We start from the raw sequence: 72,089 nt of genomic DNA, 5'->3' as shown, positions 1-72,089 counted from the left end.
AGATCGACACATACTCATAATTTCCCATTCTTTTTAGGTACAACCAAAATGGGTGACACCCAGTCTGAATGTTCATTTTCATGGATGAATCCACATTCGATGAGCTTATCTATCTCTTCTTTAACAATGTTATCATACTTTGGATTCATTTGATAATGTTGTTGGTGATGGCATTTGGTACCATGGGGATTGTGTGTTGCACAACCTCAGTAGGTACTCCCTTCATACCATGGGGATTGTGTGTTGCACAACCTCAGTAGGTACTCCCTTCATATCATGGTAAGTCCATGCAAAGAAATCCTTTTATTCCTTGAGGATTTCAATTAGTGCAGCTTCCTGATTCAAAGTGGGGTCTTTTGCTATAAAGACTGGCTCAGGGTCTTCCCCAGGTTTAGCCACATCTACTTCTTTTACTTCAGTAGGAACATCATAAACTCCTTCTTCCTCACTTGTGGGTTTGCATGTGGCATTATCAAACACTAACTTTCAGTCCCCAATTGTAAAAGATTTATAATGCTCTAGGGTAGGGCACAAGTTAGGTATTGGCTTCTGATTTTCTTAAGCTGCCTTAGCTGCAACTTCTTGTTCTCTCTCTTTCTAGGCCAACTCTTTGTTCTTCTTCTGTCTCGTAGAATGATTAAGATTTATCTCATCTTGCAATATCAAATTTGGCTATCAACTAAGTGGGAGGAGGGTTTTAATACATAACTTTTTGTAATTCTTCTCCCTAGTTTCAATAAACTTGCAATGTGAAACGAATGCACCCACATACTATACCCATTGGGCGGTAGTTGTCCTCTCTTGTAGCCTTAATCTATGATGATTAGCTGCATAGCATTTACATCTCTTCCATTTTCAGAGATTCTCCTTGGTGTTTTGAAGAACATCCCTTTCTTCAGATTGGGACTCATCAATCAGATTTAGATCTACTCCTTGTAGTTCTTTTGATGTTATTAGCTCTATTTTGCTTGTGGTAACTGAGGAGTTGGTGTCGCTTTCAGTCTCTGTTTCAGACTCATCATCACCACTATTAATGCTTGTGCTTGAGTCATCCCATGTAGACTCAAGTTTACTATAACCAATCCTCTCGGCATTATAAGGTAGAGCATGAATCATTCGTAGTGGTACGACCTTAGGGAGCTCCTTACCATCAGGTGTAACCCATGTAGATCCTATGGTTCCTTAGGTATCAATCGTGGCCATCATATGTATCCAATTTAGATTATCTTTCAGGCTCAATAGCTTGTTTGTTAGCATCCTTGTGGGCCAAGTCCTTCCCTATATATTAGTATCTTCTCTATAAGTATAGTAGTATTGTAGTGGGGATAAATAAGTGGTGGTGTTTGAATGGTTTTCAAAAAGTCCTCCACTACCCGATAGGATGTAGGTGGCCAATCACAAGATTAACCCTAATGATGGAATCATCGAATTGAAGGTAGACATTGTTCTTAGACCCATCATGTACCATCTTTGCCTCTCTCATGAACGGGATTCCTAAGATCATTTCATATGATTCAGGTTGTTTGGAAAAGTCTATAACAATGAAGTTATGTTTAACCCTAATGATGGAATCATCGAATTGAAGGTAGACATGGTTCTTAGACCCGTCATGTGTACCATCTTTGCCTTTCTCATGAATGGGAATCCGAAGATTGTTTCATATGATTCAGGTTGTTTGGAAAATTCCATAACTGTAATGAAGGTATGTTTAACCCGATGTTTGAGAACCTTGATCTTTAAATCTTGCAGCATCCCAATAGGTTTGGTAGCAGTTCTATCCACCATCTTGACAATGATGTTTGAGACTTCTAGACATGGCTTAGCCATCTTCTCCTAGCATTTCTTGGTGATTATGCTCACTCCTACACCACCATCTAGGACTCCCAGTACTGTGATGCCCTTGATGGTGATTAGTAGTAGTGCGTTAGACTCATCACCTTTAAAGTATTTTCCTAGTCTGTTAAGTGGAATTTTAACCATAGATTTGGTATTTTTTCTTCCATTAGGACTATTGATTCGGGTACAACTCAAGGTGTCTCAATTGTATATTGGGGATGTGCCTTATACATGTCAGCAAATGGTGGTAATCTCACATTAAGTTCTCCATTAAGGAGATCTCTCATCGCTTTAAACAATTCAAGATCTCCACTCAATCAGGCGGTTATAATTGTGTTGGTTTGTGAGTCCATAAAGTCTAAAAATTTGGGGACATTTAGTGGTGCATTCATGACCTCCTTCCTATAAATATGTGTCAAGATGAGACTAGAAAATCTATCTTTTAGATGGGCTTGGGGTTTCCATTTGGTAGTTGTATGAGAGGTGGAGGCCTCAGTCTCTTCTATGATGACACTCAATCCATCTAGACGCCTATGGATCTCAGTAGTAGAGACACTGATGTGTCGGGGAGACCTGCCTCTATATGTAAGGCTCCCCCCCTTCCTAAATAGGGGAAACCATTAGATAGTCTACTAAGTCTAACTTGAGAAAAATTTCCTACTTATCGACACCTTGACCATGTAAAGATACACGGATATGATTCGTAGGTAAGACCTAGTTCTATCCCATAGAGGGAGCGTGGTCTTCTAAATGACTCTTAAAATCAAATCACTCATGGAGTGACTGACCTTAATTTAGGCAACCTCTATTCTAATTCCTAGAAACAATGCTGTTTTCCTCATCTATGCAAGGCACAGCCATCAGTGGCCTAGTCCTGTAGAGTAGAGTTGCCCCCACCAGGAACCTACTTACCTAACAAAGAACTTTCAATTAATCTGTTGAAAAGCTACCCGACTAATCGGGTCCACCCTTCCATAGGATGGTGCCATCAAGGCATTCCATCCTCCCACTTTCCACCCAACTCACGCATCAAGTTTGTTTTCTAATTAGTCCTACCACATTGTGTGACATATATAGTTCCTTAATTAATATCCTTACACATTATTCATTTAAATAGCCTTTAGTAATGATACAACAATGCTTACAAACAAAGTATTTAATAAAAGAAATAGATACAATGTTCAAAATTATCCACAGCCAAGTCCAGGCTCTCTTATTCCTTTACTTTATTCTGCTGAATGATCTAGAATTCGGCCTTCCAGCCTCTATGGATTGGGCAATACCTACGGGACCATACACCTCATTGTCGGGCGAGGACTAAAGCCGGTCTGTCGCCCTCTCAGGCTCGCTTAATCCTCCCGCTCCTTAGAGGGATATCTACACACTAGGGAGGGCTTATTCACCGCACTAGCCTAGGCTCGCAGAACTAGGCAACATCATATTACCCGCATAAATTGGCAAACCTCATCTTCCCAATGGTAGGAGGGGTACCTTGGGCCAACGCCGAGCCTTGCTAACATCATTGCCCGATTACACAAGCATGGAAACGAGGTTAACCTCGAGGTGGGGAGAAGATATACCTATACTTTTTAACTTAATCAAGATAGCAATCGCTTAAACTAAACCATACAATATGATAAACAACATCACCTTCTCGAGAAAACAACAATATCACAAGCATTTTGGTAATTTTTGGAGGAAGGATAGTGATATCTTTCTTCTTAATTAATTAATGATAATATTAAAAATTCAATCAAAATCCTCTTTTTAAATAATGACCAAGCTAACCTGGCCATTAATTCCTTGTGGGACTCCCAAGGGGAGAGATGGGGTCGCACCTGGAGCATTTCTAGTAGGGTCGCTGTTATGCATGCTTCTCGAGGTGATATTTCAAATGCAATGCTTTAGTTGGATCACAAATCGGAGCTCATTTGCTCACTTTAAAACTCCTAGGTACCACCTCTAAGAGCCAAAGAGCCCTTACTAAAGTTGCCGCAAATGGGGGGAGAGGTGTCTTTAAACTAGATTTTGGGACAAAAGGCTACACCTACAGGGAGAGTGGGGGAGTTCTCCCTTAAGTCTATTCACACCGGCGGGGGGAGGGGAGAGTAGCTAATGACACCCTCTACTCAACACAAGGGTGAGATGGCAAAAAAATTTCTACAGAGCTTACTTGGAGATGGGCTAAAAAGGCTTGCTGGGAGAGTGGTTGCAGAGGGCTATTGGGTACAGTCCCGTATAGAGTGTTGGGTACAGGCTGTCGGGCAAAATCTCGGGTATGGGTAGCACAGGGTGTCGGGGGTGTTGACCATGGAGGTACTGGGGGGTTTATATAGGGACTGGTACGAGGTACTGGTGCAGGGAAAGGGAGAACAAAGCAGGGTACAAAGGATGGTATAGGATGAAAGTACATCAGTCTATGGCTGCATGAGCCTAGAAAAAGGGATGGTACCTGTTTCACGGGCAAAAGCTGAGGTACGTATGTACCTTCCAGGTCAGCGACGACGACAGCATGGGCGTCCACATATCGGCTAGTGTGGACCGTACATTGGGGTGGTCGACCTTTGGTCCTTACGTGGCTATTGTAAAATGGCTCTTGCAAGGCTGAAGTAGAAACAGCTAGAGTGGCATGGAAAAACCACTGCGAGACAAACTGTCTAGATGATCGGAACACCCAGACATGGAATGATCTCAAGATTTACCTATGGAAGAGATTCTGTCCTCCCGACTGTTTGGAAACCAAGATGAATGAATTCTTAGAGTTAACCCAGGGGAGCAAAACTATTGAAGTGTATCACCAAGCGTTCGGTCTTCTCCTAAAGTACTTGCCACCGTTGGATGAAGAACATCTGATGGCCACGTTCGTTCGGGGACTGAACGAACCTTTGAATATCCTAGTAAAGAATGCCAAGCCAATTTTCATGGCCGAAGCAGTGTGGATGACAAAGGATTTCTCCAAGGCCTTTGATGTCAAGGTCTCGCCGAACCCAACACCATCATCTTTCAAAAGATTTCTAGCTCCAGAAAGGTGATTCCAACCTTCTACCACCTAAGATACAACAAGGTCAAGCTCAGGATATGGGAAGTTCCAAAATGGAAGAAAGGTCCTTTTCCCGGAAATCAATCCCCTGGAATTCAACTTCAGAAGTTCCACCCTTGAACAAGGAAGTGAAATGCTATAACTACTATCAAGGATTTGAACATCGCAGTATGGATTGTTCAACTCCTTTTGGATCAAGGAAGAAGATTTTCAGCCTCTCACCTTGTGTGTTCTCTTTTAGGGTTTTTTGAGTGTGTGTGTGCTTGCAAGAGCTCAAGCTCTCTTCTCCCCTGCATCTTTTCACAATCCACTTGCACATGCCCAAATTCGCCACAATAAAAACAGCCTCGTGTATCATTTTGCTACCTTTGTCAATTTCCACCACAACCTCTTTAACTCCCCTTGCCCCTCTGAACTGGCCTCTTCTACATGTGTGTTATTGTTGTGATTCATGGGACTATTGTTGTTGATCATAATTTTGATTACCTGTTCGGATACCACCTTGACCCACGGCCTCGGCCTCTACCTTGTCCTCTACCTACACTTGTGTGGAAGGCGTGTTTCTCCAAACTGTCTTTGTTTTGTGAAGAGTGGTCTTCACCCAAACTCCTTTCTTAAATGATCAGCATTAATACCAAATCTGTAAAGTCAAGAATGTTCTCCTGAGTCTAAATAGACGTCTTGAATGCCTTGTATTGTGGCCCGAGACCACACAGACATAATTCCACCCATGAAAATAACACTTTTGAAATAAAAATAAATTTCTTTATGCATCTTTTTATGCATAAAATCAAAATTGATGAGAATAACTCTTTTGAAATAAAAATAAATTTCTTTATACATATTTTTAGGCATAAAATAAAAATTCATGAAAATAACACTTTTGAAATAAAAATAAATTTCTTTCTGCATCTTTTTATGCATAAAATCAAAATTGATGAGAATAACACTTTTGAAATAAGCTTCAACAAAGGCTTCATAATTCATAAATGGAAACTTAATTGCAAGTAGGCAGATGAGCATTGTACAAGAGAAAAGATAAATTTGTAAAGACAAGGCAACTTGATTATGTGCTAAGGATGACGTCAGAGGATCTTCATTGCCTTGTTGTCAAGGCTCTTGGTAATCATTTTTTTTTAAAGAAGCTTCATCACCTTGGAAAGGCTCTACAAGGCACATATGATGGATCTTAAGAGGCCCTAAGCTCAACTAAAGAGAGAGAGAATCATCGAGCTCTACAGAGAGCTCCCATAGTTAAGTAGTTGGCCACCAATGTGAGGAGAAGAAGGCATGATCAAGTTCTACAAAACAGAGAGCTCTCAACTGAGTAGTTAGCCCAGTGTGTGAGGAGGAGGTTTTTTTTTAAAAAAAACTTGAGAGAAAAAGAAAAGGGTGCCTATTCACCTTTCCTTAGGGTTTCTTCTACCTTTCACACCCTCCCTTTTTCACATCTTCCACTTTTTTTTCCCAAGATTTATTATTGATGGAGATTAATCTATCATGGGATATAGGTCATATAGGGAAACCCTTGATGGATATAGACTATGTCTATGGGGATGACCTTGAGGATGCCATGGATAGTTACTTGGTGGATGATACCACTTATCTCTCATTTGTGGATTCATTATGGGTATTCAATGATGATTATGATGATCATGTTTCTATTTTGGATCATCATACACATATAGATGGTCTTGCACATGAGGATATGTTACATGGTATGGATCGTGCCTATATACATAATATTGATATAGTGGATCATGCTTTTGATTGTTCATGAGGTGCTACATGGGATGACGGCATTGATTCACATTTAATCTTGCATGATACTGACCTCAAGTTATGTTCATTTGGCTTCTATGATTGTTGACATGATCTATGTTCTTTGGAGCCATGACATTTCTCTTTGAATGTATTCTATTCCACTTGGGGTGTATGGTATTTGATTATGTGGCATGTCATTTGGATACACATGTGGCATGTCATTTGGATACACATGTGGCACATGTTAGTATTGGCCTACACAGTGATTCATTTGTGCTAAGACCATTTGGCGTTCTGGCCATGAGTTATGGATTCATTGGGGGTGGGTACCTTGTGGATTCACACTATGGTTGAGTGGACAGGCTTGTGAGTTTTTCCTTTGACCCATGATCTATTACTACATCAAATTCAAGGGTCAGTGATGTATATCATAGCTATCCGTTTGACCATGGAGGATATTTGGCCAGCTTCATCATCGATGATGGTTTCCTTACACTTAACATTTGATCCAGTTTTACTTGGAGCCATTATTTTGGAGTCTATATGGTTTGGATTCTCATTTGATCTAGGTTGTTTGTATTAGCCTCATCTTCAATGTCATTCCACCTTCCTTTTCATTCAATCTAGGGGTTCATGCAACTTGGGCATTGACATCGTGCAACTCATGTTTTTGCCATCCATTTACCTTGACATTAACACCTAGTAATGGTTTATTTTTGGCTTTTTGCCATCGACATTGCACAACTCATGCTTTTGGCATCGATTTACCTTGGCATTGACACCTAGTTATGGTCTATTTTTGGCTTTTGTATATAGCCTTTTGTATATGTCCTTTGTGTATGACCACCTTGATTTTGAGAACAAAATCATTATAGGAGGGGATGGTTTGTAACAAAGTGGGGTGCACACACACATAGGGCATGGGCCTAGGCACATGGGGGCTTAGGGCACATTTAGCATTTGGAATTTGGGCATATATATCCTTGGGGACTGTAAAAGGCATCAACCCTAGGACTGTTGTAACGTTATGACATATTATACACTTGACCTTTCTTGGAGCTATTAGCTTCTTGCACAAGCTTTCATGGCTTTCTTCATGAACCTATGGCTACTCTAGGCATCAAGGGAGCAACATGTGTGGCCTTCAGCCACCACCATTGAGTCTAGTTATGAGGACTCCAACCATTAAGTTCTACTCTATCCCAAGATCTCTTCCTTGCATTGTTCTTGATTATATAATTGGGTTTTTCCATAGCTTAGTTCTTACACGCAATTGTTTTTTTTCTTGGCTTTGAGGTGTTAGTAGTTGACGATAGGATTTGATGCTTATTTCACTTCTAAGTTCTAATGGTTCATGCCAATATATGCTAACTGTTAAACATGTTGCCATGAAGACATAAAGCTTCTCTCAAGTGGTTAATTAACACTTAATCAAGATCTTAATTATTCTAGAATTTTTCAGATAAGTTTGGTCAATTTTTGACCATTTTTTGGATCAGTTCAGCTTACTTTTTGGAACTAGACTTGAATTAGGAGAGAGGAGAGATGTAATATCTCATTATTTGAGAGTTTTAAACTCCACCACACATGTGAAATAGGTGCCTCCTTCATGAGAGGGAATCCCCACTCTAAGTTGTCAAAAAATCATTTTTCAGTATTTCCTTTGGTCCTTAGTCCACTCTTCATCTTATGTGAGTATTTACTCATTTTTGGGGGGATTTTCTTTATTTCTTCAATTTATCTCCTCCCTACATTTGGATTAATTAGATTGGCCCCTCAGAACCTTAATCCAAAATTTTTAAAAAATCTGGACCCTTAGGCTAAGGTCTTTTTAGTCAAACTGGGGGTAATCCCGCAATAGTTCGGCTTCTTTCTCCCAGGTGGCGTCTTCCGAAAAGGATAGAACATTAGGGGAAGGTTGAGGTCTCTAGGGGCCCTTTAAGATGCCATGTGATTAAAAGGTTATTAAAGGAAAAGGGCCAATCATGTGATGCCATGTATACAAAAATGTTGGATGATTAAAGGTGGTCAAAAGATTCTCTAGAAGATGCCTTTTGTACTTTTCATTCCCAAAAAGTGGGGGGAAAGTTTTTGAAATTTCGGACATCCATAACTTCTACATATGAGCTCAAAATTTATCGGAGATTAGATATCCAGAATCTACTCTCGCTGAGCTCTTTCCATAGATATGTCACATGATATGGTTTTGCCCACTCAATTTTAAATTCAATTTTGGCGGGAAACTTTGAAATTCAAACTTCTAGCCATTTGAAGAATAAGAAGGTATCTAAAGTCAAAGAAACTTAACATTTTAACAAAAAGTCATTAAAATCATAATATGGCAGCTTAAAGGGCCCCTATAGACCTCAACCTTCCCCTAATGACTTCTATTCCTGAGAACCTTCTCTCGAACATCAAGGATTTCTTTAGGTTGGAGTTCCATCAGCCCTTGGGTTGAAGAAGTTAAGAGTTCATCATTAAGCACATGATTCGGGCTCGGTACAGAGAAGTTTTGCTTTCCTGCATAAGTAGGGTAGCAATAGGGCCAAAGAATCTATCCTGCATTATCTTCTCTCTTGCCTCATTAATCAATGGATTTGACACCAGCAATAGGGCCAAAGAATCTATCCTGCATTATCTTCTCTCTTGCTTCATTAATCAATGGATTTGACACCACCGTAATTGCAAGCAAGGAGGCTTTTCTGCTGAGAGGGCATCTGCTACCACATTTTCTTTGCCTGGGCGACGGTACTTGATTTCAAAATCAAATTCCTGCATGGTCTGCATCCACCTTCTTTAGTGCATGTTGAGATCCTTCTGAGTGAAGATCCACTTTAAGCTCTAATGATCTGTCTCATCAAAGTGAATCTTTGACCTAGTAGGTAATGTCTCCACAACTTCAGGGCATATATACTACTGAAAGTAGCTCCAAGTCATGGACAGCATAATTTCTCTCATGCGTTCTGAGTTTTTGGGATTCATAGGCCACTGCATGACGTTCTTGCATGAGTGTACCTCCCAGGGCAAAACGACTGGCATCAGTTTTTACTACCTCAAAGGGTAGAGAGAAATCTGGCAATTTCAGAACGGGATTGGTTACCAAGGTGGTCTTTAGCTTATCAAAAGCACTCTGACACCTGGCAGACCATTGAAACGGTATATTCTTCTTGAGAAGATTAGTCAGGGGGGGAAGCTATGAGAGCATACTTAGGTATAAAAATTCTATACCAACCAGTTAGTCCCAAGAATCCTCTAACTTAGGTATAAAAATTCTATACCAACCAGTTAGTCCCAAGAATCCTCTAACTTCTTTCACTGTCTTTGGTTTAGGCCAATCTATGACTGCTTGGACTTTAGCCGAATCTGGAGAATTCCCATCTTTGGATATACTAGGAAGCCCAAATATTCAATATGGTCGACAGAGAAAGTGCATTTGCTCTTTTTTGCAAAGAGTTGGTGCTTTCTTAGAATCTCAAGAACTTTTCGGATGTGAGCTTCATGGTCAGCTGCATTCTTTGAGTAAATCAGAATATCATCAAAGAAAACAAGAACAAAATCATCCAAGTATTCTCTGATAATGTCTTGCATTAGGCGATTTAATGTAGCTGGGGCATTAGTCAAACTAAACAGCATGACTGTAAATTCATAATGCCCATACCGAGTATTGATGGCTGTCTTCGGGATATCTTGCTCATTAATCATGATCTAATAATACCCTCATTTGAGATCTATCTTTGCGAAGATCTGGGCTCTACTTAGCCTGTCCAAAAGCTCATCAATTCTGGGGATAGGATACTTATTCTTAACTGTCAGCTGATTGAGACCTTTGTAGTCCACACAAAGTCTTAGTGTTCCATCTTTCTTTTTCTGAAAGAGAACTGGCGCTCCCCAAGGTGAAACACTGGGTCTTAAAAACCCTTGTTCTAACAGCTACCTAAGTTGTTCCTTGAGTTCAATGGCTTCAGGGACTGGCATTCTGTACGTGCGCTGGGCTACTGGTTGAGCTCCGGGGGTCAATTCTATCACATGATCTACTTCCCGAATCAGAGGCATCTCTGTTAACTATGTTGGGAATAAATCATCATATTCACTTAACCATTCTGGTTCTTTAGCTTTTAACTTTGTGTCTACTGGATTCATTTTGACAACATAAATGAGCTGCTTCTTTCTAAGTCCTTTCAATAACTTAGAAGCTTTTACTAATTGCAGACTTGGGGATCCTGAAATTCCGGTTCCTTGAACTTTGTTTCCATGAAGGTCACGGAAGGAAATGCTTCCATTGTGACAGTGAATGTTAGCTTGATTTTTGTGGGGCCAATCCATTCCAAGGATCCCCCGTTAAAAACTCCCAAAGGTAGGACCCTAAACTGATAGTCAGTTATATTCCCATCTAGATTGGACTGAATACGATCTATCTCATGGTGAGTGAAAAGGATCTTCCCACTGGCCAATTCTTACATAGGTTTCCCTGTTTTCTGATCTAAGACTAGCTTACGCAAGCATCCTGGGAGAAATAAATGAATGAGTACTGCCTAAATCAATCAAAAGTTTGAATCACCCTTATACTCAGCTGGAGTATGGATGACTGAGAATTGACGGTTTGGCCCTTGGTTTTCAATTGCGGCATAAATCAGGCCTCTTTTCTCTTCCACTAATTCTGCTATTGTAACCGGCTGCTGCTGCTGTAGACTGGGGTGGAACTCTTTCTCTTTGGTTACCCCAGTTCTGGGAGGGAGTTCTGAGATTACTCTGTAGTACAGAGGCAGATGGCTGAACTGGATTCCTCCTGAGATTGCCTTGATTTTGACGAGACGGGTTGACTAATAGGAATGGGCTGGTCTCTGCATTCTGGGTCCTTGACTTCCCTGTCCTCTTGACATGGCAGGAGTTGGGCAGTCTTTCAGCTGGTGACCAAAACTCTGACATCCAAAACACCGGTTCTCACTTCTGAGCTCATCCCTTTGAATCCTTGAAAAAGGTGGGGCTCCTGAGAAAGTGTTCTGAGGAAAGGGTCTTCCTTCATTTCTGAATCTGCCAGCATCTTGATTCTGACTTGGGCCTTGCTGCCTCTTTGGGGATAGAAAGTTTGAAGCACTTCCCAGGGTTTGGAACCTTTTAAAGTTTGAGGGTGCAGGCCTTGGCGGGACCTTGACAACAAATGCCTTGGCAAAGTCCTTTGCCATCATTCGGACAACTTCCGCCATTGAGACTGGTTTGGCATTTTTCACTAAAGTGTCTAATGGCTCGTTCATTCCTCCAATGAATCTGGCCATCAGCTGCTCTTCATCCAAAAGTGGAGAATATTTGAGGAGAAAGTGTCTAATGGCTCGTTCATTCCTCCAATGAATCTGGCCATCAGCTGCTCTTCATCCAAAAGTGGAGAATATTTGAGGAGAAGGGTAAATGCCTGATGGTACTCTTCAATTGTCCGGCTATCCTGTTTTAATTCCAAGAATTCATTCATTTTGGTTTCCAGGAAGCCCGAAGGACAGAACCTTTTCCTAAGGTATGCTTTAAGATCTAACTAGGTCTAGGTATTTCTGTCGAGATGGTTTGTCTCGCAATGGTTCCTCCATGCAACCCTGGCTGTTTCTAGAATCTTTAATCTGGCGAGAGCCATCTTGCTCCTCTCATTGTAGCCGGTTACATCAAAGTACTCTTCCATGGCCTCAATCCATTTTTCCACTGTTTCTTCTAACTATTCCCCTTCACCCTTAAATGGACCAGGTTGGGATCGGTGTAGGGCTTTACGAACGTCGAGATCTAACTCTTCATCATCGGTAAGAGGATCCGGTTGCCTAGCACGGGCTGCGCGCCTCATGATTCTGACAAAACGAGATTTTTGTCAACTTAACTTCGTCATCAGATTTATGACTATTTAATTTTTGAGATTTATTTCTTAAATAATAATTATTCCATCATAATTCTTAAAAACAAGATTCACTTTGATAATTTTGCTAATCAATATTCACAACCACGAAAAACAATTTGGAATCTTTTGCAAAATGTCATTTATTATCAAAAGTTTTTGATATATACATAGAGCATCTCGGCTCCAAAAGTCACTGCCTCAATCGCGTACACATAAAAAAGCGAAACTACGATGGAGACATGCCATGATATATACGATTCATTACTATGGTAGAGGTGATGTAATTCTACTCCTAGGAATAAAGCGGCTAAGAAGTCTAAAAATACGGCAGGAAATTCTAAAATTTTGGGGTGAATGATTAAAGAGTTGTACATAATGAGAACAACTCCTAGCCTTATCAAAATCATGGCTAGCGAGATATTCTGCCTAAGTCTCTGACGTTGATTGGTATTGACGTTAATACATCTTCCTTCCAGAGAACCACATATACCGACGTCGCTCTACTGGATCAGGAAAGTATAGATCCTCAAAGTGACGGGCAAGTCTCACTCTGCTTACTCGGGTTGTAGCGGAGTTGATGAGATGTTCGAATGTAAAGGCGATCATGTCCTGACTCTGGGAAAGTCCAGGAATGCTAGACATATTTGGGGTATCCATCTAAAAATCCAATTCAATTTATGAGTTTTCAATTTATGAATTTATTTCAAACATAATCTTGACAAGTGAAAACATTTTTTCCCCAGATTTACTTAAAAAATTTAGGCAATTTTTGCAACTATTTCAAAAGTTTACAACAGCGCTCTGATACCAGCTCCGAGATCCCACTGCCCCCTCTGCGCACTCGATTCCCGATTGGTAGCAGCGGAAGTAGCTTCCTCTTGCACAGGGTAAGGTTTCCCACTCGGGGCCTCGTCCTCGAATGTCCGGGCACGAGACTAATCCGGTGATCATTCCAAAACCGAAACCGGGAAAATTTTCCTTGCTCGAAAAACGGGGACGATTCCACCTTTTTGAATTTCTTAACGAATTTTCTAACGGGGTCAAGAGACAACTAACCTCCATCTGATTAAACCCGATAGAAGGAAAACTATTACAGACTTAACTTGAAGAAATCAACGCTTTTTTCCTAATTGAATCAGGCACAGCCGTTGATCTATTCATTTGAGAAGTCTTCAGGCTTTTACTCGAATTCTAAGCATATTCCTATTAATCAATTTTATTATTAAAACTCTACTGATTCTAGCCTAACCCCATCCGGCGACCCATGGGTTTAGCCATCACCCAACCATTGGAATTCGTAGAACCAGACAAGTACTCACCCAACCATAATTGAATGCCTTTCTTAACTTTTGCTTTAGAATACAGATACGCACACACTCCTCTTTAAACTTTAACTTATAATACAATCCATTGACAAACAATTATTAGTTTACAGATATCATAACTCAAAATTTCCATCCAATCCTTGTTTCTCAACAAAAACAGTATCACTCTGGATTCTCCGTTTTGAGACCAGCTAGTCAACAAGATCCAGTGTAACAGATTACAATAAACATTGGTCCATCATACAATATCTTCCATGATATACGCATGGATGTCCTCGGCACCACGAGCCCATGCATCGCCTGGTCAGAACCCTCCAGGATCCTACATAGGTGTCCTGGCACTTCACTCAGGGAGACCGCTTTGTCGGCCCTCGTCCATCGTACCAGAAGCGCACCATTTTAACCGTACCGAGGCTAGTCAAGACCTGGGCAGGCTTTGTCGCATGAGCTATCCTTTGAACACTCCCCACCAACTGTTGCACAACCGAACTTTCCTTAGAAAAATACATATACCAAATGCTCCCTCCAGCATTCTAGCGTAAGGCAGTCCTTTAAGAAAACAGGGTTTCTATGCAAGTTTTCAGTTTTGATTTTCTTTGAATATAATGAGTATATCTTAAATCCGTATCCCAAGACTTCTTGATCATAGTTCTGAATTCCAAACAGAATTCCTCGAATTCTGTAACCTTGATCCTCAACTCAATTCAAAGGGTCTCAACTTAGTTTCAGATTTGGTGGGTGATTTGAGTGTATTTTCCTGAACTGGTCACATCGTCTTCCCTTGAAACTGACGAGAGTTTGGTCTTGGTCAAAGTCTGATTCTGGGTTCGAGTCTAGTAAGATTCTTCCTTGACTACCTTTCTCGAAAGGGGGGTGATATTTCAATTACTATTTTACTGAATTTCATTCATTGAATATTCACTTAACTGATTTCTAAACGAATTCCTATGAGGAATAAATTAATCAATTTATCTAAATTTCTGACTTCGGTAGACTTTTTGAATTTTCTCATTACCATCCGAGTGAATATGAAACGATAGAATTTTCTCACATTGTATTTACTTATTCATTTATCGATTATTCATGGAAATTAAACATAGAATCATTCATGTATCTTTCTATGCATAGAAATTGAATCTAATAAAAATAACACTTTTAGAATAAAAAAATATCCAATATGCATCTTTCTATATGCATAGAAATTGAATCTAATAAAAATAACACTTTTATAATTAAGAAAATATCCAATATGCATCTTTCTATGCATAGAAATTGAATCTAATGAAAATAACACTTTTATATAAAAGAAAATCCTTTTATGCATCTATTTATGTAAAAATTTAATTTAATAAGAATAACACTTTTAAATTAAAAAGAATTCCTTTTAGAATGCACAAACGGTAGGGATTATTCTTTTTGAATAACATAAAGATAAAACTTATTTTCACAAAATTTAAGAAAATTTTACCATAACCTCCTTTGTATGGCTGACCATTTCTCAATTTTTATATTATAAATATCAATTTAATTTAAATCCAAGTTAAAGTAAAACACTCTAATCTACTCAATTCTCACTTTTAAGTGAGTAAACTATAAGAAAGATTAAATCAATTTATTTGTTACTCATTTTAGGATAAAGAAAGGCTGAAATTCTTAATGAAGAGAAGGGGGAAGCCTTTTCATTAAGGCTTAACATCCAAAATCACATTAAAAAGCAAGAATATAGGAAAAAGTGAGCCTCTAACCAAGCAAACTGATTCTAGAATTTTTCAGATCAGTTTGGTCAATTTTTGACCATTTTTTGTCAGTTCAGCTTACTTTTTGGAACTAGACTTGAATTAGGAGAGAGGAGAGATGTAATATCTCATTATTTGAGAGTTTAAAACTCCACCACACATGTGAAATAGGTGCCTCCTTCATGAGGGAGAATCCCCACTCTAAGGTGTCAAAAATTCATTTTTTTAGTATTTCCTTTAGTCCTTAGTCCACTCTTCATCTTATGTGAGTATTTACTCATTTTTGGGAGGATTTTCTTTATTTCTTTAATTTATCTCCTCCCTACATTTGGATTAATGTGATTGGCCCCTTAGAACCTTAATCCAAAATTTTTAAAAAATTTGGACCCTTAGGCTAAGGTCTTTTTAGCATATTATAATTTATTTCTAATACACCTTAGGAAATTCTTTTTAAAATTTTGTTTCAGAAAGATTTATTTTAATAAGAAAGGATATTTTTCCATATAAAGATATCTAAAAATTGAGTTATCTCTCTCTAGAATATTTTCTCTAGGCCAAAACAGATAAAAATAAGATCTTTTATTATTCTGAAAAAGGGGATTGATTACAGGGGAAGATATTGGACATCTTGAGGGGCTGGGGAGGAATCTTACAGTAGCGCTACCCCTTGGGTTGGTGGAGAAGTTGAGATGGGGTGGAGCTTCATGGGTTGAAAGGGTTAGGTGAATTGAGCTTTTGAGTGCCCTGGGGTTGGGTGTGGACAAGTCCGTAAGAGTTTTTTATGGAAAAGGAAACTTGCCGACCCGTTGGTTGCCAAACCATCTTTGTTGATTGGGCAAGTACTGGCTTGGTTGGTGTGGTTTGGGCAAATGGATGGGGGGTATGCCTTGGGAGCCAAATGATGGAATTGCCATCATGGAAGCCTTGGGCTTCGAAGAGACATTTGGGCACCCAACATGGCTGAGTGATGAAGGGCCGTGGTTGTGGAGACTTCTGGGTCTTTTATCGACGAGGCTTTGAGTTATGATGTGGTTGTCGACACGGAGGAGAGCCTTTTGGTTGTGCTTTAGGAGACACATGTGTTGCCTTCATGGAATCTTTGAGCATTGAGCACGTTGGTAGGCACCCAGCGTTGTTGGCTTCGCTGTTCTTGGGGTTGCCTAACTGGCGACCGTGATGAGGACTTTTGAGCACAAGATATATATGCAAATGTATACAAATTTATTTTATGTAACAAGGCCCATTAGCAAAGGTTTTATATGTACAAACCTTAGGGATTTTGATATGGTTATAAATATGTAAAGCAATATCCCAAAAGTGGAAAAAGCAAGCCCAATTTGTACGCTCATCTATTCTTAGCTCCTTGGGCTATTTTTATGAATAAAATTCTCTAAATACTCAAGTTGTTGTGGAAGTGGAGCTACACACTTGAGGGGGAAGATTGCACCCAATCTTGTCTTCTTGTGTGCTATTCTCTATCCTTTACTTTTGATAGTGATGTTATTCTAATTCTCTTGCCTTGTATTATGCTAAGTTATTTACTTTTCAATTCAATTCAAGTCTTTGTTTCAATTATGATGTAATTTGTGAGATTTTAAATTATTTTCTTCAAGTACAAAAGGGTCTAGTGAGAGTGGTATCTCTATGAGAGCTTTGGTTTAATTTAATCTTCTAAAAGCAGTAGTTCAAAGACTTGTGAACAAAGAGGTTGGTTTAATTTAATCTTCTTAAAGGAGTTCAAAGACTTGTGGACAAAGTTCAAAGACTTGTGGACAAAGAGGAGGTGATTTTGGACAAAGTTCAAAGACTTGTGGACAAAGAGGAGGTGATTTTGGGAAGAAGGCTTGTCTTTAACCATTTAACCATTGGACAACAAATCCCCATCAATCTATGGCCCAAAGGATCAATCTATGGCCCAAAGGGTTTAACCATTGGACAACAAATCCCCATCAATCTATTGCACAAAGGGTAAAGCTAGGTCTAAAACCATTAGTGGGTTTCTTAAAACCACAAAACCACCTTCCTCAACTCTAATCCTCTTCCTAATCCGTGCATACGGATTGAATCAACAAATTGAGGAGGTCAAATCCCTGATTTCAGAATTGCTAAGTCTTCCCTCTGCTCAATTTCTATAATGGATGGTCTGTGTGTCCATAAGTTAATTGGTGAGAATATACAGTCCAAAAGATTTTAGAAAAAGAGACTTAGTTAATTAGATTCTTTTTTTTTCTTCCTTCCCGTTTCTATCCACGGGCGACTGGACGGGCTGTTACCTCCAGGGGAAAATTTTCTCTGCAATCTGCAATCTAGCCCCATTGGGCGGTGCTGCGCGAATCGTTCCAGGGAGAATGAGAGGGGCTGAGCCGCGCGGGTTACTCAACCCAAAGTTTTGCTAAGCTTTTAATAATAAAGCTTTAACAAGCTTTATATATATATATATATATATATATATATATATATATAATCCCATAATTTTCTCTTTTAAGCGCATCCCTGTGACCAAATTTTAGGAGAGAAACTCCATAGTTTCTCTTAAAGTAAGTTTTTGCAATTAAACTTGCTAATAGGCTTTAAAATTTTATAAAACCTATTCTCATTATTTTAAAAAACATTAATTCAAATTTTAGTTAAACTTTAGTTTTCTTCAATCTCTATTATTTTCATAAATCTTTTTGTTTTTTTTAAGGCCAAAACTTATACTTTAAAGTTTAATCATTAAAGCTTTAATATATATGTATATATATATATATATATATATATATATATATATATATATAATTAAAGCTTTTAAAAGTGCATATGTGACAACAACAAGTGTGTAAGGACGGCGGTGATGAGCAGCTTACAATGGAGCTCTTGAGCCATGCTTGCACTCGGTGGGATAAGCAACTTCCCACAACACATTAGGGTAGAGTTTCCTTAACAAACACTCACTAAATCATCATCTTCCACTAATACATACGATAGACCTAAGGGATTTAACAATGCCCTTGATATTTAAAGCATACTCATTGATCGACATGCTTTTCTTCTCCACACTATGTAGCTCTTGCTTTAGCTACAATTTCCTTGCCTTTGTGTTGGTATGGACATCTGTATTAGATTCTACCATGCAATTGCTGGAGTGTTGGCATCTTGCATGTGTTCTATCATTGTGTCTGTGACACTGATTAAAAGCCAATACATGACTTTCCTTGCACCCTAGTTCCAATCCTTGAATGCCTTTATATTTTCTAGAGTGGCATTCTCTTCGAACAACTCTAGAGGTTCCTCATTATCTCCTTTGACATAGTCCCAAAATCTGTTACCATCAGGAAATTGGTCATTCTGAACTTCCAAGTATGGAAGTTGTTCTTGTCTAGTTACTCACTGACAATATGATTGAGTTCATTAGACATGTTTGCCTGCGAGCGACAACTAGGAACCTACAAATAGATAATTTATGTGTGCAACTTATAACACAACAGTATCTTCTCTGACAACTGCAGCAATTCTTCAGCACAACCTGTATGTCACCAGATGTGACCAGAGTACATGTACATACACCCAAGGTCAACAATACATGTGCAAACATTATCTACACTCCCAAAAGGCATTGCAATAACCAGATTTTGACTAAAGACAGTTCTAAACCAGAACTACTTGACACTCATGAAAACACCTTGCAGTGATCGAATGGAGATCGAAACGCGTCCGAAATGTGATTTTGGCAGCACAAAGTACTAGGCATCTTGCACGCACCTTCAAGATTTGCGAAGAAAATTTCTCAATGGGAGATATGTAACTCCCGGAGGTACCCAAGAGGTGGCTTACCTAAACAAGAAAGGAAAGAGATGATGATGCTCTTACCCGTGTACCACTTCCTTGCTTGCTTTATTCTTGCCTCCTTATCTCCCACCCAAACTGAAGCTCTGATACCATAAAGAGAATGTGGGAGAGAGAGAGAGCTTGAGTTCTTTGCAAGCAAACACACACACACACACACACACAAGAGAGAGCAAGACACAAGAGAGAGATGGATGGCTGAATTTTCTACTATCTTCTTCTCTTCTCTACAACCATATATCTAAAAGATAAAGAGTAGGTACTATAAGGGAAATTACTCTCCTACAATAATATACAATGGTTAATCCATAGTGTGAACTCGACTATATGAGCTAGCGCTATAACTATGCCATAACTCTAGTACTCCAAAGTGGCTGTCACACAACGTGTCAGAGTGGCGGTATATCAACCAAAATCTCACTAACCATGCCAATGGCATGAGTGCAGAAGTTATCACCTAAGTGGATCATCAATGTCTGCAGCACTAGTTGAGCTCGATATCTCAACATTGATGTGCTATAGGGTGTTATTGAGAAAGCATCAAATTTCCTAAAGAAATCCACGCCTCCTTATGCTAGGGAATTGTGTCCCACAAGCTCCCAAATATGAAGTAAATGCTCAAAAAGACTAGGCTAGCTTCTACCTATGTTGGCTAGTACTCTATGTAAATCTTGTAAGAGAGGTAGCATGGGAGAGCTCACAAGTAGGCATGGAAAAAAGAGAAGGGATGAAGTTGTCGTTTTATAATTGGCAACCCTCTATATACATGAAAATGACCCTTATATTGTATATCACACCATGGCACATTAGTTAAATAATGCTAACTCAAGAAATTGGGAGCTACACAAAGGATACCAATGCATGACTAATGCAAACAAGGCACACCATGGGACATTAGTTAACTAATGCTAACTCAAGCAATTGGGGGCTACATAAAGGATATCCAATGTATGACTATTGCAACCAAGAGAAGAGGATCCACACACACACAAAAAAAAGCACTAGCCATACCATTATCCCATACCACCTACCCAATTACCACGACTAGCAAATACCATGTGTGCAAATCCATTTACCATTTTCCACGTACCACCTTGGCAAAACCATGACTCAAACTACTTTCCACTTTTCCACCTAATTTTAATGCAAACCATGGTTTTTCACCCAACCTTAGACCATTCAATTTATTTTTCCCCAAGGAATGCACACACTTAGGCTAAGCCTATTTAATTTATTTTTCTCAAGATGCACCAAAACCTTTGCCCAAGCTCTTGGTCCTAGGCTTAAATCTACATTCCAAATTCAATTTTTTTTTAGTTATATGGGATCTAAGTGCTTTCACATATGGGACCACACACGTGTGCACATGTGCACAATTTCACTTTTATAATTTTTTGAGCATGGGAACTTTAGAAAATTTCATGGGTGGTTATTTTTAAATTTTATTTTTTAAAGGATTTTCTTATTTTTGAATAATTTTCCATGTGCATATTTCTTCTTCAATAATTTTACCATTATTGGGCTAATTTTTTAATTTAATATTTTCTTTGAACACGAGTAGGAGGGATCTTACATTCTTTCCCACTTAAGCATCAAGATCTCCTCATCTTGTCAACTAGGAATAATCTCTAGCTAGATCCTCTTCTTTTTCCCAAGTTGCATCTTCAACACGGAAAATATTTCATTTAACTAAGCATTCTTTCATAATCTTATTTCATAGAATTTTTGCACGAACATTCAAGATTTTGTAGAGGTTTTTCATGAACATGTAGGGTTTCGTTGAGGTTTCGCACGAACATCCAAGATTTCTTTGGGTTCCAAATCTATATGTGGCATGATAATGTGATCATCTTCTAAGACGTGCTCAGGGTTTTGATGGATGATACTTCTTCAATAAGCTGACACAAAAGATGTTGTTTGTGAACCTTATAATTTGGAGGAAGAAGTAACTCATAAGCTTGATCTCGAATCCTTCTTGTAATAACATAAGTTCCACATTATCTTAGTGATAACTTCTTGTATTTCCCTAAGGATGAAAAAACCCTTTTGGGCCGTACATGAAGAAAACCCATGTCGCCTTCTTCAAACTCGTGGCTCAATCTTTTTGGATATGCATAATGTCTCTGTCTATCTTGATCAACTTTGCTATCTTTCATTTTATATAGAAAGCATCGTAAAAAACATTTTCTCCTAAAACTTTAAGAGTTTCCTATAGGTATAAAAATGTGCAGGTTCCTATGCACAAGGGTTTATATAACTTAAACATTTGAACCCATTTTTAGCCTTCCCTTAACCTCTTTCTTTCACCAACTCTTGCTAGATTTTAGGCTAATTTCATGACTCCTTTATTCTAAGAATTTTTACATGCTAATCTAGGTAAAGGCCCAAGTTCTAGATATGAGAAAATGGAACAAAGACTACATTTATGTGCACATTTAGGGTACACAATTATTTAAATAAGCTATCCTCTACATAGCCTTCCAAATCTTAACCCCCCCCCAAATTTTATTCGAATTATAATCTAAAACCAAAAATGATTTATGATAAGTTATAAGGCTTTCCCTATGGTCATCAAGAAAGTTGTCAAAAGCCTTTTTAACCTTTTTTTCCTATGGTTCACTACAATTATTTGCAAGATACAACATTATTTTCTAAGGTCATCCTCATGGTTAAATTTACTCCCCTATCCTCAAGTTGACTGCAATTACCTTACTATGGAATTAAAAATTATTCGATTGATCAATGATGGGTTTCTATGGTCATAAAGGTCATTTTTTATTGATTTAAGTATCAATTCTATTTATTTTTAATTGACAGAGAGGTAAAAATGGTTGAAATTGAATATAAGCACTCAATTGTACCAAAAGTACTGTTGTACTTTAAAAATTCAAAGATACTCGTAGAATTGTAAAGACTTAAGGTTCATATGTTGTACGGTGTTGAGAAAGCCTCTAATTTCCTCTAGAAGTCCATGCCTCCTACTGCTAGGGAATTGTGTCCCATAAGCTCCCAAATATGAAGTAAATGCTCAAAAAGACTCGGCTAGCTTCTACCTATGTTGGCTAGTACTCAATGTAAATGTTGTAAGAGGTACTAACAGGATTATGACAACATGGGAGAGATCACAAGTAGGCGTGGAAAAGAGAAGGGATGAAGGAGTCCTTTTATAACTTGCAATCCTCTATATGCATGAGAATGACCCTTATATGGTATATCACACCATGCACATTAGTTAACTAATGCTAACTCGAGCAATTGGGCACTACACCAAGAACATCCAGTGCATGCTAATGCATCTAAGAGAAGAGGATCCCGACACCATCCATGCAAAAAAACAACCACTAGCCAAAACCATTACCCCATAACACCTACTCACTTACCACTAGCAAATACCATGTATACAAATCCATTTACCATTTTCCACTTACCACCTTGGCAAAACCATGAATACTCTAACTATTTTCCACTTTCCCACCTAGTTTTAATGCAAACCATGGCTTTTTACCCAACCTTAGAACTTAATTAAATTTTCCCCGTGGAATCCACACACTTATGCTAAGCATATTTAATTTTCCCCAAGGAATGCACACTTACACTAAGCGTATTTAATTTAATTTTCCCCAAGGAATGCACTCTTACACTAAGTGTATTTAATTTATTTGTCTCAAGATGCTACCAACACCTTTGCCCAAGCTCTTCGTCCTAGGCTGAACTCTACATTTCAAATTTAACTACAGTTTTAGATTTTTCAAATTCATATGGGATCCAAGTGCTTTCACACAGTACATGTGTGCACATGTGCACAATTGCACTTTTATAATTTGTGAGCATAAAAGCTTTAGAAAATTTCAAGGTTATTTTCAAGAATTTACTTTTTCCAAGGGTTTTTCCTGTTTTAGAACAATTTCTTACGTGCATATTTTTTCTTCAAGGATCCCTCTTGTCGTAGATGCCCAACTCCATCTCAGACAATGTATCATTGCATATAGGAGTGCAAAGAAGCATAAAGGATTTAGCTATCTATAGCCCAACTCTTGGGCATATTGAGGACTAACCCTATCTATATAACTTGCGTTGCTATTGCATGGCTGGGTCTGGCTCGCGACTTTCTTTTTTAGGACAATTCTTGTCCATAGGACCATAGCTCTAAGATGTTTGCTTTAGGATATCCCTCAGTTACGGTACACACCACCTCCATTTAGTATTGACATCGCCTAGAAGATTACTGCTAGTATCACGGTGTAGCATATCTGGAAGACCAGATGCTCATAGGTCTTTGGGGGTATTCATGTTTATGACACTCAATGAGGCCTTCAGGGTTATTCATGTCTATGGCACAAAGTGTATATACACTATATGGAGTGACATTGTTCATACTCTTTTGGCCACCTAGCATATGGAGTGACATTGCTCGTACTCTTTTGGCCACCTGGTCCCATGTACAAGGATCTTCTAGAGCTGTGCACAAACAAAACACAAAAAATTTATGAGTGGGACCATGGTTTTTTTTCTCCTCCACTCCTACGAGGCTTTTAGGGCAGCAGAGTGCCCCGCAATCTCCCTACCTGTGTTTGTGATCTCCCTTTGAATGATTTTATGTTTATTTAATAGAAGTCTCTTTTGTAAAGAAAACAGAACGAACCATTCTATAAAATATTTCAAACTTAAAATAAAAAACTTCAGTCAAATTTTAGAAAAAAAAACTTCATCGATTGCAAGAGGTCCCAGTAGGTAGTTCAGCTTGAGCTGTCAACTTTAATGGTTTTCAAGAGGGTTGCTTATATTTTGCATTTGTTTTGCACCATGGCAACACAAGTGTGATGATTGCATGATCTTATTTTGTTGAGATTAATCTGCATAGAAGATACCCTTTCTAGTGGGCCAGTGGCCGTCGATGAGCCCAGAGATCGGGATTTTCAAATAACATCCCACATGGCCTCTGGGACTGGGATCTCCATATAGTCTTTGTCTCACACCTCAACCTATGTGAGTGCACTTCAATGGCAAACCTCATGAAACTGGTCCATGTAGGATTGCATCATTATTAAAAATATAATACACAGTAAACATTTGCACCTCATTTTTTCACAAGTTTTCCTGCATACATTAACATATTTAAGAGAGATTTTAGTTAAAATGCTCACAATCATGAAGGTTCTGGAAACCAATCATTGAATGTTTACAGGTGAATACCCACACTTTGCAGGTGTTTTGTAGCAAGTATGCAGACTTCCTATGAACCTTACCAGCCCCCAAATGAACCCTAATACCTAAACTTTGCAGGTCTTGTGCATAATAAACAACTGTACCCTTATAGACCGCAAATGAATTCCCATACATTAACCTACAGCTTGCATGGGATTCAGTAGGTTAGATTAACATTCCCAACCAACATCCATTGCATTATGTGAAGAAACAGTCAACTTCACTACCTGAAGAGGAGACATTTTTCCGATAAAAATTTACTCTCCTCAACCAGAGGATCTTAAAAACTTTTCTTCTCGCAGAGCTTCACTTCTGCATTACCATTCTGCAAAGCAAAGACATCCAACTCTCTCCCTGTGCTCTAAAAACAGCACAAAAAATGTGGACCTTACAGCAAGTAGATGGCTCTACTGAAACACAATTCGGCTTCGTTGTGTGGTAAAACCGTGACTATTCCAAGAGGAGTGATACATATAAGAGCCATAGCAAGATGTTATTTACATAGCCATGTTTACGAGACTTGCATGAAATTTAGTCATAAACTAAAATGAAGACACATTCTACCAATCGGGATTTGTGACTAGTGACACCGACTACAAAACACTCAATAAAAATGACGAGGTTTACTTAGAAGCCGCAGGCTCAACAATTATGATGTAGCTTGCCTCACCCTACTACTCTACACTGAGCAAGATCATGCTGCTTCATTACACTCTTAACAGGTCAGTATTTTCGAGCACGACCACGTCTTTTGAGAAAGTCAGGTACATCAATGGGAGCTCCGTTCCCCATTGCTGGTGGTGGGCGGGTAACAGAGGGAAGTGATACTTGCTGCATAAGCCAAAGAATAACCCAAAATTAGAGAGACACACACTATAAACACTTCGTATCTGAAAAATGCAAGCAAGTAACCACTCTTGCTCAAGAGAGATTACCCTTTCTCCTTCAACATGCCCTTTGAACCCTGTAGCAATCAGCGTGATGCTAACCTGTGCAGTTCAATTCCCAACAAGCAAAAAGCTTTTTCAGACCCATTTTGTAATTAGAAGATTCACATAGATAGAACATGTGACCAATCGCAACAGGCATGCTGATGTCCAAAAAAGGTAAATATTCTTTCTTTTATCCTAACAATGGCCTAGAGGCTCTTCTAAACACACTGCAGTCTGGACTCTGGTAGCAAAACTACCATGCTTCGATGACCATGTCTGCAAGAACACATTCTAGCCCCTCTACGCAAGTTAGTCCATCTGACACCACAGCCACATGGCATATTATGAACAGGTCACATGGCACGAGGTGTAAGGCAAAGTAATCCACCACCTCTGGAAAGGATATATCCCTCCAGGTATCGACTCCAGCCAATTAGCTAACAGACAGTTGACCTGTGCAAGACTGTCCCTACCCCGCTCACATTAAACATATCCTTCCTCCTCCACTATGTATTAAACAAGCAACCCAAACCCGTTTGATGGAAACCCTATGGACTCAAACCGCTACAAGCCAATCATGGTTGGCCAAGACTGGTCCCCTGCAGCCGCATATTGGGTCTTGATAAACAATTGAAAACATTAAGTATGTTTAAATCCCTGTCGAAGATGACCAAGAGTCCCTAAGCTTTGACTTGACTTGCATCCATACCATCTATGCAGACACTTAAATTATACACCAAAGTTCTACCAAAAATGATTGTCTTCATACCTGTCCACTGTAAGATTCGTCCACAACAGCACCAAATATAAGATTGGCATTAGGATCCACAAGATCATAAATGACCTCTGCTGCAGCATTTACCTGCAGATATATTTCCAAGACAACGAGAGGTAAAACTAGTGAATTAATACCAAAGAGTTTATATGAAGAGGCCGAAAGATGGCATGCTTATTTCCTCGAGACTACCTCAAATAATGTCAAATCTGTGCCTCCTGTAATATTCCAAACTATTCCAGTGGCCCGCTCTATACCCACGTCAAGGAGAGGTGATTGAATAGCATTCATTGCTGCATCTCTTGCCCTGGATTTTCCTGGAAAGCCAACACTACATTACTCTCTCTCTCTCTCTCTCTCTCTCTCTCTCTCTCTCTCTCTCTCTCAGACTTTAATGCCAGGAGAGAGAGGCATCAAGTTCATCTACTGGACCATGGAGATCCCATCCTACTACACGAGATGAACAACCCAGATATGAGGATGCAGCGGATATGACATAACCGAGGGCATACCACAGCTTTTGGGAGACATCTCCTTGATATGGACGCTGCCCAGGGGCTTATTATATATAATGGGATGGCCAGAAGCAGTCTCACCTACTTCCCACATGGAGGAGGCTCTAGCACAGTGTATTATCTCATGGGGCCCCTGGCAGCCCATATTCAGGACTTCTCCACCCCACCTCCCCCTCTTGGAGCTGACCACACTTAAATCTCTTTCACCCTGTCTGGCACCTTTCCCACTGCACCTCACCCATCTAGCACTACACAAAAGTTCACTTTCATCACGACCTAGATGCTGTATACGGAAATCACATATACTGCCATATCTGCCAAGTCAACCCATCAGCCCTGCTTCCCACACACATCCCAGCTTATCATCATCCTGCAAAACTCCACTACAAATTCCTTCCCCTGCACACACACACACACACACACACCAATCCACCGCCAAACCTCCATGTGACATTATGCCTCAAAATCACGAAGCATCAAGTGGCATAGATTTTCCGATGCCTTACAAGACCCAAATGTGTAGGCTTTTCTGGTCACACGTGAGAATGAATTATACCAACTATTTTTGAGTGCTAACTACAAGGAATGTTGAGTTAGGCTTGATCCTAATGTGCAGGAAATGGGAGCATAAAACAGCAAACAGAGAGAGAGAGAGAGAGAGAGAGATTTGGGAAAGCAACATGATGCTGAATGTATTAGAATGATGAGGTTGTGTCCCCACAGTTACAAGTACACGGCATAATAATAAAATGCTATCCATATGGTGTCCTTTCACACCTAGTGGTCAAGGCGGAAAAATCCTTCAATATAGAAGGTAGAAAGTGCCCCTTACAAGCCCATGTTCACACCTGACACTACCACTATGAGTTTTTCTATAAATGCCGATAGTGTCAATATGTACAGGGTAGCAAATCACTCTCCAAATGGGAGTAAGCTCAAAGCTTTGCGGAAAGCTTCAAACTTCTCTCTAGGCAATGCCTTAGTAAACAGATATGCAATGTTCTCTCTAGGCAATGCCTTAGTAAATAGATCTACAATGATGTCATGTGTAGGATGTCATGTGTAGGACAGTAAACCAAATTGATCTCCCCTGCATTTAGCCTCTATGTGACATAGTGAGAATGTATCCCTATGTGCTGGGTGAACGCATGGAAGACTCTTAAGCGAGAATGGGAGAGGGTGTCTGCTAACTCCCATGAAGATCTACCATCAATCTCCTCAGCCATACACACTCAACTATAGTAGTGAAAGCTGCCCTTTACTCGGCTTCACGTGAAGATGTAGCCACAATAGGTTGCTTTTTGCTCAACCATGATATTCATGAGCTCCCAAGGAAAAAGCAATTCCTACTTCTGGACTGCCTTGTGTCATAATCACCAGCCCAATCCAAATCACTCTAAGCATGGACCTGAAAAACACCCCTAACCCCCCCCCCCTCCCCCTCTTTCGGCATAGAACAAACCAAGAGACTGGGTGCCCTGTAATGTAAGTAGCTCAACACACACTTAACAGCTTGCCAATGTTTTCTCCATGGGCTGTGCATAAATTTGCTCAACTGGGACACTCTGAATTGTATGTCCTGCCTCGTGTTACACAAATATACGAGGTAGCAACAGCCCAGTTTGTAAAGAGTGGCATTACAAGGCTCTCCTGCATCATACATTCTCAACCGTAAGCTTGGGTTCTACTAGAGTAGAAATAGGCTTACAATCTTGAAATTTGAACCTTTGTAGCAGCCCCTTTATGTACTTGGACTACAGCAAAACAATGCCCTCTTGTAACTGTAAAAACTGTATGCCCAAATAATAGTGTAACAGCTCGAGATGTGACATCTCAAAAGAGGATTCAAGATCAACCTTGAATGTTGCAATGTTATCCACATTGGTCCCTATTAGCAACATATCATCCACATATAGGATGATGATAATCAAATCTTCTTTGTCCACCTTGACGTAGAGGTTACTCTTGTCAAGCCCCCATGCAAGCAACCCTAGCTCTGTGAATCCTGCTTCATGTAAAAATGTGAGAAAGAAGAAGAAGGGCTCTAAAATAGCAAAAATAAACCTAGCTTGGCATGCCACGTTTAACCACCCAACCATTATATATGCCAATGACCCCGGGTGTCCAGTGTGTACCTTACCAGCAACACACCATAGTCACGTGCCGCCTATGTCTCCACTGGTACTCCCATGCTACACATCACTGGGTCTTTGGCCTACAACCTTCGACCCCGAACGTTACCCGTTCACACTTATTAATATAAGCGGTGATGTGCAATAGTATGTCCCCATTGATTTTCTCATACAACGCCTACATGTCCCACGAATTACTAGCGTGTAAATCCCACGTATCGGTGTGTACGCGTCCCACGTATTGCCACGTGTAAAGGTGATAACATTCTTTCCCCCTTTTAGGAATCATCGTCCTCGATGACAAATTAAGGATAACGCTTCGAAATTGAAACTCCGTTTACCAAGTGGCATCTGTCAAGGGATGTCCTTTCCATTTTACAAGAAACTCCCGAAGAGTACGATTTCACAATCGTCTTTCTCTTCGTTCCAAGATCTGTTCTAGTCCATGCTCTTCTTGATCAGGTTCCTACAAAGCAATCATACCATCAACTAAATTATCACCGTCGTGAAGATAACACTTCAATCGACTCACGTGAAATATCAGGTGGACACGACAATCTTGTGGTAAGTCCAATTTATAAGCCACATCTCCGACTCATTTCAAAATCGTCCATGGCCCACAATATCTAGGCGACAATTTAGTAAATTTACCCACACGAAGGGTCTCAGTCCTCCGAGGAACAAGTAGAAACACTTTCTCCCCCTCTTTAAAAGAATGAGCTATCCGCATGGGATTAGCGTACTTAACCACTTGATCCATAGCCCAATGGATATAATCTCGAGCTCTAGCTAAGTTTAACTGCATCTGAGATAGAAATTCAGTTGCATTGGGTGTCTTCTAAGGTAATCCAATTGTACCTAGCATCAATAGATATACCGATAATTCAATTCACATGGAGAAAAGTTTGTAGAGTGCTAGCATGAATTATACGCAAACTCCAATAAAGGTAACTACTTTTCTGTCACGTGCACCTTGCACTGGGGTACACAGCGACACACTGGCATGATCGTGAGTGCAACATTTGTATAGAAGTAGCACCTTTTTATAGAAATATTTGTCGAACGCCGTGACCCCATTGTGAGCCCTCAGTCCAAGGACAGTCAGGCACGAGCTACGTAGGTCAGTCTTTGAGCCTTAGAGGTCAATCAAGTGTCAGTCCTCTTAAGCCACTTGGAGAATTCATCAGCATATGTGCAGTCCTACAGCTATCTAGACTTGCATCAGTGGCCCGAAGAGTCTTCAGCAGATCCTCGGATTGGTGGATACTCAACCGACGATCGGTCTATCGCTTGTTTACTCAAGCATTGTACAACATTCTCCAAAGAATAATATAAGCAAATACTCCTTGCAGGGAAGGGGGCCCTTTCAGTGGGTATTTGTGACCCAATACTGTGTCGTCTTCTTCATTCTCATTCTCTTCTCTCTCTCTACTCTCTGAATTGGATGCTAAAGATTCTCACTACATAAAGGTATAAAGAAGGCCGTGTTGTGCATTATCACGATCAAGCTTAGTGCTCGTAACATTGGTATGAGAACATCAGGTTGGTGACCCAACTCGGCTACCTAAAGAAGTGAGAGCATCCGATGGATGGTAATACTGGGACCCGGAAAAAACACCTAGGCCTCCACCATGTCAGGAGAGAAATCACATCAAGAAGAAAGCCAACAAGAAGTGATGGAGGCACAAATCTTCCAAACATAAAGCTCGCTTCCACCAAGCACAAAAGAGCTCCTAAGAATAATGATGGAGCAAATAAATTCTCTGAAGATGCAGCTTGCCGCCAAAAAAGATCAGTCCAAAGAAAGCATCTCAGATCCAACACAGGTCCTTCGCACTATGGAGGAACAAAGAAGAAAAGACGAAGATCGACGTGAAGAAGCAAAAAGAAAAGAAGAAGCATGACGTGAAGAACAAAGAAGAAAAGATGAAGAAGCAAAAAGAAAAGTAGAAGAAGAGAAAGAATTGAGACGTGCGGAGGAACAAAGAGATAAGGAAGCCACACGCAAATATGAGGAAGACCAGCGCCGTCGAGAAAAAGAAGACCGAGAGTTTTAGCAAAGACTCGACTGGGAGGCCATGCAAATCCAGCATCAACAAACCATTGCATAGATTCTAACGGCCCTCCCTCAGCATGCTCCGAATTCCTTGTCCTCCACCACCCCTACCACTACCGTCATACGAACCTCTCCAAATTTTAGTAAGTATGATGGTAAGTGTGATCATGCTTCTGTTACTCAATTTATTCATCAATTTGAAGCACATTTTCCTTCAGTCCATATAGCAGCACCCCAACTCACTGAGAAGCTGTTACTTGGCAGCAACCTTGGTCACAACTTCACACAGACTCCATCACAAGCCAATTCCACTTTCATTGGACTACCTTGGTGCCTGACCTCAAGGACGGTTTTCTTCCACCACAGTACATGACCAATCTTGAGGACGAGTTTTCCTCACTCACTCAAGGTGGTTTCCCTATTTGACCTATTCCTACAAGGTCATTACAATGGCCCAGCAATTGGGCATATCGGAAGAAGATAAGCTCAAGCACTTCATTCAAGGTTTAGACACTATCATTAGGTACCCAGCGAGGAATTTTGAGCCTCAGACTTATTCACCGGCACTAGCCCTCGCTCAGAATCAAGAGTTGATACTAAACAGAGGTAAGCCCAAGTAGGTACAGTCTTCCCTAAAGCCCCAACAGTAGTCATCTACCCAGGGTAAGGAGACTCAGAACAACAAAGACCAAAAGGACCAAAAGAAAAACTCTCCAGGTCAATCGCGCAATAGAAAAGATCCTATGCCCAAGAAGACTCCTAAGGAAAAAGCTAAGGAGAGCATCACTGGAGGTTATCTCCAGCCGGATGAACAAACATAGTACAGGACAAAGAACCGTTGTTTCTTCAATCACACTTTGAAACACGAGAATGCTAAGGCATCCACTTCCACAATAGCCACCGTAGCAGCCTCATCCACACCTCCGCCATCAACCTCAATGGCCGTTCAGCTTTTGCCCTCTTTGAATTCAATGCCACCAGTGGTATTTGATGATAAGCAGGAGGGTGAGGCTGAGGGAAAGGCAGGCTCTCATCCGTGCCTATGGCACTGCAGAGGGACAGAAATTCATTGTCCTCTTTGGCATGGGCAGTTCTGTGGACGCCATCTCTCCGCAGTTGGCCACCAAGATGAGATGTACCTTGGTTCCTGATCATCTAGATGTGGACGGGTTTACCCCTGGTCTACATACACACATTACTCATAAAGCTCAACAGTTTGAGTTTCAGGTTCAGAGAGCCATATTCCAATGAGATTTTATTGTCTCCCCTCTTTTAGGGTGTGACATCCTCGGGATCCGGTGGTTTAGACAGTATGCACCCATTCTTGATTGGAGGCACGACACTTTCACTATCGTTGAAGGTTTTCTTGAGCCTCTCACGATTCACGAGGATCAAAGTATTCCTGGAATTCCACTCATTTTCCACATTCAAGCCGTACGAGCCATATGAAAAGGAGCAGAGTGTGCATTACTATATGTCCGCTCTCAGTCTATGTAGTTCAAAAAGCTCCCACAGGGGTGTAGCAAATGGCTGACCTTTTGTCTCAATACGGCAACATCATGCTGCGAGACGACCTCCCACCCAGTAGACCTAAGGACCGTCGCATAGAGTTGGTTCCTGGTTCAAAACCTCCAAGCAAGTTCCCCTACCGCCTTTCTAAGGCGTTGGAGAGCGAGCTGGAGCAGCAGTTAGCCCAACTACTCCAGTCCGGATTTATCCGATCGTCTTCCTCACCTTTTGCCGCTCCCATTCTGTTTGTCCAAAGAGGGATAAGTCCGCACGCTTATGTGTGGATTACAGGGCGCTCAATAAGCTAAAAATTAAGAATACATTCCCCATGCCCAGAATAGAGTATATCCTAGAACGACTCAATGGTGCCAAAATTTTCTCTAAGATAGCCTGGCTACCATCAAGTTCGGATCTTCAAGGCCAACATTCCAAAAACCGCCTCCAGGACCGAGCGCAGCCACTACGAATTTGTGGTGATGCCCTTTGAAAGTGTCTGTCACGCACAAGGCTCTAGAAGCATTATAGGCAAAAGTTGCCTCTGAGTCACCAGTTTTGAAGTTGGCATCATGGGACGATCCTTTCGAGGTGATTACTGCTGCCAGTAACCTTGCCATTGGCGATGTTTTACAGCAAGATGGAAGGCCTGTGACTTATTATAGCTGCAAATTGAATTAACACCAAAAAGAATTATTCAGTGTATGACAAAGAGCTGTTGGGAGTGATGACCACTCTTAAGCATTGGAAGCACTTCCTTTACACGAGAGACTTCATAGTTAAGACAGATCACCAGACACTTAAATGGTTGCAAACCATGCCCATTGCCCAATGGAGTGACAAGCAATCAAGGTGGAGTCAATTATTCCAACAATTTGGGGAAATGATTGAATACGTCCATGATTGAATACGTCCCAGGCAACAAAAAAAAAACCTGTTGTCGATGCTATTAATTTTAAGGACACTATTCAAACATTACAGGAGTCCAATGTGCTAGAAGTTCAAGGCAAAGACTTGGACAGTATGAAGGCACAGTATCTAGATTCAGAAGAGTTCGGATCTCAATATCAATGGGCCCTCCGTTTAGAACCTAGCCACTTCAGTATACAGGATGGTTGCTTGTTTTCAAGAACCGTCTTTGTGTACTAAAAGAAAAGCATCAAGTCCTTCTCCATGATGCCCATGACTCTCTTGTTGGGGGTCGTAGGGGTATCAACAGTACCTTACAGAAGTTAGAGAGATCATTCTATTGGCCTAAGATGCGACGCGATGTCTACCAACACGTCCAATCATGTCAGATATGTCAAAAGGTGAAAGTTTCTCGTACCAAACAAGCAAGGTTACCTCAACCTTTGCCTATTCCTAAGGGACTCTTTCACAACATCAGTATGGACTTCGTATGCCCTCTTCCCGCTTTAACTGGATCTAGAAACACACAGTATATGACATTCATTAAGTTTTGCATCCTCATTCCACGCAAGCAGACAGCCACAGCCGAGGACATAGCTCGCTTATTCATTCGGTTTTGGTACCCCATTGGTGGTTTGCCACAAACTATCACATCATATAGAGATCCAAAATTTACGTCTCATTTTTGGAGAATATTGTTTAACAATTTTGGGACTAAGTTGCAATTGTCCAGCACATTCCATCCTCAAACAAATAGCCAAACAGAAATATTCAATCAATTGGCCTTTGACGTTCTCAAATCATACTACCATGACAAGCAGTCGAAATGGGAACAATATCTTCCTTTGGTTCAAACAATCCTAAACGATACTCACTCATCAAGTATTGGCCAGATGCCATACGAGGCAGCATTTGGTCGCCAGTTCTCGTCTCTTTTGACGAGACAGGTGTCACCATTTGTTGAGGCCAATAAAACCACTGAGACATTCTCGAAAATCATGGAGTCTGTTGTTAAGGAGTGCCTTGCCAAAGCTCAAGAAGCATATACCCGGCAAGCCAACAAATCCAGACGAGATGTCAACTTTAAGGAAAGAGATTGGGTATATCTCCGCATCATGAAACAACAGCTAAAGCAAGCGGACAAGCGTTGTCTCAAACTTTCATTCCGAAGTTTCGGTCCATTTCCAATCATTCAAAAGTTAAGTGATGTTCTTTAAAGTTAAATTTGCTGGAAAGTTGGACTATGCACAATGTCTTTCATGTTTCTTGGTTGAAGTCATATGTAGGTCTAGCATTGCAAGATGTATCCGAAGAGCAACAACCAAATATGATCGATGAAGCTGAAGTTGGACTATGCACAATGTCTTTCATGTTTCTTGGTTGAAGTCATATGTAGGTCTAGCATTGCAGGATGTATCCGAAGAGCAACAACTAAATATGATCGATGAAGCTGAATTCATAGAGCCAGCACAAATTCCCCTCCACAAATGGAAGCATGGATCCGGTCAAAGAATATGACAGTTTTACACGAAGTTTAAAGACCGCGGAACCCATGAAGCAGTTTGGCTAGATGAAGAGTTCTTTCAAGAGTACCCCCAATTGTTGGCGGACTACTTGGAAGCCCTTAATTTGCCATCAAGTTAAGCAGGAGGGAATGTCACGTGCACCCTACACTAGGGTACACGGTGACACACTGGCATGATCATCAATGCAACATTTGTACAGAAGTACAAAAATATTTGTCGTATGCCGTGACCCCATTGTGAGCCCTCAGTCCAGGGACAGTCACGCACGAGCTACGTAGGTCAATCTTTGAGCCTTAGAGGTCAATCAAGTGTCAATCCTCTTAAGCCACTTGGAGAATTCATCAGTTAGTGTATGTAGAAGTCATCCTTTATGAGCCCTCAGTCCAAGGACAATCAAGCACGAACATGGAGATCGTTGGCCCCGAGCATGTAGTGGGCTTTGTTGCGGATGGGGAGCCTTCCAATAGGGCGGCGGGAGCTATTCTCCAAGGTATGTATGGACATGTCACGGTGTCCTTTTGTATGGCTCCTTGCCTAAACAACCTCCTCAAGGACATCGGGGCATTACCATGGATCAGCCCGCTCGTTGAGGAGGCCAACACCATGGTCTCCTTTGTCCTCAACCACCAAAGACTTCGGCATGAGTTCAACAAGAGGTCCTGTCTCTCTCTCCTCAAATATTCCGACACCCGGTTTGCCTACAACTTTCTCATGTTGGGCCAGTTGAAGGATTGTAGCGGTGCTTTGAGGAGGCTTTTCCTTAGCGACTAGTTTGTCGCCATGCAAGAGTCCCATACAAACACTGGCCAAGAGTGTAGGCTACGGGCGGATGACGCCTCTTGGTGGGAGCGTGTGAAAACCACAGATGCTATGGTGAGGCCCATGGTCCACCTATTGAGGATTGTAGACGCTATGCAACCATGCATAGGCAAGGTCTACGAGGCCATGGATCGCATGATAGAGAAGTTGAAAGACTTTGTGCCTGACGAAGACAGATACGAGGAGATCCATGCCTTGTGTCTAGGAAGGTGGAATTCCTACTACTCTCCATTGCATGCAGCAGCTTATGTGGTGGACCCAGAATTCCAAGGCAACAAGCAGAAGAGCGACCAGGTGAGCGCTGGATGGAGGATCATCTTGGATCGTCTTGTGCCTGATGCATCGGTTAGGCGCAAGATCAGGGACCAGCTTTCGATGTACAGGTCATTTCATGGCTCCTATGGCTGTCATGATGCACAGGTTGACCGCTCCAAAGTTGGTGCTGCTCTATGGTGGGAGGACTTTGGTTCAGATGGACCGGAGCTGCAGCAGCTTGCCATCCGCATACTTAGCCAGGCCGTCAGCTCCTCTTGCTTGGAGCAACTTTGGAGTACCTACAGCCACATTGCCTCTAGGAAGAGGAACCGACTCGAGGTAGAGCGTGCCAAATTGCCAATGACCTTGGTCCTTGTCTTCATCAGCGCGAACTTGCGAATGCTTTGCAAGAGCGTGACCAAGAAGGCAGATTCCTTCACGGAGTGGGAGATGAGTCAACAAGAAGAGCAACAAGAGGATGAGGTGCAGGAGCAGCATGCCAGTGAGGATGAGACTGAGGATGAGCTTGATGCTTCTTTGGCACAAGCTACCCATGACCATGAAGCGAGCACTTCACGTGGATGATCATTCATGGATCATGATTCATGATTCATGGGCCTTACTACTTAGCTCTAGCCTCTAGCCTCTAGTCTTCAGCACTTTTTTGTCATCGACTCATTTGAGTCCGTCCATGTATTCTGCCTCCTTAAGGCTTAGTCCTGACTCTTGAGTCATGACTCATTTTGTATCTACTTAATTATTAATATGACTCAAAAGCTTACCATTTTAGTGTAAATTTGTGCTCATTTTGATGTACTTCCAAAGTAGAATAAGTGTAGAGTAGAACAAATTTTTAAAAAAGTATTTTTTGAGTGCCGTTCCCTCCTAGTCCCCGTTCCCTACTTATGGCCGTCCCCCGTCCCGTCCCCGTCACCGTCACCGTCCCCCGTCCCTTGTGACTATGACAGGGCTGCAGATCTGAAAAAAACTCAGAGGAGAGGGACTGTAGACAGGGCAGAATATGGGGCAGCAGGAAAACGCAAATCCTAGATTGATGATACCATAAGGAAGAAGAGGGAGCAACTAATGCTGAAAGCCACCGGCACTCTGATACCATGAAGGAATGCACAGCGGAAGATGGGAAAGTGGAAATGCAGGAGAGAGAGAGAGAGAGAGAGAGAGAGAGAGAGAAACGCGGGTGTATACCTGCTCTCAATATCAACCAAACAAGATGAACATGCTGGCACAAGTCGCGAGTAGGAGGGGGAAGGTCACCTCGTATGTGAGGGACTGCAGCAAGCCAACAACGCAGAGGCACAAGGCATGCAAGGCGAGCACACAGTTTGTGTGAGGGGGGAAAGGCCCGGTTATATATATGCCCAAAAAGGGGCAGCCGACCGGCACATGGCATGGGCAAATAATCCCCACGACTCCATAAATGGGGAAGACCGTGGGAAAAGATGTGAGGGGTGACCAGCCCCTCGAGCTAACATGGTCGGCCCTAGAGGCAACAGAGGAGCCAGCAGCAAGGGGATGATGATGTCTAACAGCCAAATCCAGAACACTAGGCACTTGGGTTGCTGACTCTATCTTGTCAAGACGGTCAAATATGGCCTCTACGCTCTGAGACCCTCAGAAAAATCTCCAAGTTGTGTGAAAACCATAACAAGTTGCCCAAAACCATAGATAAAAGAACGATTGCGAGGGTTGAAACCCTTCACACTGAGGAAGGGTGGGTGGGATAAGGGAGGCACTTATGCACCACAAAGAACCGCAATAGTGACTTTCTCCAAACCTGGACTTGTGCACTCCTAGAACCTAGGGGCTCTACCCTATCTAGGAGTCGACGCACTCGGGTTCCAGAAGAGAATAAATTTGCAGGTTCACTAGGCTCTGATACCAGCTGTAGAACTCTCATGTCTATGTGCTGAGTAAAGTGCAGTGGAATCAACATGCAGCACACACAAGAGTCCTAAAACTGCTGTTTTGTATTACATACAAGTCTCAAGAAATGGCTATCTCTATTGCTGTCAGCCTCTTTTAGGACTGCTCCACAGCATCATATCTGATGGCCGACTTGCTGTCCAACTGCCGACTGCCACGTGGCACATGTGCCTGTCCAGATGGCTGCACCTGCTGCCTGCCTATCACAGACACTGTACATGCTCCCGACTACTACGTGCTGCCCACGTATGCCCTAAGGGAAGTGTGTCACAAAATCCAATTAGGTAAGTGGGTGTATTAGTCAGAGACAATGCCAAGAATGTGACACACAAACCTTTGGAGGAAAGATAGACTGCTCACTCATCTCTGGAGTCTACATGCAGGATGTTGGGGCTTGAGATTTCTTGAGAATACTGACCGGCTCCTCCCGTCTTCTTGTTAGCTGGGACTACATTGACTCTTGCATGGCTAGCAGTGACATATGTACATACCTTTGTACCTCCTTTTGCCTACTGTGCTTAGGATGATGTCGCTTCTCAGTTTGGCCATTTCTGTGTAATAATTTTGTATAATTTTTTTTCTCCTACTAGCACTGATCTGACTAATACATAAAACCATTTTCCCAAAAAAAAAAGAGAGAGAGAAAGAAAGAAAGGAAGAAAGATGTACTAAGTTCTAACATCTTCTAAAGACCCAAAGGGTCTACGAGACCAACAAAGTAGTATAATATCTCCATGAAAAATGCAGAGTCATTTAAGAAAAACTGAAAAAATAGACTAGCTACCTACGCTGAAAACCTGTCAATGCAAGTAGCTCTTTGGCTGATACAAGGTGCCAGTGTCTACAATGGGAGAAGGTAGTGGAGACTAGTATGAAATAACCACGAGAGAGAGAGAGAGAGAGAGAGAGGAAATAACCACTAGCAGTGCCGATTCCCATTAAAGATGAGCCTGCATCAGTCATGATTGCCCGAACATCAGCAAAGTCCACATTAACAAGGCCAGGTACCTGCAAGGAGAGGCATCTCAACTTTGCATCGTTGTGAATAACTAGAAAACAAGCAAAAACAAATCTTGTCCACAAACAGAGCTTGGGTGGAAAGGTGTACCGTAATTATGTCTGAAATGCCTTTCACACCTTGACGAAGAATATCATCTGCCAAGTTGAAGGCTTCTGTAACTGGTGTAGACTGCGACACAGCTGTCAATAGCTTGTCATTAGGAATCATAATGAGTGTGTCAACACTGTGCCTCAAGGCTGCAATCCCTTCTTGTGCTTGACGTGCTCTCCTACGCCCTTCAAAAGAGAAGGGGGTGGTCACAATCCCCACAGTCAAAATCCCAAGTGATTTTGCAATCCCAGCAATGACAGGAGCAGCTCCACTGCCAGTTCCACCACCCATGCCAGCCTACCAATGCAAGATAATGACGATTCATTAGACGCGTCATGCTTTATTTCCTTGCACAGCATCAGGGGTTGACAACTTTGCTCATCCTACACAAAGACCATCCACAGCTAGCCACCTGATAGTAATACACAAAGCCCCTCACAACAATTCTAGAGTAAGTAAACTTCACTTGCAGTTGGGACATTTTCAAGAGAAGAGCATGCAATCCTTGATTCATAAAAGCCTATTCTCAGAGCCCCAAGTGACCCACTTCATCCTGCATAACATTATGTTGAGATCAAATGCAATGAATAAAACTGACATGTAATGAAACGGTAAGGTTAATTCCCAAAATTAAGGGGGAACCAAACCTTGTTTTATGAAGGTCTGCTCAAAAACACACCGAGCCTTGAGCTTCAAATGCATTGCGTAGTCTACATACTACTCAAAAAGCAGAGCCAACACAGCCCGATTGAGGTTATCACAATATTGCATTAATGACCCAATGCTGCCCAATGAAGGCTAACACTACATTGCAATTTACCATAAATCACAGAGCTCTAGCATAAATATCATAGCCAAGGCCAATTCAAACAGACTCAGCCTGATCAAGTAACCATGCATTGCATAAGCCAAGGCCAATTCAAACATTGCATAAACTAAGGCAGCTTCTTTGACAGCTTCTTTGAAACACATGAAGTAAAAGAATAAGCTATTGGACTACTACAAATGAATAGAATACTAAGTGAAACTAGCATTGACACCAAGTAGCACTTACAGGCAACCTAACATGCCGATAGATAGATAGATAGATAGGGAGGGAGACAGAGAGGATGTTCATACCGTCACGAAGACCATGTCAGCGCCTTGGACTGCTTCCTCAACAAGAACTCTGCTCTCTTCTGCAGCATTCATGCCGATTTCAGGGTTCCCTCCTGCTCCAAGTCCTCTTGTCAGCTGAGATCCTATTTGCAACCGATTGTCCACAGGCAAGGGAGACATTTTCAACGCTTGCAGGTCCGTGTTGACAATCCAAAACTCCACACCTTTCATCTCGCTCTCAAGCATTCTGTTAACAGCATTGGAGCCGCCTCCTCCAACCCCTATAACCTTTATCTTAGCCTCGTTATACATGTCTGATTCAAGCCACTCATCGGAAGAAGAAAGCTCTCTATCCACAGAAAAATTATCACCAAACGTCTGCCCCTGTTTGGTGGTGAGGTCCTCTTGCCATTTGCGGGCATAGCTCTCTGATCCAACAGAGTAAGAAGAAATGCTGGAAAGTACCTTCTTAGGGTGTGCTTGCAAGCGAGAGTTTGCAAAGTTAGGCAGTGAAAAGCATTCACTGCTGCTGTAAACCATAGATGGTACAGAGTAGCTTGCGCGCCTCATATGCGGCAAGGTTCTTAGACTATGGCCATGGCGGCAGTCGAGTTCCGACGAGGGTATCCTGCTATTGCAAAGCTTTGAAGAAGAATCGGAGAGAAGCATCCGGCTGCACATTTCGGATGCAAGCGTTGACAAACTGCAGCTCTTGGACGCAAGAAGGAGCAAAACCTCGTCTGTAAAATTAGGGTTTAAATTGCGCAGGCCATAGAGAGCATGGAAAAGAGCAGGCTTCTTTTACACAGGAATGAAAATGGGCATGCGGAGAGGCAGGCAAGGTGGAGTTATCATGGAGGGAGCGCAACCTGAGGAGGAGGCATTGGTTGATGGTACTGTTCCTGCTTTGCTTTCAGAGGGGAAGCTCTGAGCCCTCTGGCTATGGAGGAGCGGTGCAAGCTTTGTGTGTGAGCTCTCTGGCTATGGCGGATGTCCTCACTTGTCGCTGTCTTCCTCGTCGCCTTGTGCTTCAGTGACCCTCGCTCGGGCAGTCCTAACGCTCCTAAGCCTAGGTACAGCTTTGCCCTATGCCACTTATTACGGCCACATTCAAAATGCATTTAGTTAACACAAGGAAAAATGGATAAACCTAAAACGATCAACTTAACCTAACAAAATTATCTCCCAAGCATCTTTTTTCAACCACAAGTTATAATTTCCAAGAGTTGGTGCAAAACTAGCATTGATAACTACAAGAACAAGCTGCCCCCACAGCTTCACAGATAATGTTCCACCAAAGAGCCAATTTCATGACTGATTTTGGGCCAATTGCATTGTGACACCTCAGCATTTTTTGTTGTATGGTGGCTAGAATTTTAGAGCCACCACAGTACAAATTTTTTGCATGAAGTAGAGGTCACTACAAATTTTTGCATAAAGTGGAGGTATGCCCTGTCAATGCTAGGGTGGGTGTTATGTTATTGGCCCCTCTACCCTATAAGTTGAAATGGATTCCTTCTTTACAATGACTAGTGGGCTTACCCGTGCTTCGCGTGTACATAATTCCCAACTTGATATTTTCCAAATTCCTAGGGTAATAGGAGCCTACCTCTCCTCGAACCTCCAAATTCTTGTCACGTGGCAGCTTCGTGAAACTCTTCCTTTATATAATATAGAGATATGGAGAAGAGAAGAGATACAAAATGCTATTGATGAGGGGCTTTAGGCAAGGGGGTGGGATCCAATGCTTGAAACACCCATTTTTTCCCATTATTTTTCAAGGGTCAAAAACAGTACATCTTAATAATCTCGGCATTTCTCTAATTTTAGCGATACATCCAAGTTTCTTTTTAGCATCATATTTATTTTGATCATTTGAGAAGAACATTTTTTCGAGCATTGGTGTGAGCTCACAAGTGTCATGTTTCTAACGGACAAGACGAGGGGAAGAGTTGGGGACCTGGAAGATATCCATCCTCTTTTAAAGGAGGGGCGAGTGGAATCTCACCTCTGAGGGAGCATGTGTGTAAATCAAAGCCCTGATATGCAACCCAAGTATGTTAACACCTTTATAATATTTGCATGCTTTTCACCACATCTAAAGCCTCTTGGTTTCTTCACGTGAGAAATGAAATCTTCAAATGTATGGTTAAGTATGTACACCTTACTTAAGAATCGATGGCAAACAATTTCTCAAAATGTATGGAGAAATGATGTTTACTCCCTTGATTTTGAAGACAATTTTGAGAGGACAATCTAGAAAAGTAAGAGAGATAATATTGAAGGGAGAAGTCAAATTGCTTCAAGGGAGAATAGAAAGGCATTAGTACCAACCTAGTCCATTAATACCAACCTATTCTATCTTTATGTATATAAATAGAGACTCCATTTTTGTGACTTGTGGCAAAACCAAAAAAAGTCATGTGAATTAGGATGAATGGAAGATATGCACATCATCGTACTAGAAATAGTGGATGCTAAGGGCAATGCCAATAAAAAGAGGGCATAATAGGAGTTTGATGTGTTTGCTCTTAAATTGAAGGGAGGTTCAAGGCCCACCACATTTCTTGGATTGTGAAGTGCTGCCAAAAGTAAAGTAGCATAGAGAGGACTCAATTGATTGCACACTAATAAGAAAGAGTCTAAGGATATATGAGGTGATTGGTGTCCAAGGCCAAGTGCAACCCAAGGATAAGTAAGAATGGACTTAACCCTTTGTGCTAGAGACTTCATCTTAACAAAAGAATGTAAAGCTTATGTGAGTTTTGTTCTCTATCCATGCCCCAAGGAGGAGAGAGAGAGAGAGAGAGAGAGAGAGAGAGAGAGAGAGAGAGAGGCTTTGTCTCTTACATGCAATTTGTTACCCAAAGTTTTCCATCTATCCATAAAGCCAAATTGGGGGGTTGGTGGGGGGAAACAATTTTAAAGGGCCAAATTAGTGATAAGTATTAAATTGGGGGGTGGGGATAGGGGGAAACAATAGCACTGCATAATGATTTTACCTTCTACATGCATGATGGAAAGTGGGTTTGAGTGGTTGTTGGTAATTTGAAGCTGCTCAATGTAACTACTATCTTCCATCATCAATATGCTTTAAATGAGTAATAACAATGCCCTTCTTTTTATAATCCTTAACCTCTCTCTCTCTCTCTCTCTCTCTCTCTCTCTCTCTCTCTCTCTCTTATTGGTAACACTTATGGTCTCATAAGGGGTCTTTTGTACACGTTAATATTACTTTCTTTCTTTCTCCGTGTGCACATGCATGTATGTGTTGTATGTTTATTATTGTTGATATTATAACAATCAGGTGGGCACATACCAACTTATGTATGGATTTTTTTGAGATAGGGTACTCCAGTTCCTCTACTCCTTGAATGGGGATCATTTGGTCCAAGTTGTCTCCATCCTTAAACTTTGTTCATTCATTCCAATTCCAACACTTTTTCTTTTTGCAAATAGTGGACCTTAACTACCAAAATAAATGCAATGTCAACATGCTACAACAAAACTAAATTTTAGTACAATATGTTTGGACTCGCATAATTAAGTAGACCACTTGATTAAAGCATTGAAATTTTTATATAGTTAAGTAGACCACTTGAATCCTAGTACATGTTTGGACTCTAGACCACTTGATTAAAGCATTGAGATTTTTATTTTTATTTTTTATTTTTTGGGAATAAAAATAGTTATATATTTATAAACATCGGCCTTTTACAAATGATCTTTTTACATCAAGAAACAAGAAGTGTGCTGAAAGTGAAGGTTTGTCAAGTATACTTGCTTAATGTCAATAAATAGAAATATTAAAAGATTACGATAAAGTTAAGGAATTAAAGGCCATAAATTGTATGATACGAGTTATTATGTCCTAGTTTTTTTAGCATAATGTTTGTATGTGTGGTAATGTTTTGGTACATGTTCATGTGTCTTTTGTAACGTTTTGGTAATATTTTGGTACATGTTCATGTATATTTTATAATGTTTTAGAATCGTTATTGAGTGAAATTGCTACACTATTGTTCTTATACGTTATCTCACTCAATCACACTTTTTAGCCATAATGGACACTTGATGGATCAAGCTATCAAATAATCAAATACTTGATGGACTAAGAGTAAAAGGACAAAATGGTTATATCCCTTTAAATTTGAAATTGTCATATTCATTACTTTAAAGTCAATGTGTGAGCTAGGTACATCTCAAGCAACGCTAACTTATTGAACTTTATTGGAAAAAAAATTAAACATGAAATTTGTGATTATGATACTATTATAAATGCATTTGAGATATGAGAGTAACTTATTAACCTGCCAACTTCAAGGCACTTATGTACCTTGAAGAATAATGAAATGTGTGTAAAATAAGAATAAGATACAAAGACATCAATCACCAATGGGTGAGCATGCCTATTGCCTCTAAGGGTAAGCAATTTTGAGCATTCTTCACTGCCAAATTTGCAAATACCCATTTTCACGAGAGTTAACAATTTTGAGTATTCTACACTACTATAAACAAGTTGTGCAAATACTCGTTTTCTAGAGAGTGTCGTGCCATGTAAGCTTATAAAATTATCAATACAAGTAAAAACCAAGAATTAAAGAAACAAAAGTTGTAGAACATTCCTCCACCCTTTGCTTTGCTTGCAATTACCATGCTTACACAATTAATAAATGCTAATCTAAAAGTTTCCAAAAAATAAAATTACAAGGAATAGATATAATTTACTCGACTCTTTGTTCCCATATTAATTGATTTCATGAAGCTTTGATTGAACCAAGAAACCACTCTTCACAATGTCTTGCATTAAGCAAGACCAAAAAATCGAGATGTGGAAAGGTCTCTTAATGGGTGGGTAAAAAATGGGGAAGGGAAAGACCTTATAAAAATACCTTATCCTTACCTCATTAAAAAAAATGGGGAAGGAAAAGACCTTATAAAAACACCTTATTCTTACCTTTCTTCCCAAATTCCAATGCTTTTGGTTTGGGAAAGGATGCATGTTAATAAAGTCTACACATGCCTTGTAAGGCCCTAGTCTATCTAGCATAGGCACCCCCTTTCTTCTTTTTCAATTTCAATGTATCTTCCTCCTTTGAGTCCCTTCAACAAACATAATCTTTGAGTCTCTTCCTCCTTTGACAGAAATAACATTCCTCCTTTAAAAACGAAAATGAAAAGATGCAGGGGAGAAGAGAGCTTGAGCTCTTGCAACAAGCACACACACACTCACAAAATCCTAAAAGAGAACACACAAGGTGAGAGGCTAAAAATCTTTTTCTTCTTCACACAACACTCAACACACCATATACAAAGATAAGAGTACACACAATATGAAAAGGTACTCAACCAAATACATACTAGGGTTCTCTATAGTGTGAACCCAACTAAATAAGCTGGCGCTATAACTATGCCAGTCTAGAATGGCTATCACACAGCCTGTCATCCCACTAGCTGCATATCACCCATGATCTCACCAACCATGCCAGTGGTGTAAGTGTGGGGCCTATCCCCCAGACGGGTCATTAGTGTCCACCGCCTCACTAGATGAGCTCGATATCTCAACACTCCCCCTCAAGCTCAACTCCATCTCATGTACACCAAGTGAAGCCCTGAATCTGTGGAGCTTCTCTGTACCCAATGCTTTGGTGAAGATGTCAACGACCTGATCCTGTGTGCTGACATAAACAACGTCAACATCTCCTGCCAAAACCTTCTCTCTGACAAAATGGTAGTGGACCTCTATATGCTTCGTGCGAGCATGAAAAACTGGGTTCTTGTGGCCAACTGTATACTACTAATGTTGTCACAGAAAATGACAACTTGTCTATCCACCACTGATAGACCCAAATCTACAAGTAGCTTTCTCAACCAAGCTACCTCACATGCTGCCATAGCAGCACCTATGTACTCGGCCTCTGTTGGATAGAGCAACCATAGGCTGCTTCTTGCTGCTCCAAGTCACAGCAGCACTCCCCAAAGAAAACATGAAGCCACTAGTAGATCTTCTATCTGAGATACTACCAGCCCAATCAGCATCTATGTACCCATGTACACATATCTCTGTCCCAGTTTCATAAAATAGTCCACAATGCAAAGTAGACCTCACATACCTCAGTATGCGTCTCAATGCATCCAAATGCGGCTTCCGAGGAACTTGCATAAACTGACTCACCAACCCAATAGTATAGCTCAAATCTGGCCTGGTGATCATCATGTAGATCAAGCTTCCTACTATGCGCCTATACATAGTAGGATCCTCCAAAATCTCTCCTGAATCTGCACTCAACTTGCCATTCTGATCCACTGGCATTGAGATATGCTTACAGCCTGTCATACCATACTTGGACAACATGTCCAAGCCATACTGTCTCTGCAGTAATCCAAGACCATGTGGTGACCTAATCGTTGAAATTAGAGCAATGTGATGAGCTATGGTGGATCAAACACTAGAATCAACATCATTAACAAAGTGATTAGCAAATAATTAAGATGTAATTAGTGAGTAATTAGCAAATAGCTTAATGTAGGCATGGATAATCAAAAACCAGCGAAATCTCATTAGGCCAATGCCCCAATTTATAGAGTTTACATCCAAGCATCAAATCCCACTGATTTCTCCTTGATTCACTCCACATCTCCCAGAATATCTCCACCTCTTTTGCTTGATTCTCTCCACCTCTTCACTTTTCCCAGAATATCTCCACACTTCCTAAATCTTCTCATGCTACCCTTTATTCTCTCCCAATAGATTCTTCTCACCTTTTCACAGGTTCTTTCACATTTACACATTCTCTTTTACAGCCTCTAACCAAGGGCTTGTTCCCGCACACACCCTATTCACTTGTATATTTCAATACCTCCCCTTAAGTGAATACTCTCTAGCACACCTGGACCCTATACCAAGTTTCCCTCTTACTTGATAGTCCGCGACTAGTGCCTCAAGTCCCTAAACTCATAGTCCTTGACACTCTCTCTCTCTATGTGTCCAAGGCTTACTATAGTTGCCCGCGACCTTGACTAAAGTGCTCACACATACATCTATCTACCACGTGGCCTACATCATCAGTGGCTCAAAGGTGAATTTACTTTGTTGGGGCAGGTTACATTGGGTTGTGGGGTCTCTCTCTCTCTCTCTCTCTCTCTCTCTCTCTCTCTCTCTCTCTCTCTCTCTCTCTCTCTGAGATTTTCACATGGCTCCTCACTCTTTGGAGCCTCACATCTTCTCTTTTCTTCAGTCTTCTTGTCATGGCAGCTTCTCTCCACGCATCCGTGTCTTTCTCTTCTTTCAGTCTTCTTGTGGCAGCTTCTCTTCTTGTATCCATGTCTTCCTTCAATGCTTCTTCTCGGTGTGGATCCTCTTCTTGGAAAGAGATGTTCTTCTTTTTTCATGGCTGGGGCCATGAGCTTGTCCGTCAGGTCTTCTTGCTCCATGTGAGCAGCATGTTTAAATGTTTTGCTGACAGTTCCTTTGGGTTTTTGATGTTTATCTTGTGTCATTATGCAATGCAAACCCAAATCTATGCGGGAGGTCTTACCTCTTGCCTTATTCTGGACAAGGGCAGTGTCTGATCCCATTTTTACACTGATGCAATGTACCCAATACATAATGCGTATAGCATTCATTCTTATGCACATTCCCAAATGCAACTCTGGTTGTGAATAATCTTGAATTTGAGTGAGATTTACAGGCATTAACCAAGGGTTAAATGCAAAATGATGATTATCATAATTTTATTAGCACAATTTTACCAGAAATTACATTAAATCAAGGGTAACCAATTTGTACGGAATGGTTGGAGTATCAAACCAAATCCGAATTGCAATCTGAAGTTATAGGGATCTTGTATCAGATACCTAATGGTTAATTTGAACCCTCAATTGTACCAAAATATAGTGATTAGTACTGATTAATCATTGATTAGCAAATTAATCCACTGTTTTGTGTACAAAAAACAGAGTATGCGGGAGTCCAGATCTGGTGCCTTAGACTTCAAATGAGCTCAAATTCTTTCAAAGCCATCAATAGAAATGAGTCTAGTAGAGGATTAAGCCAAGAAACACAAGATTTGACCAAATATTGAAAGCTTAATCTTTGTTTTACCAAAGTCACCTGCAGATTTGATGAAGAGCTTGGATCTCACTGTAGACTTGATGAAATTGAATTCTTTCTTCACCAGCTTGTAGAGCATGCTTGAAAACACCTTGGGCTAAGAGGAATTAGAGCCATTATAACTGAGCAAGACATCTCCATTCTTCTCCAGAAAAATGACGCTAGCAAATCAGCGAAAATCGACAGCTGTAGGCGGCGGTTTGCCGCGTGGATTCACTTGGCTGGAGCGCAAGGAGGCTGCTAGAAGGGTTTGGCCTAATGTGATGTGTGCAAGGAGCTAGAGCTCCTCCACCAACTGGGGTGCAGAGGCTAGTTGAAAAAAGAGGGAAAATTATAATTTTATACTAATCATAATTAGCAAGATAATGAGCTCACAAAATGATGGATTCTAGGCATGGCTCTGATACCATGTTGAAATTAGAGCAATGTGATGAGCTATGGTGGATCAAACACTAGAATCAACATCATTAACAAAGTGATTAGCAAATAATTAATATGTAATTAATGAGTAATTAGTAAATAATTAAGATGTAATTAGTGAGTAATTAGCAAATAGCTTAATGTAGGCATGGATAATCAAAAAACAGCGAATTCTCATTAGGCCAATGCCTCAATTTATAGAGTTTACATCCAAGCATCAAATCCCACTGATTTCTCCTTGATTCACTCCACCTCTCCCAGAATATCTCCACCTCTTTTGCTTGATTCTCTCCACCTCTTCACTTTTCCCAGAATATCTCCACACTTCCTAAATCTTCTCATACTACCCTTTATTCTCTCCCAGTAGATTCTTCTCACCTTTTCATAGGTTCTTTCACATTTACACATTCTCTTTTACAGCCTCTAACCAAGGGCTTGTTCCCGCACACACCCTATTCACTTGTATATTTCAACACTAATCACCTCAATGCCCAAGAAATATCTGAGCTCCCCTAGATCATCTCAAACTTCTATCTAAGCAAGATCTTTACATCAAAGGTCTTTGCATCATGGTCCCCCGTAATGATCAGGTCATCTACATAGATGACAACAAGCACAACCTCTCTATCACTGTGTCTCACATACAATGAGAAATCTGCATTCGCTACATGAAAGCCAATAGTGACAAGATATTCAAAAATCTTGTCAGACCATGCTCTTGGTGCTTTTTTTAGGCCATATAAGACTTTCTTCAACCTGCAAACATGCTCGGGGTGACTCACATCCTCATAACCAGGTGGCTGCAACATATACACCTCTTCCTGCAAATCCCCATGCAAGAGTGCATTCTTTACATCCATCTGATGTAAAGACCATTGCTTTGACACAACCACTGCTATCACAACTCTCACTGTTGCCATCTTGGCAACTGGGCTAAAAGTTTCCTCAATCAATGCCATATGTCTGCGCATATCCTTTGGCTATCAATCTAGCCTTGTACCTGCTTATGCTTCCATCATTGTTATGCTTTGTACACCCACTTGCATCCAATGGCTTTCTTGCCTTCAAGCAATTGCACTAATTCCCAAGTCTCATTTCCATATAGTGCATCCATCTCCTCATCCATAGCTTTCTCCCAACACACATTTCCAACAGCCTCACCAATGCATGTGGGCTCTACAACCTATACAACTTTTGCCATGTATGCATAGTGATGTGCCACATAACCATCATAGGTAAACCTCTGCACAGGATTCTTCACTCTCCCAGATCTTCGCAGCTTTGCATTCATGGCTTCCATAGCCTTCTTTACACCAGGTGTTCTCATAGCTGGTATCCCAAGATCCTCATCAAGGCTCATCTCTGAGCCACTAAACTCTCCATCAACATGAGAATGCCCTGCAGAAATGTTAGGCATACTAAAGAGCTCAACCACTTTCTCTTTGCCTTTATGTGATGTACTAATCACATTTGCAGGACTGGTATTATGACACAGCCTGCAACTCCATGGTCTATCAACTAAACCACTAGATGAGGACTCTCTTGGTCCACTCAAAGACGGTGATTGCTGACTTGCATTCTGTGCAACCACATTTCCACTCACATCAGTCCCAACAACTTTTTTTCAGCAGCATACCAGCTAATCATCTCATCAAAAACATCCCTACTTACCCTCAACTCACGTGTAGCAGGGTTATAACACCTGTATCCCTTTTGCTCAAGGGAATACCCAATAAACACACATTTTTCAGCTTTTGGATCCAGCTTAGTTCTTAGCTCATCTGGCACATGCACATATGCAATGCATCCAAAGACTTTCAGCAGATGAGACAAATCAAGTTTTCTGCCAATAAACCTCTCCTCTGGAGTTACATCATGTATGGCTGCCAGTTGGAGTCCTGTTCATGATGTAAACTGCTGTAGAAATAGCCTCAACCCAATAGCTATGTGGCATATTCTTCTCTCCCATCAATGCTTGCGCAATCTCAGCAATGTGCCTGTTTTTTCGCTCACCAACTCCATTTTGTTGCATATAAACTCTCTCTGAATACCATTCTTCTGCAAAAATTTAGAGAACTCATTGGAGAAATACTCTCCCCCTCCATCTGACCTTAGGCACTTTACATGTTTCCCTGTTTGCTTTTCAACCATAACTCTGAAATTCTGAAAATGAGTGAACACCTCACTCTTCTCCTTCATGAAGTATACCCACACTTTCCTTGTGTGGTCATCAATAAATGTCACATAATACCTATAGCCTCCCATAGACATGGTCTTCGTAGGACCCCATACATCTGAATGCACAACATCTAGTGCATTTCTGCTCACATTTCTGTCACGTGGAAATACATGCTTTGTTTGCTTTCCAAATTGGCATGCTTCACATATTTTCTGCATATCTTCTACTTTAAACTTTGGCAGCCCTGTCATAATTCCTTTAGTTTGCATAGACTTCATTCTCTGCACATTCACATGTCCAATTCTTTTATGCCAAATGTCTGTGGCTACAACAATTCCTGAACCATTTGCAAACATCGCAGCACTCACTTCAGGCATGTTTACATTCAATGTAAACATTTTGCCCACTCTGTTGCCTTTTGCAACCAACCTGCACTTGTCTTTGAAGTCTTCAACATAACAACCACATCAGGGTTAAACCGAACCTGCAAACCATGCTCAATCATCTGCCCAATTGAAACCAGATTCTTTGTTATGTTTGGAACATGAAGTACACCTAGCTGTAAGGTACTTCACTTTGCCATCCTGCATAGATAATGGCACATCTCTAACATGGGTAATTGGATGAGCAGTGTCATCCCATGTTTCCACAAAACTTGGTCTTTCAAGGTTTTTCATCTCCTTGAACCACTCCCCATGACTTGTCATGTGGTTCGAAGCACCTGTATCAACGTACCATACATCATCTTTATGTGCTGCTTCAACATTTTCAGACATGGCATTAACGACATGCTACATAACAAACAACCTTTCATTATCCTCATTGTTTCTGCTCGAGGATGCATAGTTGTTTTGCTACAATTTTTCATTTTGCATGTTAGCCTGCTTCTTATAACAATCTGCCTGCATATGTTTAGGCCCACAATAAAAGCATCCACGTGTATTCTTTGCCAATTTCCACGACCTCTTTGACTCTCCCTGCCTCCGAATTGGCCTCTTCCACCTGCGTGTTGTTGTTGTTGTTGTGAATTCTGGGACTGTTGTTGTTATTGCTGCTGGCCATAGTTCTGATTACCTGTTTGGTCACCTCCTTGGCTGCGTCCACGGCCTCCTCTACCTCGTCCTCTTCCTGAACTTGTGTAGAAGGCCTGTTGCTCTGAACTGTTTTTGTTTTGTGAAGACTGTTGGTCTTCACCCAAGCTCTTCTCTTCTATAATCAACATAGACACTAAATCTGTGAAATTGGGAATGTTTTCCCGAGTCTGAATAGATGTCTTGATTGCCTTGTATTGCGGCCCAAGACCACGTAGATAGACTTCCACCTTATCATCATCATCTACTGAAACGCCAATAGATGCAAGGGATTCCACAATAACCTTGATCTTCAATGCATAGTCATTCATAGACATAGTCTTTTTATCCATAGTATGAAGTTCATTCTCTAACTGTATCTTTCGTGCCTTGGTATTCGTTTCATAGAGTTTTACCAAGGTGTCCCACGCCTCCTTGGGGGACTTGGCATCCTGTATGTGCCCAATCATGGTGTCCTATATACTGATAGATATACATAACTTTTCTAGCTCCTTGGTTCTAATCCTTGAACTCTTTCACATCTGCAGAGCAGTCGGATTGATCTCCGGTATCTCTGGTGCCTCTTTATGCTCACCTTCTATGTAGTCCCAGTAACCCTTTCCCATCAGGAAATTTATCAACCTGAACCTCTAAGCATGGAAGTTGTTCTTGTCAAGCTTCTTAGCAACAATTTGGTTTATGCCATCATTTGACATCTTGCTAGATACACAAATTTACCAGAAATAGCACTCTGGTTTGTCCTACACAAATTGCTGCCAATGGTGTTGCTATATATATAGGCAGTGATGTGTGTGAACACACTTAGGATCGCCGGGGCACTTTTTCCCTCAGGAGGTTTTTTCCCCCGGCTTGTATATACGCCCATCATTCTAGGGCTAACTTATCTTTTGTACATTGACACAATCTAATACACTGTGTGTTGTGTGCATTCTTGCTTCTTCTTCTCCAAGCTTTGTGTGCTTTCCTGCAACCCTAATTCCAACAATTGGTATCAGAGCAGGCATCAGCTCCTAGGGCTACACCGCTAGCACCCTCCGACTCACGTTCTCCGATTGAGGTGAGCTTTCACGAGCGTTCTCAAAAATTGCATCTGAGGTCGTTTCGGGCTCCATTTTTGCATTACAAGTTCTGTAAAGGTGTTTTCGTCATTTTGTGCAAAAATTTTGACAGTGTAGTTTTCTGCAAAATAGGCATACATATTCTATTATGGACCATGCTACATAGCACGAGTTGTTTTCTGTTCAGTCTTTGCTTCATTACAGGTAGGTTTTGTATCAGTTTCCGTCAGTGGTGGCCATGGCTGATAACAGCAATGATGTATTTTGCATGTTGTCTCTGCTGATAACAAATTGGATGGAGACAGCAACTACCCACTTTGGGCATACATGATGCAACATGTTTTGGTTGCAAAAGGAGTGTGGAACATTGTGGAGGGTATGGATGTACATCCAGGTTCTGTGGATGTAGGATCTATTGAGGATGTTACAGGTTCTAGCAGCTCTACTATTGCTGCTGTTTTACCCACTGCTGAGAACAAGCTCGTTGGGATGGTAAAGATGCGTAGGCTCATGCCTTGATTGCACTTTATGTCAAACGTAACATCACTCCACATTTTCGTTCAGCTAAAACAGCAAAACAGGCTTGGGATATTCTAGCTGGTTTGTATGCAGGTCGTTAACGAGGCAAAAATCTCTTACCTGCGTAAAGAGATAGAATCGAAGATTGTGCAAGAAGATGATGACATGAATGTTTTTCTTGCTGAGATTAAAGATCTCAAGGAACAGTTGATTTTTGGAGGTGAGATTATTCGTGATCATTCTCTTATGCAGACTGTTCTTGATGCTTTACCTGAGTTATATCAGACTTTTGCTTCCACGTGGAGACTTGTTACTGAGGACAGACCTGATGTTGTCAAGTATGATACTTTAGTCAACAAGCTCTTGCAAGAAGCACAGTCCAGGCAAAACAGGGCTAGGCAGCGTGCAGTTGATTAGGCATTTGTTGCTGCCTAGTAGAGAAGAAGTGGTAAGGCAGCCCCTTCCACTATTTCTTCTCCTATTAGTAGGTCTGCAACTTCTTCTCCTTCCATAGGTAGCAACAATAGTTCTGAGAAGGCTCTTGATAAAGGCAAGAAAAAAATCAGGTGTAACTATTGTAAGGCAACTAATCATGTCATTAAGAATTGCCCTAAGCTAAAGGCTAAAGAGGCAAAGAAGAAAGAGTCAAATGCAGCCACAATAGCGGATGCTTCTACAAATGCAGATTCTGCAAATGTTGTGCAGGATACATAATGGGCGTTTAGTATGTATTGCCAGTATGACCCATTTGTACATGATGCATGTTTGGCAGTTTCTGTTGACTCTGATGTATGGTATTTTGACAGTGGTGCTACAAAGCACATTACCTCGCATCGTGATATGTTCACTTGTCGTCTTGAGGCTGTCCCTAATGGGAATACTGTCACATGTGCCAATAATGCTTCTTACCCAGTGAAGGGCGTTGGTAAAATTATGCTTCCTGCTGCAAATGGCAGCGCTTTCACACTTTCAGATGCTTTGTATGTGCCAGGGATAAAGAAGAATCTATTATCTGTCTCTGCGCTTGCTAGACTTGGACTTGTAGTCAAATTTATGGATGACAGATGTACTGTTTATGATTTGACTTCTGGTGATACGATTATTGTATCTGGCACCTTGTTTCGTGGGCTGTATAGGTTGAATTCTTATGACAAGTGTGTGGAAGATTCAGCAAATGCAGTTTCTGATGAAAAGGCAATTTCAGATGCAAAACTATGGCATGCTCGTTTTGGTCATTTGAACTTTGCTAGTTTGTTGCGTTTGCAGAAATTTGATATGGTTGCTTCATTGCCCCCTCTTGAGGCACCATTAAAACATGTTTGTGAAGGCTGTATTTTGGGCAAAATGCAGCGTTCTACGTTTCCAAAGGATGGTTCTGTGCGGGCCACTCGCAAATTGCAACTTGTACATAGTGATGTATGTGGGCCTATGCAAACTCCGTCATTTGGTAAACACTTGTACTTCGTGACTTTCATTGATGATTACTCAAGGCATGCATGGGTATATCCACTAAAGGCAAAGTCCGAAGTGTTTTTGTGCTTCAAACAGTTTTTGCTTATGGTTGAAAATGTATCCAATTGTACTATGGGCACCCTCCGTTCTGATCGAGGAGGGGAGTACATGTCTAAAGAGTTTGATGCATTTCTGGCTAGTCGTGGGATAAAACACCAATGTACAATGCCGTATACCCCTAAGCAAAATGGTATTGCTGAGAGAAAAAACAGGTCACTTATGGAGATGGCACGATATATGGTCAAGAGCCAAGCTTTGCCATATGCGTTTTGGCTTGAGGCTGTCATGTGTGCTGCATATGTACTCAACAGGTGTCCAACTAAGGCCTTGTAGTCTGTTACTCCATACGAAGCTTGGCATGGTAAGAAGCCTTCTATTGGTCACTTGCGTGTCTTTGGTTGCTTGGCGCCTGTGCAACAACATAGGAAATTAGATGATAAGACTGTCAAATGCATTTTGTTGGTTACAGTGCTGAGAGCAAGGATTACACATTGTATCATTCGTAGTTAAAGCGTATCTTGATTAGTGGAGATGTTGTTTTTGTGGAAGATGCTGTGCAGCCTTTGTTATCATATACCAAAGAGACAGGTGTGAGCTCACGGGATGTATTTGATACGTTGTTGCCTCTATTTATAGGTGGGAATTCAAATGTATGTCCTAATGAGGCAAATATTCAGCCTATGTAGATTTCAAACGACATCATAGATCAGCCTATTTCTAATGCAGATTTACAGGATGTAATTTATGAGGATAGGGCTGAAAATGAGCAGGCTAGAGGTATGCCTAAAATGGCTGGTGCAAACCTTGCATGACAGTAAAATTGATGCACCTATTTCTAGTCGTACTCGTTCAGGTTTTCAGCATGCCTCTTATGCATCAAATTGTTATGCTTTGGCTGTGTCTAGTATGTGTGAAGAGAAAGAACCTCTTTCATTTGATGAGGCACAAAAATCAAAAAATTGGTTGGCTGCAATGCAAAGTGAATATGATGCTATAATGAAGAATGGTACATGGTCTTTGTGTGATTTGCCTATTGGTAAAAAGGTCATTGGATGTAAGTGGGTTTTTAAGTTGAAACGAAAGCCAGATGGTAGTGTTGATCGCTATAAGGCTAGACTTGTTGCAAAGGGTTATACTCAAGAAAAGGGCATTGATTTTGATGAGACCTTTGCTCCCACTTGTCGTATGACTACCATTCGTAGCATTTATGCTTTGGTAGCTCATAATGGTTGGAATGTATATCAGTTGGACATAAAGACTGCGTTCTTGAATGGAGATTTGCATGAGGAGGTGTATGTATCGCAGCCTCGTGGTTTTGTTCAAAGAGGGCAGGAAGACAAAGTGTGCACGTTGAAAAAGGCTTTGTATGGTCTAAAGCAAGCTCCACGAGCTTGGTATGAAAAGATACATGCATATTTGACTGCACATGGTTTTCAGAATAGTCCAACAGAAAGCACTTTGTATGTTAAACGTGTGGATGATGTACATCTAATCATTGCTCTCTATGTCGATGACATGCTGCTCACACAGGACCAAATGAGAGTCATATTGCTGATTTTAAGGCTGATTTGAATGTACATCAGTTGGACATAAAGACTGCGTTCTTGAATGGAGATTTGCATGAGGAGGTGTATGTATCGCAGCCTCGTGGTTTTGTTCAAAGAGGGCAGGAAAACAAAGTGTGCACGTTGAAAAAGGCTTTGTATGGTTTAATGCAAGCTCCACGAGCTTGGTATGAAAAGATACATGCATATTTGACTGCACATGGTTTTCAGAATAGTCCAACAGAAAGCACTTTGTATGTTAAACGTGTGGATGATGTACATCTAATCATTGCTCTCTATGTCGATGACATGCTGCTCACACAGGACCAAATGAGAGTCATATTGCTGATTTTAAGGCTGATTTGAATGCCTCTTTTGAGATGTCAGATTTGGGGCATTTGCATCATTATTTGGGGATACAATTTAAGCAGTGTGATGGAGGTATTGCTTTGTGTCAGACAAAGTATATTGAGACATTGTTGTGTTGCGGAGATTTGGCCTTGAAGACTGCAAGCCTATTGCTACTCCAATGGAGATAGGTATGAAGTTGAGTCTTCATGATGCTGGAGATCACTTTGATGTCACACTCTATCCAGACAGCTATTGGTTGCCTCATTTATGTATGCATTACGAGGTCGGACATTCAGTTTGCAGTCTCACAGGTGAGCAGGTTTATGCATAGCCCAAGGTCTCAGCATTAGAAGGCAGTTAAACGCATCTTTCGCTACTTGAGTGGCACCATACATCTTGGGTTGTTTTATCCCAAGGGGGGATCCTTGTCATCAGATTTACATGCTTTTTCGGACTTAGATTGGGCTGGTTGCTATGACACAAGAGTGTCCACAAGTGGTCTTTGTTTCATGCTTGGTAGCTCATGCATATCTTGGTTGAGCAAGAAGCAACCTATTGTGGCCACTTCTAGTTGTGAAGCTGAGTACAGGGTAGCTTTCACAGCTACGGTTGAGTGTGTGTGGCTCAGACGGCTTATGGGGCTGACTTGAGTGTTGGTGGACAGGAGTCTGCCACCTCTATCTACACTGATAGTCAGAGCGCATTGGCAGTTGCGAGAAACCCAGTTTTTCATGCTTGCACAAAGCACATTGAGATGCATTATCACTATGTCAGGGAGAGACTCTCAGCAAGAGAGATCAGCTTGGCATATGTGCCAACACAGGACAACCTCGCCAATCTTTTCACAAAGGCGTTTCCTCGTGGTGAGAAGTTTGAAGCTTTCCGCAAAGCTTTGGGCTTGCTCCCCTTTGTGGACTGATCTACTTCGGGCATGGCACTTCCCTATACATGAGTGCCAGCTCTCGTTCACACCATCACTCCCAGGGGGGATTTGTTGCCATATATATAGGCAATGATGTGTGTGAATACACTTAGGACCACCGGGGCACTTTTTCTCTCCTTAGGAGGTTTTTTCCCCGCTTGTATATACGCCCATCATTCTAGGGCTAACTTATCTTTTGTACATTGATACAATCTAATACACTGTGTGTTGTGTGCATTCTTGCTTCTTCTTCTCCAAGCTTTGTGTGCTTTCCTGTAACCCTAATTCCAACAAATGGCAATTGTTTGATCTCCTTACAGCACACATAATGTCTGCAGAACCAATCTGTCTTCCTGTAGTTCTTAAAACAGAGTTCTGCATAGAATCGATGACTTACCCACAGTGCTCGAAATCGCCTGCTTTCCAAAAAACGGAGGTCCTAACACGCCCGAAACGCGTTTTCGGTCCGAAAATTATACTTTTGGCTCCTTTCATGGAGATGGCCTTTCATGATCTAGGGTTCATGGCAAGCTTGATAGCCATCCTCATGGTGGTGAGAGGTTAAATCACTTAGGCCTTATGCAAATACCTTCTTTGCTACATGTGCATATGGATTTCTTCTATTTTTATCATAATCACATGTATTTCTTGTATGTGTTTGATGCCCATCAAATGGATGCTAGATTTGGACTTTATGGATTTCTTCTATTTTTATCATAATCACATGTATTTCTTGTATGTGTTTGATGGATGCTAGATTTGGACTTTATGTGCTGATTTCTTGATCTTTAGTATAGAGCTTTTAATTTTTTTTGAATAGTTGAGTATGCAACATGCATATATGTACAAGGGAATGCCATGCATGACATCGTGTCTCAAGACTATGCCCTTGACCAGAAAATCTTAGGCGATATTAGACTCTTATGCCAACACCTAGATTGACAACACCTCTAGTATGTGAGAAGATTTGGTAAGAAAATGTAGATGCAATCATGGAAAGACTATGCTAGTGAGATTAGGAAATCAACTAACAACTTGACTCATGTGCAAGACTATGCCAGTGGTGGTCGGAAAACCAACTGGCAAGACTAGACTTGAACTCTTATGCTTACCACTTTTAGGTAGGCGACTCCAATTTACAAGAACTTATTGGCAGCATGCTACCAATGTAAATGCCTTAATTCCAAAGAGTATTGGGTTCTTCAGAAAATACAAAGGAGACTCTGGCAAAATTTTCCATAATATGCAAAATCTTGTATTTTGTTACAAACTCTTGGCTTAGAGACCACATGGATATGGAAGTCACTATATGGACTACCTGCACTCCTAATTTCACAATTATTAACCCTTCAAAAGATCTTGACTATTCTTGTCCACCCACCCTCTATAGCTGTAATGACTGCATTCATTTGGGTATACACACTCATAGAGAGAGGTGTACTGGGTCTAGGCAGGGGGAGGAACATCTTGTGGGTTTTTAGCCTACAAGATTTTAACCACCACTTTCAAATACGAGAAAGTGGAAAAGGGCCATTGGAACTCGCCCCAAAAGGGGGATATTATTATTTTTCCAATCAAAAGTTCCAATCCTGTCCGAAAGGGTATAGTGTGATTCACCGAGAAACTTGGGTACTACATTACATATTGATTAAGACCGGCACTTTCTTACTAATAAGAGGTTTTGTTTGCAGCAAAAATGTCCCTGAATACCCAAGCAAGAACTAAATCGAATGCAAAGATGACAAGGAAACAAGCTATGACTAGTAAGGAGTCAAAATAGTAGGGACAACCCAAGGGGTTAAAAGGAATACCAAAGGTACGGGATAAGTCGCTGCAAGATGCTGAGGTTGGGTAACTAAGGATATTCATTCATCTAGTTGGCTAGGTGATGTGGGCACAAATGGAGAATACAAATGGAGAATGCATACGCATTCGCGTGTTCCAATAGAATACAGAAAAGGAGCCCTGGTTGTTTACCTACCATGCACCAGAATCCTACTCAATTCTTAAGGAAGATGTTGTAATGGATAAATTGCGAGCAACTAGCTTGGATAAGATGGCAGCTTCCTGGAATCCTTACTATGACCCTGTTTTCATAACTAAATTCCTAAACTCTTATGATGCAGATAGAGGGATGGGTGTAGTAACCATAGGAGACAAGAACCATAAATATTAGTACACACATGAAAAATGGAGTAAGTCACTGCATGGAGAATTCTTTGCACAAATCAGGTATACTACATTAGAAATAGCTCTTGTAGAGTAGTCAGTCTTCTCACTTAGGTGAAATACATTGACAGACATGATAGGATAAACTCTTGGGCTGTTTTTATGGTGGCGGAAGGCCATGAGGAGGATTGGGCACATATAATCTTTAACAACCTCGTTGCTTATTGTGCAGACCATAAGTATATCATTGGTAATCCCTATTTTCTACATCAAGTTATGGAATATGGGGACAAAAATGTCCTTAAAGAAGCGGGTGTCAACATTCCAACTCTCATAAGACAAGAGCCTCAAACGAAGACTAGGGAGATCAAGGCTCTAAGGGCAGAACCAACCAACATGTGCACGGTGAATCGTCATCCATGTGCAGGGAAATCCGTATTGTAATATCTCCACAAGCATAGTCCGCGCGTCAGCAACAGTACCAACATCTGACCCTAAATGTAAGAGAAAAATGGATTCTTGAATGACCACTCAAATGCCTAAACCAATGTCAATACAATCTGAACTTCAGCCAAAGAAGTAAAGAATTGCAAAGAAAGTCCTAAACCCTAAAGTGCAACAACAAGTACATCAATAGGTAGTCACTCTGTTTGGCATGGACACAAAACAAGCAGAGGAGGAATCCGAGCTACATCTTTTAGAGTTGACAAGGGTACTCAACTAGAAGGTTGCATAATTTTACAAACAACAGGCACTTAATAAGCAACAAGTCATTAACCAGAGGAAGAAGATGGGCCGGGCAAAGCTTTAGACAAATGGGCATAGCTATTTGTTCATGCATTCCAAGTGAATAATCAACCATAGTTGTCACCATCGGAAGGTTCTAAAGGCCAAAGTAAAGGTACCAGTAATGAAGTTGCAGCTACAATACTCAGTCATATAAGAGATCTTGACCTACCTTTACAATATTTCCAACATCTACATTTGTAATACAAACATCTATGGGAACTCGGGCATGAGTCTCGAGCAGATGCACAAAGGCTTACAAAGTTTACTTATCATTGCCTTGTGGAGAGGAATAACATGGGGGACATGCCTATAGTTCCGAACTCTAGAGGATTGTAGATAGTGCAACATGAGGGTCTAGAGCACAAGGAGAACAATGCATGGATTCAAGATGTTACAGCTTGGTGGGAAGAGGCATCACAAGTACCCACCCATGAACAAAGTGAATTAGCACCACGGGATTTTCTAGATCTTACTGAAAATTCAGAAGCTAAAGAGTAGCCCAGGTACAATATCTACCACACAACTCTTGACACTATGGCTGAACTTTTTGCAAAGCAGGACATGTTTGAGCAGTTTCTAGAGAAAACATATTTGGAAGTAATCAAGGAGGGAAACCCTTGATTGAAGCCATAGCTTCTATGTGAGGCACACATGTAGGTAACAACCTTGGATCCTCACTGTCCTTATGATCCTAGGTGTCAAAACACCCACGGTACAAATGATGAAAAAGAGGCCATCCTCTTAGGGGTGACATGGTAGAGCATGTAAAATTACACAGATGGAAATCCACAGACCTATGGGAGCCCGTAAAACAACACACACAATTCAAGAACCCTTATTCCATGTATTTACATAGAACTTACCTGTTGGCTCCCATCGTTGAATAGTGGTTTTACTATATTGATGGCTCTGGAACTTGCTTCGGTAGACCCATTCTTGACCTTTTGTGCTTCCACTATCTGCAAATCCGTAGCTAATGCTCTCCAAGTAATAGGGCACAGGTTCCCTGTTTGGATCCACATTGCAGACTGTGGCCCCATAGATCGACCAATAAAGCCTTTTTGCTGGACAGGGGTGGATTTTCTCTTCCTTCCAGATGGAGTTGGTTTGACAACATGTGGAATCCACTAATCATTTGTAGAGAGCTTATGGATTTTAGACTTGGGTACCTAAAAGGATTTCTTGGTGTGTGTCGAGGCTTGTGTGCCGAGGCTGGACATTTCAGGTCTTTTTTGGCAACCCATTTGTATTTTTTAACAGTAGGTGAGGACACCAAGGTTGTAACCGAGGAATATTTGCTATGGGTAGGCCATTCATTGTTGCTTAAAATTTGCCTTTCCTTGGGCAATAAGACTTCCCAGTCCGGTTCAAGTGTTGCTTCCTCATCTGAAGAGTATTTGTTTGAAAACTTTGCCCATTCAATCGGTGCACGCGTATGGTACATTTTGGCATCCGGCACCACACATTCGATAAATAGACAGTCTAATTGCTTAAGGGTAGGCAAGCCATGGATGTATGAGCTTTCCATTGAATATCCAAGACATATCTGGCCATCCAAAATCTCCATAGTATGACTTCCTCTTTCATTTCCCCTATATTCATGACATGAAAGATACCTTTCACAAGATCATTGTTGATATAATAAGAAACATTAAACAAGATGAGGCACTTGGAGACACAACCATTGAACGAACTCAATGCTAGGCGTGAATCTTGAAGTGTTAGTTTATCCATTCTAGCACACGTTCATAAGACATAAGGCTTAAATCAGCTCCCATGTCAAGCAAACATAATGAAGGATACAGTGGGTTCATGCCATCATGGAATCCTACGTATAGTCGTCTTGGTGGGATATAATCATCATTTTCTCAGTTGTGGCTAGCCACAATGCAGTTTTGAATAGATAGCCTATTAGATTGTTGTTTTCTTTTCTCGGCATGAGCCCTAGCTTCCAACCGAGCGAGCTTTTGTTTCTCTTTCTCCATATGTTTCCTTAGTTTAGCTTCATGGATGGCTGTAAGCATGGTTTTCATAAGTGGTCCATAAAACCTATGCAACTTGCTCCCATTTACATAGGAGTCAAAAGGTACGCCATGCAAGGTTTCTAATCTGGTCAAGATGGAATTAGTAAGTTCAGAAATTCTAAATGGACCCATGCCCAACATCTTGAGTTTTCATTTGTTTTGTTTGACCGCATACATCAGTACTAATTCACCTTCCTTGAAGTCTTTGTTACTCAAGTGGTTGTCAAACCATTTCTTTCTTCGAATCTTTTCAACGAAGTCTAGTCTCGTCAAGGTGTTCTAATTGGAACAACCTCTCAGATATCTCATTTTCCTCAAGTTTTTCTGAAATTTCCACTCTTAAAGAGGGCACAATATATTCCATAAGCATAACCGCCTCCAACGCAAACACCATATGAAAAGGAGTCATTCTAGTAGTAGTCTTATAGGCCCAAAGAGTAGCAGGAAGCTTTTGTTCCTAATCGTTTCTTCATTCATTTACTATTTTGGTTAATAAGGTGCATAAAGTCTTGTTAGTACTTTCTGCTTGCCCATTAGCTTGAGGATAGTATGGCGAAGATTTTCTATGAACCACCATCAATTTAGCCAGGAGAAAAGTGATCACCTTATTGATGAAATGAGGTCCTCTATCACTTACAAGTTCCAGTGGACAGCCATATCAAGATATGATATTTTTATACAAGAATTTGGTAGTACATTGAGCGTTAGCTTTCACAGTGGCACGGGCCTCTGCCCATTTCGAAAAATAGCTTGTTGCCACTATAATGTACCTTACCTGAGATGATTTTGCAGTAGGAGTGATAAGTCCAACAAAGTCCATCCCCCTAACTGAAAGGTCCAATAAAGTGAGTGCGTCAATAAAGCGAGCCCAGAGCAGCGAGCCGAAAAGGCAAGATCTCTCCTTTCCTACCATCTCATCTCCATTGTTATATACTGACCTAATAGCATTCCAATTTGCACCTGCTTCGTCGGCCATGAAGCCAAAAAAGTTTGCTGATTTCCCAGTATGGTCGATCATAACTGCATTCAAATTTTCCCAAAACATTATCTGTGCTGTCTCATCCTCCTCTCTAAACTCACAAGTTGCAATTGTGAGTAGCTCTCCAATCCTGCAAGAAGAGTATTTGGAAGATTATTGTATTGTAACAACTCAGTCGAACAGTCATTTCATTTTGAAAAGAGAATAAAAATTAAAACATACGTGTGATCATACACATGTGCACCCATTGTGTGCCAATCATTCTCCACTCGGTGTACATGATCAAAACAAACCCATGAATGTCGAAGGTCTCGATCCCCCGCAGCATCCATTCTATTGACAATATCAACGCCAGAGCCAGGGCCAGTTGTGGACATCTTGAAAAGATAGCACCTCTCATCACTTTTGGTTGCTTGCAAGGGAAACCTTGATCCGTGGAAGAACTGAAAGTGGCATTTTCTTTTTAACTCTAGGATAGCCTCAAATCCATCACCTAGTGCTCGACTTGTCTTTCGACTTTGCATTACCATCTGCTTCACCCTACATTTACCAAGTTGGTTAAGAAATTACATATATATATATATATATATATATATATATATATATATATATATATATATATATATATTCAATAGAGAAGAACTTACTTTTTGAGATTTATTAAAGATATTAGCTCTTGAGACATCTCCTGGAGTTCCCTCTCTGACATAAACTCTCCAATCACTTTATCATCGTCAGTGAAAGCCTTCAAAACGAACTCCCTGGCAACAATCATTTGTACCTTTCATGGACCCGCATTATGGTCCATCTGAACAACACGAGCTACTAAGGCTTTAATGTTTCGCATAGATGCTCGACACATGCCTCTAGCAATTGTGTGTGTATGTTTCCCATAGTGAAGGAACAATCTACTATGGGAGTGATCTTTAGGCATAAAATAGTAGGCAGACACTGAACATGTTTTTATGCACATTGGAACATGCTTACAAAAGAAACACTCTAAGTTTCCATAACTTCCCAAAGCCAAACATCCTTCATTTGGGGATTTCAATAATTGGCCATTCCAATGGAGCCTATTCGGTGATTTGTTTCGAAATCGATAAGTGCATCTTTCATTCATACACTGGAAGGTACCCCCACAAAAACTCTTTCTCAAAATAAAAGATTTATTAGTTCTTGTTTGTGTCTGGGGTTTTGTCCATGCATTTCCTTCATATTTGTGCTCCATACCCTCCATGCCCTTCCCATCTAAAAGCTCATAAATGCAATTTTCTTCATACTTCTTAGGGAGCTCCTTGACTTTTCCTTTGAATGTGCATTCATTTATAATATTATGGAATATGTCATTGGGCGGCAAAGTACGAACAATTTGGAAGGCAGATACTGCAGTGTCAAATGCAGGATCACCTTCCTCAATGTCAATTAAATTATCTGCATGCACCACCTTTTCCATGTCCTCTTCATCCAAGTCACTAGGAAAAAAATCAACAATCCAAAGTCAACAATTGAAACAAGAAAGATAACCTCACTATATTTTACCATGTTTCAAAAGTTGAAATCACTCACATAGGTGAGGTCTTGCTGCCAGATCCAGAAGGAATATCCCCAGGGGTAGGGAGTGGTGTTGATGTAATGGCTACTTTTGCAACATAAAATGATGACAGGGTATTATCTAAGATATAATACCCATGTTCACCAATCCCATGGTACAAGGGAATTGTCCCTATGCTCTCAAAACCATCATCAGTTTGCAATAGACCTTCAATAAAAATTTCATGTTCTGCACCTAGTTTTTCTTTCATTAATTCGGATGATAATAAACATTTCCCATGTGAAAATGACAGTCTAAAAAGAGGGCCTCCAACTTTGTGTAGAAAAATCTGAACATCTGACTCAGAATCCCTACATTTCAGGAATACATTCCAAAAGAAAGTATAATGTGAGCACACATATCCAAAACAAAGTAATACTATATACATTACACGTGAGAAAAAGAAAGTATAATATTCAAAACAATACTATATACATTACACGTGAGAAAAAGGCATAGGCTTCCTTTGGAATGAAAGTCTAATGAAAGGACAAGCTGGAAAAGCTATTTTTTAGTATATTTACTCACTAGTCTGAAAGACTACTAAAACAGACTATTTCTAGATGTTGCAATCAATCAACTCGTGGTAAAACTCCTTCTTCTCTTTATATGTTATTTCTCATGCACTGTTTTGCCATTGCTTCTTATTAGGTTGCCATTGCTTCTTATTAGTTCACCCTCAAGCTGCTCTCAGACCACCCTCCTCTTAAGATACAATGGAGCTGCTCTGTCTTTCTATTTATATATTACTATCTCTAGTTTTCTCAACATTTTCAGAGGGTGATACCTCTGAAGAAGAAAATAGTGAAATTAGTGAAAATAGTGAAATGGCTCCAGAGGAGCCAGATACCCCACCCGCTGAATGGTATGAGAGCTGCCATGATGGAATCGCAGATAGCGATTCCACCACAGAATATTCTCGGGTGGACTGGTACAATTTTCCTTTCGAGGAAGAAGAAGAGGAAGAGGAAATACAAGAGGAGGAAGAGGAGGAAGAGGAGGAATATGAAGAAATGCCTGAGCAGGAAGAGGAAGCAGAACATAAAGAAATGCCCATTGAAATGCCCGAGGCAGACACAGGCACAGGCTATGATGCAGATGCAGAGAACATCCCCGACTCCCACGGTGAGAAAGATGACAATAAGGAAGATAGGGATGACAGTGAAGAAGATGACAGTGAGGAAGATGGGGATGCATAAATTTCCCCACAATTTTGTCCTGCAATTTTTCTAGTAGGATTTTGTCGATTTTGCCCTGTAATTTTCCCAGTAGGACTCCAACTAAATTTGCCCAGTACGTTTTTGTTTTGTAATTTTCCCCAGTAGGATTTTGTTTTTGTAATTTTGTACTGCAATTTTCCCAGAAGGATTTTGTTTTGTAATTTTCCCAGTACGATTTTGAAGTATAATTTGCACATTTTTCCTTGTACCACAGTGGTTTAATTTTTAGTGGTTTAATGTTCAAGTAAGCACAATAATATATATTCACACGAATATTTACACGACTTTTAGAAGAATTCCTTTTTAGAAATATTTACACGACTTTTAGAAATATTTACACGACTGTAATCTATTGGAAGACCACGACTGGAATATATCTGCACAGTAACGTTGTGAAGTACAACAACGTTGAAGATGAAGATGTCTGCTGCGCTCATGTTGCAACTCTCACCCTCACGACAAAGGGCATCACCTGCCCGAAAGAGAGTATGTTCTTTTACGTTTTTTAAATGTGCGTTTTTTCCTTGCGTTTGTATTTTGTGTGTGGGGCCAAGACCATGAATGTCTACTTGCACAAGATGGTCTTGATCTTGTATTTTGTGTGTAGAGCTTTAAGGATCAAGTGCGCTGAGCGCACTTGATCTAGGAGGCCCTACACAGGCATGTCTTGTCTATCCATGGAGGCATCCACATTAGCAAAAGATGTCTATGTTTTTGATGGGCATGTTGAGCCCTTGGCCACTGTAGAGCTAAACATTGGCTTATGCTTTATCTGCAGAGCTAAAATGGTTATTGTAGAGCTTCCTGGATCAAGTGCGCTCAGCGCACTTGATCCTGGAGGCCCTACACAGGCATGTCTTGTCTATCCATGGAGGCATCCACATTAGCAAAAGATGTCTATGTTTTTATTAAAAATAAGGGCTCAACATGCCCATCAAAAAATTTAGACCTCAACATGCTTTATCTACAGAGCTAACATGGTTATTGTAGAGCTTCCTGGATCAAGTGCGCTCAGCGCACTTGATCCTGGAGGCCCTACACAGGCATGTCTTGTCTATCCATGGAGGCATCCACATTAGCAAAAGATGTCTATGTTTTTATTAAAAATAAGTGCTCAACATGCCCATCAAAAAATTTAGACCTCAACATGGCCACTGTAGAGCTAAACATTGGCTTATGCTTTATCTGCAGAGCTAACATGGCTATTGTAGAGCTTCCTGGATCAAGTGCGCTCAGCGCACTTGATCCTGGAGGCCCTACATAGACATGTCTTGATCCAGTAAAAAAATTCACCTTACATAGACATGGCTACTTACTGTAGAGCTAAACATGGCCACTGCAAAGCTATCTGGAGGCTTCATCTGCAGAGCCATTGTAGAGCTTCAAGGATCAAGTGCGCTCAGCGCACTTGATCCTAGAGGCCTTACATAGACAGACCTACATAAACATGGACCTACATAAACATGTCTTGATCCAGCAGAAAATTTACACCTCAATATGGCCACTGTAGAGCTAAACATGGCCACTGCAAAGCTATCTCGAGACTTGCATGTGCAGAGCCATGACTATGCCATCATAGTCATTGTAGAGCTTCCAGGATAAAGTGCGCTCAGCGCACTTGATCCTGGAGGCCCTACATAGACATGTTTTGATCCTCAATATGGCCACTGTAGAGCTAAACATGGCCACTACAGAGCTATCTCGAGACTTCATCTGCAGAGCCATGACTATGCCATCATAGTCATTGTAGAGAATGAGTTTTTACATTGGCCATTAAAATCCAGATTGTAATCAATAGCAGTACATTATTACAAGCAGAGAGCTAAACATAGCCACTGCAAAGCTATCTCGAGACTTGCATGTGCAGAGCCATGACTATGCCATCCTTGTCATTGTAGAGCTTCCAGGATCAAGTGCGCTCAGCGCAGTTGATCCTGGAGGCCCTACATAGACATGTTTTGATCCTCAATATGGACACTGTAGAGCTAAACATGGCCACTACAGAGCTATCTCGAGACTTCATCTGCAGAGCCATGACTATGCCATCATAGTCATTGTAGAGAAGGAGTTTTTACATTGGCCATTAAATAAAAAATCCAGATTGTAATCAATAGCAGTACATTATTGCAAGCACAGAGAGATAGAGAGAGGGGGACTTACATGCTTGCAAACACGCAGAGGATATTTGCAGGTGATAATTGTAGAAGAGGATAGTTGTAGACGACAGCTGCAGAGAATAGAGTAGAAGATAGTTGTAGAAGACGATAGCTGCAGAGGATAGTCGTAGAAAATGGTCGTAGAAAATGCACGAGTGTACCTTTCCTTCCAGCCGTTGCAGAGGAATGAAATCCTTTTTGGGAAAAGGATTTTTCGAGCACTTTGTTATTAATGATTAGGAATTTACAGCCTTGAATAATCCGTATACTTTGTGCCAACCCGAGATTATTTTCAACCTTGAATAATCCGTATATTTTGCGCCAACCCTGCCAACCCATGATTATACAACCTTAAATAATCCGTATTCTTTGTGCCAACCCATGCCAACCCATGCCAACCCATGATTATACTACCTAGAATAATTCGTGTAGTTTACTTTACTTTTTGTGAGAAGAGTTATATCTTTGAAAATGGACACCAACTCCCAACGTTATGTGACTAGATCTTCTTGTTCTCAAAAAGATTGTTGTTTTGCTGGTATGGATTCCTTACTACCTCCTACTAAACGCTCCAAAAAATTACAGGCAAGAACAACCGACAGGGTGTCTCGAGGATTGGTTGATGAGGAAGTTCAGAGTCAAGGCCAAGTGTTGATGGAGAATGATAGACATGAGAATGAGAGAGACAGGGATGACAGACAAGAAGAGGATGAGAGACAGAATGATAGAGAGGATGAGAGACAAGAGGATGAGAGAGAGGATGATGATAGAGAGGAAGATAGACAGGAGGATGAGAGAGAGGATGATGACAGAGAAGATGATAGAGAGGATGATAGAGAGGAGGATGAGAGAGAGCATGATGATAGAGAGAGACAGGAGGATGATAGACAGGAGGATGAGAGAGAGGGTGATGATAGACAAGAAGATGGGAATGATAGAGAGGATGATAATGAAGAAGAAGAAGGTGGAGACACATTGACAACTGAGACAAGAAAAACAGAGAGCATCAAAGCAGAAATTTTCGGAAAGATCCTTAAAACCTCTACTCCAACTGCATTCATCGATCGAATTAGAGTTAGATTCAGCACCCCCCCCCCCCCCAAGATCCCCTTGTGTAGGCTTCTTTCAACAGAGGCCATAAGGAGACTATGCCCCAGTACTGATAAGAACCTTGGTCGAGCATTCAAGAACCTTGGTGGGTATCTTGAAAGCAAGGGGGCGTTCACGGTGTCCATGTTTGATTTGGATGGAGAGGAGACTCCTCTGACTGAAGAAACAACATTGTCATGGAGTTCAACATGGAGGGATGTGAATGGAACTTTTGAAGAGTCTCTCAGAAATATGCCAGAATGGGGACCGTTCATCCAGGGTAAAATGATACATGTACTGGATGGAAACAACCGCTATAAATCTTGGATGGATTTGATTGCTCAAGGTGAGGGTGATTTGAAATTTTTTTATCTATTTATACAATTTTATGTATGCATCTAATATAACCTTCCCATCTTCTTTCCTTTTACTCAGAATTTCCAAATGACATCTCTAAGCATTGTCTGGTGGCCTGTGACTTTCTACAATTCGAGAAGGCTGACGTTGGAGAGCTGATGTTTTCTCTTTCCAGATTGAATAAGTATATGTTTTATTATTTTTCTCTTTTTTGCTCTTGGCATTGATTGCATGATGTTGCTTCAACTCTCTGCATTGGTTGTACTAGGATGCATGACTATGCCTTTGTACCAACAACTTTTGGGGATAGGCTCTTCCAAATAAGGAGAATTGGTGAGTCCGATAAGACTACCCTCCTTGCAGAGCTCGATGATGAGGACAAGGCTTGGATGGAGAATGAAATGAAAAAGTGCCCCACTCGTGGCAAAAAAAGCTGGTTTTCTGTTCCAATAAATATATTGGCATGGCTTGTGTTTAAGGTATGCAAGATATTAAAGGTATGCAAGATCTACTTAATTATGCGAAATATGTTTAATGTATGCAAGAGTAATTTTGTAATTAAATGGACTCTGTAGGACGATATGGAGATGAAAATCGAGGTCAAGGCTAAGGGCATGGATGTAGACGGAAGGGCTAAGGTGATAAGAGAGGTAGAAATTCTGTATAAGAATAGGGTGGGAAAGTTTGCCCGCATAGCAGACCCTGCCAATGGAGAATACTTTTGGCGTGCTGTTTTGTCACTTCCTTGGCATGCAGCAGGGACCCATATTGCGACAGAAGAGAAACTAAACATGATTGGGGCTGCACAAGTTAGGGATGAAGATAAAGCATTCTTAGTTCGAATGTTGGATAATTCACAAGCTAGCATTCGAGAGATAGAGTACTTGCCTAAAGACAAAGCAAAAGCTAGAGAGTGGCTACATTCATTTGTGTTCTGGCTACAAATAAGTTCTTATGGCTCCAAGCTTCTGGAGGAGATTGAAAATTGTGATAGAATCTCCTTACCTTCCATTAATTCCTTTATAAACTATGTCGTCTTTCATCGACGAAAGTATTTCAAAAAAGCTTTCAGAGTTCATCAGGGGGATATAAAATTTAGCAATGATATTGACACACAAAAAGGGCTACGCTCTGCAACACATCGAGTTGTTTATAGGTAAAAAAAAAAACTTGGTCAATTTTATTTCTTCTCCTTATGCTTCTTATATAGCCTATTGACTTTAGTTTTCCTTTCCATTTGGAATTTAGATGGCTGCTGAAAGAGGTGGATAGTGGTGTAGTACAGGCCATACCACCTCTTGTGTTGTTATGGATTTGCGAGGATACTCCACGATATATATATGCGGATCTGCACCTTGGGAGAGTAAGTGTTTTCTGTAATCATGGTCATGATGATAAAATGTATGTATGATGATAAAACGTTTCTATTTTTGAAATGCATGGTTAGCCTCTATCAAGTGTTGAAAAGACAAGATGCCCCTGGTGGCTAGACATGGAGAGGTTTGTTGTGCCAGATGAAGAAATTCAATTACATGATCAACACTTAGCTATATTGGCTAAGATGACCATAGTGGAGGGTTCTGATGAGGTAACCATAAGTTGTCTCTGATTTTTGCACGATGATAAAGTTTTTTGATGAGGTAATTTATAACCATAAGTTGTCTTTGTGCAGAGTATACCATTGACTGCAGTACGTGGCTGCTCTACGAGCTCTCATGCCACATCTATAGCCTCTACATCTAGAATGCACCCTCTACCAGTTAACCTAGGGAGGGATATAGTGAGTCAAGCATTGGATGCAAATAGGAGACAAAGAGAAGTACATCAA

General features: G+C 40.9%; 2 protein-coding genes across 2 annotated transcripts; one reads left to right on the top strand and one right to left on the bottom strand.

The window, feature by feature from the left end:
- Window positions 1–25,037: 25,037 nt before the first annotated feature.
- Window positions 25,038–41,287, bottom strand: LOC147618525 (cell division protein FtsZ homolog 2-2, chloroplastic-like). Its single transcript, XM_086774982.1, has 7 exons — window positions 40,200–41,287; window positions 39,078–39,377; window positions 38,887–38,977; window positions 26,503–26,627; window positions 26,305–26,397; window positions 25,539–25,592; window positions 25,038–25,434 (listed from the first exon to the last, which is right to left on the bottom strand). The coding sequence occupies exons 1-7, from the start codon at window positions 40,857–40,859 to the stop codon at window positions 25,327–25,329; spliced, it is 1,431 nt and encodes a 476-aa protein (XP_086631108.1). The 5' UTR covers window positions 40,860–41,287; the 3' UTR covers window positions 25,038–25,326.
- A 29,238-nt stretch (window positions 41,288–70,525) lies between these two features.
- Window positions 70,526–71,421, top strand: LOC147618524 (uncharacterized). Its single transcript, XM_086775260.1, has 2 exons — window positions 70,526–70,740; window positions 70,837–71,421. Exons 1-2 carry the CDS (start codon window positions 70,531–70,533, stop codon window positions 71,419–71,421), a joined length of 795 nt encoding a protein of 264 aa, XP_086631386.1. The 5' UTR covers window positions 70,526–70,530.
- Window positions 71,422–72,089: the final 668 nt, after the last annotated feature.

The sequence above is a fragment of the Cibotium barometz genome, chromosome 35 (genome assembly GCF_041138505.1).
Source record: "Cibotium barometz isolate CiBa-2024 chromosome 35, ASM4113850v1, whole genome shotgun sequence".
Taxonomy (NCBI): Eukaryota; Viridiplantae; Streptophyta; class Polypodiopsida; order Cyatheales; family Cibotiaceae; genus Cibotium; species Cibotium barometz.
This window is presented reverse-complemented; position numbering and strand designations above follow the sequence as displayed.

Bases quoted from the DNA above. Each gene is read 5' to 3' on its own strand.
- LOC147618525 (XM_086774982.1), bottom strand. From the start codon at position 40,859: ATGTGCAGCCGGATGCTTCTCTCCGATTCTTCTTCAAAGCTTTGCAAT. The intron at 25,593-26,304 runs GTATGAAGACAA...TGAACTGCACAG, and splicing joins ACGAATCTTACAGTGGACAG to GTTAGCATCACGCTGATTGC. The intron at 25,435-25,538 runs GTAATCTCTCTT...TGGCTTATGCAG, and splicing joins GGCATGTTGAAGGAGAAAGG to CAAGTATCACTTCCCTCTGT.
- LOC147618524 (XM_086775260.1), top strand. From the start codon at position 70,531: ATGCATGACTATGCCTTTGTACCAACAACTTTTGGGGATAGGCTCTTC. The intron at 70,741-70,836 runs GTATGCAAGATA...TGGACTCTGTAG, and splicing joins TGGCATGGCTTGTGTTTAAG to GACGATATGGAGATGAAAAT.